The following is a 72,089-nucleotide window of genomic DNA, read 5'->3' on the forward strand; positions in this document are numbered from 1 at the left end:
ATATCACTTAAAGATAAAAGAAACTAAATAATGAGCTGATTAGACATCCTTTACAGTAATAATTTTTTAAAAGTATGACTTTTAAAAAGTATGAAACTGGAGGACGTGTGTAGACTTTGATCCCACAGATAGTTCAAGACAGTTCATAGCTTTCTCCTGTAGCAGACAATGTAAAACATTAGGAACAAAATACACAAAATACATTGTTCTGACTATAGAGTGAGGAAAAACTCACTGTGGAAAGCTTTTTGGATTCTCCAATGAGCAGTAAGTGATATAACCAAAGTTTTTTGGGAACAAAAGATGTTCTCAAGTACTTAAATTATTTCAACTCTTTATATGGAAGAAGATAGCTATTTGGTAGGAACTGGAAAAATTCTAAAGGTATCCGAATGACTGTTTTCAATGTAGAGTTCACACTTTAGCACACAGGAAGAGAAAGCAAGTTTAAAAATGTCATCTGTGCGCCTGCACCTCCAGTCACAGAACTGACCATCAGAAAAGGCTAGGAAATTTCTTCAACACTGGAGGAAATTCATCATTTTGAGAACAGAGAAGACTTGCGTGTAGTTTGGATGATTATTATACTACCAGCCATTATACTAGCAGCTACTTGAGTGACTTTTGACAGAGGAACAGCAAAAAGGATTTAAATTGGTGAAGAAAGGATTTTTATGAACTAGATTGTATTTAAATTTCCAAACTGATCCTTGTCACTTGTGGCTTCTGTGTGGGAAATTACTTTTATGCAATGCTGAAAGTTGCTGTGGGATTTGCACTTGAATAAATTGAGCTTGATTGGTGTGGAGTTTGAAGGCTGCAAATTAAATACTTGAAGTCTTGATGAAGACTATAAATGCTAGAACATAGAAATAATATTTTTTTACTTTCCTAGTGTTCTATTATCCTTTGCTTTCACAGAGCTTATTTTTGTACTTTTCCTTTCTAAAAAAAAGGATAATTATCAGAATCCTCTCTAGATAGCTTTCGTTGCAGAATTGTTACATATCTGTCTTCAGCACAGTATTTCTCAGTTCTGAGCTGCAAGTAAAGACAGTAGAAACCCAAAAGAAATGAAAATAATTATGTACCCAATCAGGGAGCAGAAAATGCTTGGCTCTTGATTAGAAAAAGTAACCAGAAAAAGAATTCCAAACTTAGACCCTTTTGGAGAGAGCCTAGCCCAGTAATTAAGAAACTAAACACTTTATCCTTGTTGATTCCAGAAGAAAAAGCTCATTTCTTTGTTGTGGACCTCGTGCAGAAATTAAAGAAACATCTCAAAGGGATGAAGAGGAATTTGGTACTCTCCCAGCAAGTTTTTTGCTTAATAGAGGATGGCTTGTGGAAGAGAAATTGCTCAGAGCTTGAGAGATTTCCTTGCAGCTGATAGATCTGGCTAAAAGTTGCTGATAATTTCAATCAAAGAACAAACAATGCTCTCTGGCAGCAATTTAGCAGAAAACTAACAAAACTTAGTCAGGAGACACGCTGTTTGGATTTCAGGAGTTTAGAAAAAGATAAAACTTCTGTAGATAATTTTCTTTGAATTAAAGGGAAGGGTGGTAGAAAACAGGCTGTAATCAGAAGCCTGAATATCAAAATCTCCAAGTTTTTACACCATTGTCTTTTATATTTTGTATTTTTTTCTGTTCAAATTGGGTAGAAGGAGATTAAAATCTGCTTGTGCTACTGGGATGTTTTACTTGCAGTGTCCTAATAAATAATTGTATTTCAATAAGCAAGAACTATAATATAAGCTGTAACAATACAGCAGGTGGAGATTTCAGGTGTGATTTTGTAAATGTGTTGATCGTCAGGACTCATAAATGTAGTAGGAGATAACTTCTGAGGTTATATACTGCTAGAGCAGTATAATGTGCACTGATTTGCACTCGACAGCTTTTTAAAGTGAACACCAATACTCTTTTGAGCACTGGATTAACAGAGGTCTATGTATATGTTTTTCAGACACTTTAATTTTAAAAGCATGACTGTTGTTTTATAGTCACCCCTCCAAAATGCATCTAAGAAGGACTGAAAGCATGGTGATCAATACCAGTGATCATTGGAAGGGTGTATAAACACACAAGAACTTTTACACTAAGTAGATGGTGGAATCATACACATTAGGGCCCACAGTGTTGCATTTTTAGAAGTCACTTTCAACTTCTGGTCAAAATTTCTTCCAGAACCTTTTAGATACTTAATTAGGTATACAAGTACTTGCACTTACATAGCTTGCAATGACAAACTTAGAATAAAAGTGGAAATATTATTTGAGGTTTTCGAAGACTCCTTTCTTTCGGCAGTTAATCCACTTGACTAGCACAATACAGGACTGGTTTATTACTTGTTTTGAACAAATAACCTTTAACCTATACCCCTAAACTGGCCTTCCCTTTTTTCTTTTATCAGGTGGCTTTTAATTTTTAAATCTGCTTGTTCCGGTTTTACGCAGGCTGTGTGTATGAAATGGAAGTCTAATATCTCTCTCCCCTTCTTGTCATCTTTCTCCTGAAATCCCCCTAAAGCCAGAACACCACCACAAAGGTCCTGCCTTCTCAGAGTGCATTCAGACACAGGTGCCTGGCTAATGCTGTTGTACCCTTAAGCCTATACAGAGCTTGTTGACTCCCTCCCTGCTCCAAGTAAGCTGCCTTGCCTTGGCCCTGATCCCATGTGCTGCACCTGAAGAGTCCAGTGCTGGTTGTATTCTTGTAGCAAAAGCTGCAAATCACACACACTGCCAAGAGGTGACCTCTGAAGCACACAGCAGTGACAGAGCAGCTGGAACTGCTGGTGTAGAAGTGCTTCAACTCAGACAATCCATCATCGTTTGGGAAAGTCCTCAAGCTCAGCAAACCAGTCTGGAAGCATGTGCTCCAAAATCTTTGCTTGTGGTAAGATTTTAATAGTTAACAGCCCATATAGAAGAATATCTTTCAGTTCTACTGAGGTTGGATGGTTCAGCATATTAAAAACTAGAAGGAGTTGTATAATTAACAGAGCCATTCATATCAGTTATTTATTTAGTTTTATTAAGACAGTTCCAAAAACACTGTGATGTGGAACTAATAGTACAAGCTTGTACGTGATTATTTTAGGTAAAGGAGTAGTTAAAGCATATATCCTAATAGCTACTACAGTTATTGCTTCATAACTTTTAAAATTTGGAGTGTATTGCTAATACTTATGCTAACACCGAAGTTTTGTTGTTATGAGTACAGTTCTCCTTTTCCTAAGTATCAATTCTACCTACTGTTATGTGTTAAAATACATACACATTTTATATTATTTTCTTTCTTTCAGGCCTGAAATTCAATTGTGCAAATACTTCAGAAAATCAAATAAAATAATCACGATCAAATGTTGCTCAACTGTGTTTGGATCCTACAAGCTAAACTCTGATCAGACATTACAAGCAAAATGCTGCAAAAGCTGGGGTGGATTTATTGGTTTTCTCTCTTCTGGACCAAAGTTGCAGAGATTTGTATTCCAGTTAGAAGCATTCCAAGAACTTTGTGAACAAATTTGATCAAGTCTGCTCTTGATACTACTTAAAAAGAATTATTTAAAATAAAGCTTTCATATCTTAGCTTTGGAAAGGTTGAACAGCTTTCTTAGTATTCATGTCTATGAGTGCTCAGCTTTGTGTTGCTACTTTATATTGGCAGCCCTCTTCATGTAGTTTTGTTTTTCATGATGTGCTCCTTCGTATTGCTAAGAATCTCTGTCTTTTAAGAAATATACAGTGGAAAGAGAAGATCAGTATGTGTCCTGAAAAATTATATGTATCAGAATATTTTGGTATTATTGTTTCTGATGAAAACTCTATATTGTCAGAAAGAGACTTACTTTTGATTCACCTTTTTTGGGGAAATCTATGTGTTTGATACTTCTGTATTCCCTTTCTGACGTGTGTGTGTTGTCTTCAAAGATCATCTTTTATCTTTAGTTTGTCATTGGACTATGATGGCTTTGTGTGTGGAGGACATATGATACAGGAAGAGACTTTTTTTTCATGTCAGTGTTCTTTTTCTTCTTGCTGTTCTTTCTTGCTTAGGCCATCATGGAGCGTCTGAAGTTTCACCTAAAGAGAATGAGGTATGCCATTTTTGTCAGCATCCTTGACTAGACAAAGGGATAATACAATCCTATATCTCTTTTTTGTTGCATTAGATGCTTTTGTTAAAGAGGGGCTTTCAAGTATGAACGTGCAGTCAGAGACCTGCAGCCAAGGAGCAAGTGCTGAAAGGGTAGTCTTGACCCTTCAACTAATGCTTCAACGTCTGTAGGACTGAGAGATAAATTTTAATGTCTGCTCATGAGGATACCCACTTGCAACTGTACTCCCCGGACTGCCTCAGTGCTTCCATCTCTTTGAAGAGCAGGTCAGGTTATATAAGTGAATAAAATAGCAGGTTATTTTGATAGGTCTTCTTTAGTCTTCCTAAGTGGCAACATTAAGAGTGTTATTTTCTTTTAGAGGCATTTTGGTATTTATTGCTTTACGTCTTGCGTAATTAAAATGATAAATTTTAATAAGGATTTAATTTCAATAATTACTTTGACCATTTGATAAAGGATAAGGTAAAGAGGATAATTTCTTTTAAGTGATCTTGCTAGACTCAGAATTTATACTAATTTTTAATCTTACAAGTGGTTCAATGTGGAACTACCTGAAAAAGCCATAGAGTTATGCATGTTTTTATCTAGTGTTATGTACAGGAAGGAAAAACCTGAAAAATGATAAAGTTTGAAAAAAATTTCTACAAACAACTACTAGTTTGAATTTTGTATAATACGGAAAGCCCACAAAGTTGCAGGAAAGGAATATAAAGTATCCTTAGTTAATAAATTTTTTTTCTTTTTTCAAATTCCATAGTTTAAGATCAAAGTGGGGGTTCACATCTGAATCTTAAAATGGCTTCCTGTCCACTGGGTGACACTAGTCATGTATGGAGACTGTGAAGTTTAGACACAGTTAAACCCGCTGGAGCATGGATCCTCTCCTGACTGTAACAGTACCTGTCAGCCAGCAACGTGACATTTGTATTTCAGTCTGGTTTTTTTCAATCTGTTTACATCTACTACAGTTCAGAGCTACAGGAAACTGGAAGGATTTTATGACAATGTAGTGACATTGCCCGCGCTTCCACATGGGACGACTGTTGGTCCCATCCATTCAATTTTCACCATTCTTGGCCCATGCTACTGAAAATCAGTCAACTCAAGAAGGAGGCAGGTTAAGATGATATTCTAAATGATTGCTGTTAGAAGGATATATTTCATGTCTGTCCTAAGAAAAATGAGCATGGCATAAACAGATAGGAGATGTTTTTCTTTACTTTAAGCCCTGCATAAACAAAATTACTCCTCTCTTGGATAACTGGCTCCCGTAGGGCTACTCATTTGATTTAGGAAAGTAGAGTTTTGCCGATATGGAATTTGAGTCTTAGTGATCTCCTTCTGATTGTCTGATTCAGAATTATTACAGTCCATCTGAGTGTATTTACAGTTCCAACTAATTCTTTGCAGGTTCATGAAACTACATTATGTAATGTGTGTTTTTACTTTTATTGCTCTTCCTGAAACTCTAATGTTCCTGTTATTGCTGTTCTGAAAATAAAACATCGATGTAACAAAATGATAATATTTTACAATTTTGGGGCAGTCTCAAATGTAAAAAGCATGTCAATGTGAGTTGCATAATAGAATGAGGAATGCAGACCTTCCTCATTGTCCTCCTGGGAAGAAAATAATCATGATGCAAAATCTGAAGCCAACTGAAGTGATCTTGGAAAAGGAAGGAGAAGCGTGTCCACTGGCTACAGACCTATAGTGTTCTATATTTGAACAGTTTGAAATCTGATTGCTCCCATTAGCATGACTTCAAATTGCTTATTGAAATCTCAGGTCACATGTGGGAATGTAAAGTTTCTTTTAGTATGCCACTAAAGTAATTTCTGAGAAAACACATTCTGATTTTAGAACAGTGTGTCCTAGAGAAAGAGAACTGAAATTCTTGGAGTTGCTTAGAGGTTTGATTGAATGAATTTGTGTTAGTACTCCAGGAACTTCATCAATAATGACATAGAGTCAAACTCCAGGAACCAACTGAATTTTTCATAAGATTGTTGTGAATTGCCAAAATGAATCAGTGCAATGGCCATCCAGTCTTCTGTATTTGTCTTTGTTATTGGCCATTTTATAGAAAAGAAAAATAAATTGGGTTTTTATTCCTGTTTTTTAGCAGTCAGTGCTGAAGCTACAATGGAAAAAGAAAATGAAAAAGAACAGAATAAGCCAACAACATCTTGCAGGCATACACACAGTCTTTACCCATGGTCAAGAGGACTTAATGATTTCCTAGGTAATATTTTGGCCACTGCCAGGAGATGGAATATGTTTTGATATTGTAAGAAATACATTAAAATATTTAAATATTTAAAATAATTAAAACCATTGCAATAGTCAGAGAACACAAAACTGTCTGTCTTTTGTTGACAAAATGATCATTAGATCATATTACGGATTTTTTTTATTTCTTTCCTGTTATTGATGATAAATCTGTCCAGTTATGACTAAGATAGAGCTACCTCAACACAGACCTTATCCAAAACCTCATGGTGAGTATTTTATGTGGGTTGTTCCTTTATTTTTCTGCAGCATGAGTGTTACAGACTCTGACCACAAAACTGTGGGTCTTTGCATCCAGTTGCTGCAGTCTGTAGTTTGGGGTTTCAAGGTCATCTCTGTTTTTTGTTGTTGTTGTTATTATTGTTATTTTCCTTACTTCTTTTAATTTAGATAATATAGCTGAACACAATAGAGATGATTGAATACTCTATCTTAATTATGTGCAAATTATATCCAAAACCTACTTTATGGATAAGGAAATGGATGGATGGTTGTACTCAAAGAATTGTGGTCAGCAACTCAATGTCCAGGTGGAGACTGGTGATGAGTGGTGTTCCTCAGGGGTCAGTACTGATGCTGTTTAACATCTTTGTCAGGGATATGGGCAGTGGGATCGAGTGCACCCCCAGCATATTTGCTGAGGACCCCAAGCTGTGTGATGTGGTCAATACCGTGGAGGGAAGGGATGCTGTCCAGAGGTATCTTGACAGGCTGGAGTGCTGGGCCCATGCAATCCTCGTGGAGCTCAACAAAGCCAAGTGTAAGGTCCTACATCTGGATCAGGGTAATCCCAAGCACAGGTATGGGTTGGGTGGAGAATGGATTGAGAGCAGCCCTGGTGAGAAGGACTTGCAGATACTGGTGGATGAGAAGCTCAACATGAGCCAGCAGTGTGCACCCATAGCCCAGAAAGCCAAACGCATGATGGGATGCATTCAAAGCAGCATGACCAGCAGGTCAAGAGAATTCTGCCCTTATACTCTGCTCTTGTAAGACCCAACTTGGAGTAATGTGTTGATCTCTGGGACTCTCAGCTTCAGAATGACATGAGCCTGCTGGAGTGACTCCAGAGGAGGACCATGATGATAATCAGAGGACTGGAGCACCTCTCTTATGAAGACAGTCTGAGAGAGTTGGGATTGTTCAGGCTCTGGGGAGATCTTAGAGCGCTGTAGTGGTTTGGTTTTTTAGGCCTTCCTGTAACCAGGTCAGAACTAGGGAACTGGCCATTCCCAGTATTCCATCCTGTTTTTTGACATAAGCAAGAGCATAAATAAGAAAGAGAGAGGAGGATCTTTATTCTTCTCTTCCATTGTTCTTGGAGAAAAGCAGCTCCCTGTGGCTCCTCCAGCCATGGGGGTGTGAGGCCTGTGGTTTGTTGAAAGGCCACTGCCTTCTTTCCGAGTTCGGAGGGAGATGCGGTGATTGTGGAGTGGACTGAGGCGTTTCTGTTCTCTCAAGGAAAGTATTGAGATTTCGTTTGTTAGTTCTTTATTAGTTGGGTATATCTGGGGTTTTTTTCCCTGTTTTTGGGTGTTGGGGGTTTCTTTCTTATGTGTATATAGTTTTTGTAATTGTATATAAATGTAATATAAGTGTAAATATATTTATATATTGCTTTGGTTCTCTTATTTCCGTTCTCTTGTGTGGGTTTTTTTCTCTTTTCTCTTAGTTTTTGGGGGGGGGGGAAGATTTTGCTGTGGTGTTGGGGACTTGGCAGGGAGCCAGCTCCAAACTGCAACAAGCACCTTCCAGTATTTAAAGGGGGCTACAAGAAAGCTGGAAAGGGATTGTTTACAAGGGCGTGCAGTGTTAGGACAATGAGGAATGGCTTCTGAAAGAGAGTTGGTTTAGATTGGATATTAGGAAGAAATTCTTCACTGTGTGGGTGGTGATGTGCTGGAATAGGTTGCCCACAGAAGCTGTGGATGCCCTATCTCTGAAACTGTTTGAAGGCCAGGTTATATGGGACTTTGAGCAAACTGGTCTGGTGGAAGGTGTCCCTGCCCATGGCAGGTTGTTTGGAACAAGATGGTCCAACCCAAACCATTCTATGATTCTATGGTTTTGTGACTGAGTCTTTGAAAGTGTGATGATGTCTCCTGTCAAAGTGTGGTATCTCAGGCTTCACTGGGTTGCCTCTCACGGTGTCAATTAATTCCAGAGTGCTCTCTAACCATTATACAGTGCCTCTGAGCTCAGCCTACAAGAATTGTCTGTCTCTGCTAGGGCTTTTCAAAGTCCTCTTCCACCCTCTTCCCTATCACTTACTATTTTGGAGTGATAGGCCCAAAGAAATATCCATAGGAATCTAGAGTCGAAAGAATTAAATTCAAGATCTCTTCAAATTCTATCTTACTTCCAGGCCCACCAGAAAAACGGATCTGTTTTTCAAAAATCTCAGTTTTTAAAATTTTGTCGTACAGTTCATCCTTTCTTTCTTTAGGCTTTCCTTCCCCCCCCAGACACACTGTATTCTGGTTGTGTATAGGGATGAAAAAGTAAAGATATGACAATAGGATACGCTTGACTGTTTGGTTTAACTATAATAATTTGAATTTTACTAATTCTAGTTGGACCCAATGAGAATGAATCCATGTGCATGGAGAAACAGTTGAAGTATAGACTGTCAAGGGAAACTGATTACATGCTTTGGTTAGCTTATGCTGAACTTTACACCATTGTTTCTGCTGTCTGAATATACATACAAGTTAAATCCCAAAGTCTATTAAAACTCTGGAGTCCATTTCACTTTATCAGTATGAACTTTTGGATAGCCCTTTTTATTGCTTAAAGGAAAAAAATTAATTGACTTAAAGCTGATTAAAATGTAGAGCAGTTCTTTTTTTATAAGCAAAAGATACTGTAACACCACAGTGGATGACTCCTACCTTCCTGCTTCAGTTAAAAGACTTCAACTTCAGCAGTGCTTTATCTTAATAAAGGTTAATCAATTTTTGCTGGACATACTGCCAAGTAGATTATGTGCAATTTTTGTTTTTTCCTACATAGTATAATTTGAGTATAGCTTTCTCCTCCATGCCTTAATAAAATAAATATGCCTAAGAAGAAAGACATAGATATCAACTTCTATTAAAAATAAAGAACTATGATTAAATCAATTCTCAGGAACATCCTGTGCTGAAAAAATTCAAGTAACATTAAAACCTTCAAATATAAATCAGTCTTTATATAGTGAAGAAGTCACTGTAGTGATACTATAGCAGAGAGTTCCTATTTATTCTCTGAATGCAGAGGTATGTGTCTGGATACACCTGCTTGAGAAACCTGCACTAAAATGACCACAAATAAGTGAATAAATTTGAGGTGCCTCATGCAATACATGCTAGTACTTTTTGTTGTAAAAGTAAAGGAAATCTGAGTCATTGCAATCTTAGAATGTAATGCCAGACAAATGAGAACCAGACCACAAACAATGAAGCCAAGTACATCATTATAGGTTGAGTAATGTGAATGGCTTACATAAACTATGGCTGAAACTCAAGATTTAGCAAAAGACCATCACTCTTAATTGCATAGCAATTAAAAATTCGTTAGTCTGCAAGTCGTCCATCAGGAATAAGAATCTCATCAATTGAAGTCATAAATATTTAAGGAGGGCAATTTTTCATTTTGATTTAACTCTTTTTTCTTTATTTTACCTTTCTTATGTTATGAATTGCCTTCCATTTATCCACTTGCTTCTCTAAAATGGAGAAATAATTTCCCTTTCTCTTCACTAGTCTCCATTTCCAGCAAGCTTTTTCAGCCTAGGATTTTTATTAAATCCTCTGTCTCTCTGAAGACCTTTCTTGTTTTACTAACAATGCTTTCTCAAGATTTTAGTGTTAGTCCTCCTTTTCTAATCCATTGGTTACATACAACAATGGTCCAGGTGATCCTAACTCTCTCTTGAAAAAAAAAGGTGGTGTTGCTAGCTGTAAGGTCCACAGGACTTGTGATAACTTTGTTTCTGCTCTTCATTTAAAAAGAGATAAAACTCTCTTATCAACCAGCTTCTGTTAACGCTAGCTAACATCACTATTAGGCATTTGCTGTCTGCACTGAATGAAGTCATTCCCTAAGAAGCACCATTTATGAGATGCACGCCCACATGATGAAATAAACCACAGATTATCAAAGGCTTTAGGGGTTTTAGAAGACTCTCGATGAGACTGTGAAGAGAGAAGGCATCAAACTGAGAACAAAACTTAAATCCTGCAAGGCAGTGTTGTAACGTCTCCAGTGTGCTGTCACACAGCCACATTAAGAAACTCTCACTTCTCCTTAACTTGCCTCAAAGACCATGGAAATTCTCTGATGGCAGGAGGTACCAGACACTGAAGTCTTACTAAGAACAAATGCATCAGGGATTTTTCTAACGTACAGTTGAAGTGGTTGGCCATGAGATCTAAAAATGTGGAGGCAGACTATACCATAACACATTTAAGTGTCGTAAACACCCTTGTGGGAGTCAGTTTAAGGGTTATTAAGATTTTCTAGAGATAATCCTAAAAATGTGAAAAGTCCACTGATTTATAAGCTCATGATGTTCCTAACAACAACAAAAAATGGCAGAATATGATTTACAGGGGTGTAAGTACCTTTGAAATGTACTATTTTCAACAATGAATGTCCAGAGAATTGAAGAAAAGAGAACCTTTTTTAAGAGTGAGACACACTAAATTAAGCTTGACAGTTGTGTAGGGAAAACATTCCTTGGATTTCATAATCATAGGAGAACTCATCATCAGAATTAATGTAGAGAGAAATTTGTTTGCTGCTGTCATGGATGATAAGCAGAACAGAACCGTTCTGAGCAGTAGCTAGTTCAACTTCTATAGTTCAAGTTTTCCAGTTCCCTTTTTGAATACCTTCAGAAGCAGTAAAAAAATCTAATCTCACTTCTGAATTGTCTTCCTAACAAAATTTCTTATAATAGGCACCACAAAAATTCAAGCAGGACACAAGAGATAGGGATTTGTTGGCATCTACTGAAGAGATATTTGATGGAAATGACATAATATTACAGACTTGTTATAGCAGCTATTTTTCTTTACTGTCCTTACACCTGCTTTATCGAAGACTACTTGATTTTGGAAGAGAGTTTAGGTCTTGGCTTATTCTTTGACGTAAAGCAGAAGCTTTTACATAGTTCAGGAAGTCTGAAGTACAATTTGAAGAAAAAGCTCAAGGCTTAAAACCATTTTACTCTATATGACAGAGATAATGAGGATGACCTTAGAGACTAAAAGCGTTTATATGTGTATGATTGCCACTGAGATATTTGTGAAGCCATTTGATCTGATGGTGAGAGGACTTCTCCACATTAAATCATCAGATGGATGTCAATACTAACTTGTGTGAAGAATACTAGAATGAACAACTTGTGTACTCATAAGCAGCTCTTGCTGGAGCATACCTTGATCATTCCTGCTAGATTAAATAAGTTACAGATATATTCTGCTCCAGTGACAAACTGGGCATTTGCTCTTCTTCTGCAACTGGTTCTTAATAACAGCTGGTGCAGTGTATTCTCTCTGGTTTCCAGAGAGAGAAAATTTGATACTATTGATTAATCTCCCTGGGTTCCAGACACAGCACAAACTGAAATATTAGAAAGTAGAAAACTAAACATACGATTTTTATAAGTTTTTATTTTCTACTATGACTGTTTTTGAACTACTTGAAGAGGCAGATGTTCTTTTAAATCGGACACAAAAACCCCAAGCGCCACAACCTCTGAGTTTAAAGTAAAATACCAACAGGGATTTCATTATGTCAATTCTGATTTCAATCATTTTCCAAAAATTACAGACCTACAAAATTTTTTGTTTTAATTGCCAGTCACCATTCCAGAGATGGACAACACAGAACTGCTTTTCCAATTAAGCTGCAAATGCAGTTAAATTCCAATTAAACTGGAAACTAATAACTACACCAGTGTTGTTATCCAATGTCATGAATTTGTCTGGATATTCTGTAAGGTATGCTTCTGATCCCTTCTTGTGTTTCTTGGCAGTAGAGAGATGCAAAGAGCTAATGAGAATCAAAACACCTGCTGGGGTACCTCTGAATTCTCAATAAACAGCAAAGGTTTGTGAATTAGATAAAATGAAAAAGTGAGACTTGACTGTACGATCTCATGGCTGAGCTTCGCGAACGAAGATTTGGGAAGGCTTTATCCACATTTGTTACAGGCACGTTGGTGACTTATGAGGCCAATACGTGACAGACATATCCGGTTGCAAAAGGCACAACAGAAAGACTCCTTAGATGGTGTATTCCGCAAGACACGGTTCTTCCTGCGTTGCCTTTTCTCCTCGAGAGTGATCCTGCGTGTGTTCTCAAAGGCTTCCGCAGCGTTATAGATGCTGTGTCTCCAGGCCTCCCGATTTGAGGCCAGAGTGGACCAATTATGGTGATCAATAAGGCCAAGGCTGAGATGTTGTTTCAGGGAGTCCTTGAATCTTTTCTTCGGGGCTCCTCTCTTGCGGCAGCCAGTGGCAAGTTCACCATAGAGCAAGATCTTAGGGAGGCGGTGGTCCTTCATCCTGGAGACGTGCCCTGCCCATCGCAGCTGTGTTCTCATCAGCATGGCCTCTACACTTGTGACTGCTGCTTGCTCAAGAACAGATGTATTGGTCACATAATCTGACCAGTGGATGTTTAAGATTGTACGGAGGCAGCGCTGATGGAAGTGTTCTAGGAGACGCAGGTGGTGGCGGTAGATGACCCATGATTCGGAACCATACAAGAGAGTAGACAACACTATGGCTTTGTAAACACTGATCTTTGTGCTTTTCTTCAAGTGTTTATTACGCCATACTCTTTTGTGGAGTTTTCCGAAAGCACTGTATGCCTTTGCCAACCTGTTGTCTATCTCCCCGTCAATCTTACCATCCGAGGAGATGAGGCTACCTAAGTAATTAAACTGCTGGACTGATTTGAGCTCTGATTGGCCAATGGTGATATGGGGATGATGGAAGACTTCCTGAGGTGCAGGTTGATGGAGAACTTCTGTCTTCTTTAGGCTGACTTCCAGCCCAAAGAGCTCAGCAGCATCTGCAAAGCAGGATGTTAAACGTTGCAGAGCTGCTTCTGTGTGGGCAACAAGGGCGGCGTCATCAGCATATAGCAGCTCCCGGACAAGATGGTTTAGGGTCTTGGTGTGGGCCTTCAGACGCCTTAGATTGAACAGGCTTCCATCAGTACGATATCGAATGTAGATACCGTCCTGATCATCGAGGTCTGCTGTGGCCCTTTGGAGCATCATGCTAAAAAAGATTGTGAATAAGGTAGGAGCGAGAACGCAGCCTTGTTTCACACCATTCTTAATTAAAAAGGGCTCAGAAAGTGTGTTGCTACCTATCCGGCACGCCACTGTACGATCTTAAGAGTTGATAATTATATATGTAAAGATTTTTCCCAGAGTTTTGTTGGTTTGGTTTTGGGTTATTTTGTTTGTTGTTTTGTTTTGGTTTATAATTTATAGTATTATTATGATTATTTATACTGGCTTACATTATATCTTCTTCTGATCATGGTGTATGTGTCTTTCTGCCATACTATAGGCCTTTACAGTCCCATTCCTAGAAATATAGATAGGTTATAAATCAGGCACAGACAGCCAAAGCACAGAGCCAGAATGTATGCTGGTTGTGGAAAGTCAGAGTTATTTGGCATAAATCCAAACAAGTTGGCAAGTTAATTAAGCAATATTTTTGGAATGCACCTGAAGTACTGGGTGATTTTAAAATGCAAGCACACTTAGTGACTTATGGCTGTGTGATCTTTGATCCAAAACTAGAAGCCTTCAAATTGAATTTCATTCTGTCATTCAACAGCAATCAAAACTGTGCCTTCAAATTCCCATTGCCATTTAAAGATTAAATATTTGTAGATTTACAAGTAAATTTTGTAAGTACATCTAACCTAAAGTATTCACAAAAATTTAAATATTTGTCCCAACTTTGTAAGTACAAATAGAAATCAAAATATGAACACAACTACATAGACATTGTCAAGTGACACTGGAAAGCATTCAGAACTAGGTTTTCTTAACACTTAGCAGCTCTTATTGTTAAAAATATTTGTCACTCAATGAATTCCACTAAGTGTCCCCAAAATGGGAACTAAATTCATTCCAAAGCCACTTGGTGACTGTGAAGAAGGAAATAAGGGACTGGGACCACTCTTTATTACAAAACCGAAATACATCATAATTCAGTGAATTTCTTAGTTTGCCAATCTGAAATTGAGAGCCTGCATTGCAGATCAGCTTTTGTTTGTCCCTCCACCTAAAGTAAAGTAGCTCTTCTCCCACATAACAAGTGACAGGATGAGAGGAAATGGCCTTGAGTTGTGACAGGAGAAGTTTAGATTGGATATTAGGAAAAATTTCTTCAGTGAAAAGTGTGGTTAGGCATTGGAGCAGGCTGCCCAGGAAATGGTGGAACCACAATCCCTAGATGTGTTCTAGAGGCATGTGGATATGGCACTTGGGAATATGGTCTAGTGGTGAACATAATGGTTCTGGGTTAACAGTTGGACACTGATTTTAGAAGACTTCTGCAACCTTGATAGTTCCATGATTCTATGATCGCATATTCTTTTTTTTTTACCACCGAGTGTTTTAGACTGCTTTAACTACTTTCTTAAACAATGTCGAAGACACCCTCACCTCTTATGGGTTCAGCTGATTGTCAGCTGAGAGCAGCCCAGCCCTGTTATTTGTAGGTTGGACATCCAGTGTTATAGTCTGTGCATTTGCAGTTGGTTTTGTCTCAAATAAAAGTACCAAGATCTTTGTTTATAACCAAATCTAATTTAAAGATTTCACAGAGATTTCCAACATTAATCCAAGAAACTTGCACCATTATTCTTTATCAGAGGCTGATTTTTTGACTCAATTCAATTTACTTTTATTTATATTAGTTCTTATTTACAGTGTCTGTCATCACTAGTGTTCAATTTGGCACCTTCATCCTTATGTTTCTCTGTTCCTCTATATCCTGTGCTTCAGTTACAGTAGCTGTTTGTAACTTCTACCATTTTCTATGGTTTCATATCCTGGACTAGCATCTATTTATCCATATTTTCCCCCTAAGGTTCCTTGTGTTCACACAATTAAAGTTGCAGGTCTGTTTTATTAATCATGCCTAAAATTTCTGGAGAGCAATTTTCCCACACACATTTGTTGTACACAGATTTGGCTTCTAGTTTAATTTTAATAAAAATGGGTCTTTGTTACTTTCTCCAAATACCAGCAGACCATAAGGTCGTATTTTTTTGCTCAGCAAGCATAGCACAAAATCAAATAACATTCTGGGAGTTTAGTCAGGCCTATGACAATGATTGCAGGAGGAATAAAATTGAAGTGTTACTCAACTTTTTTTATTGAAATAAGCCAGCATTATTCATTTTTTGGCTAATTAAAATTAAATCTGGATTGAAGAACAGTCAAATTTTTATCCCAAGTCATAAAAAAACCCTCAAAAATTCTTATCTCTTAAATGGAATTTTTTTTTTCCAAAAGTAAAAATAAGTACTGTTCTTTAGTTGCTGCCTTATTGCCTTACAGAAGAATCTGGAAGCTGGGAAACATCCACTCACCAGTAGCAGGCAAGGCCAGGAAGCTCGGCCCTACAGGGACTGAACATGGGACCTTGGGTAAGGGCCCAAGGAAGGAAAGAAAGAATCATAATTCTGTTGCTTGTGTGAAAGTCTGGCTCTAAACCTTGGTACGCTACTGCTCAAAAGCAATAGTGCTATGGCCTGAATTGGCATTATCTGGCTGTGCAAGATATAATTAGCTACTTAACAAAGTGATTGTGAAACTCAGACTGCTGGTGATATGTCTTGATATGTCTCGTACAGGTTTAAAGGCCACAGAAATTACTTAAAACCTACATTTCCTTAATTAAATTAATATCAATAATTAAAATATTCATTAGAATAATACAATTACAATTGTTCACAATGTTACCATGATATTTACCAAGAGACTTATTTGCCGTCGCTAGTTTGACAACTAAGAAGTTGTCAAACAAGTTTGGTGAAAAACAATCCACCAAATATTTTCAAAATTTTTAAAAAAAGTTGGACAGGTTTTTGATCAGAAAAGTTGGAAAACCACTTCTGCCCTTCATTACAGTGAAAATAATCAATAAATGTTTTGATATATTTGTATTTTATCAGATGTGATTTTAGTATATAAATAACATATTTCAACATCTATGTATTTTGTGGCACTGTGTAAGTGTAGCAAAGATTAAAAAATTAGGTTCTATCTAGTTCATCCTTTTCCATCAAGGTTCATATTATAAGTAATTCTCTAATTATAAGTAATTCTCAATGGAGTTGGAAAAACATCCTATGAATACCTACCTGTAAAATAGCACCTTCTAAATAAATAATTACCAAGTGAAAGGTTTGATAATATATATAATTGTCATAATGTTACTTTTAGAATTTATGATATGGTTTTGTAAAATGCATAAACCAATATATTTTGTATCAGAAATCAGTAAGATATTTAAGAACATGATTGTATTTTTTTAAAATTACATTTTAAAAAATAACATTATAGAACTGTGAGATTAAAATATATTAATTTCCTATAATCCTGTTAATATGCAGTTCTTGTAGACACATGCAGAAAACATACAAAACGTACCAGACAACAGACCAAATGCAAAGGATTTGCCAACATCATTACATACTGATTTTCAGTTTTTCAAAACCTTCTCATGGATGACGTAGTGTCAGTAGAGCCACTCTTTTCAGTCAGTTAAGAAAAACACTGCACTCCCACTTGCATCTGCTCAAGTTTGAGTAGATGGTTTCTGAGGTCCTTGGGACTGGGCAGATAACTTCAGCCACTGCTCCAACCACACCAAACTGGTGGATTACAGATTTGGCAAGGCAGAATAGAGGGGAAGGGCTGAAATTGCTCACCTGATGGTTGCTCGTGGAAGAAAGACTCGTCAGCAGGGTGACCAATGAAGTTGATGACTGACAATTATCTGTAGCTCAAAGAAAGCTGAGGAGGTATCACTGGTGTCCTTTTCCTCACTTCCCTGAGGGTGTGCTGAATTCTTCTTTGAGGAACAGCTAATGCTGCAAATACAGCTCATCCACCATGGACTGGGTTCAGCTGCTGTGAGGTTGTAGCTCGTAAATGACAGGAAAGAGCTTTTCCAGAAATGAATGTGTATTCCTGCAGCCACATTTAAATTAATTTGTTAAAGTCAACTCTGAAAAAAACCTAAGAGATATCCTTCCTGTTTGTTGTTGGTCCTGCTTTTGCTCTTTAGGGACTCCTGATTTAACTGCGTATTGCTCATCTCCCAAGGCCAGCCAATAGAGCAATGTGTGTCTTTGTAATTTAAACATGTCAGAATATGGACTCAAAGCTCCAACTTTGTTAAAAGTTTAAAGAAATGAGTGATTATTTTGCTGACAGCCACTCTGGGTCACCAGACAGGAATGATGAACCCAGTGGTGAATCTGATATTGATTTGGGCTGTTGTATTTGCCTTCATAGTCAAAACATGTTAGGACAATGTATTAAGCAGAAACTAAAAAGTATTAATCTGTTCCTTGACAGGCATTCCTGTGTAGGATGGATGGTAGGTCTATGTAGGTAGATTCAGATTCAGGGCTTTGGCACAGATGAATGAAAAAGTAAGTGCAGGGAAGTTCAGTTTAATGACCGAGTTCTCTTGGATAGTCATCCAGCAGTTACACGATATGCCAGGTTTGGCAATAGGACATAATTCTGAAAACAAGATACTTTAATATAAACTTTATTATATCAGTTTTTCCTGTTTACTAAGATTCTGACCTTAAGATAATTCAAATAATTGTACTTGAGACAATTGCTTGTGATGAGCCAACTCTGTTGAAATAAAGAGCTTTTGAAATTTCCTCTTGCTTTCCCTAGGGATTTCTGTTGTAAAAATGGATTATGATATGACTCTAAGGGAACTTGATATAGCAGGAGCTTTAAAGACAAAACCTTTCTTTCTTTTTTTTTTTTTTTTTCAGGTCCAAGTAACAATTTGAGAAGGAATTATGACAGAGGCAGTTATGTTACAAATATTCACAGTATGTCCAGGAAACCCCATTGCATTATTTTACAATATACATCTTGGTCAGTGACAAAAGCTGTATTTTTATTGGGATCCAAACTGAGAACTGCCCTAATTCTTTGCTTTCACATGTTTATTCCTTAAAATGCATTGAAATGTCCCATGTTAACATCTCAACCAAAGGAGTTTTATCACTTTCTTTTTCAAATAAAAGGGAGTGGACAAATCCTCCAATTAATAAATTGTACTTTTAGTGGAGTTACCAACCCTTTGCTATATAAACTCAAATACTAAATGCCTAAGATTATAAACCTGTTTGAGTATCTGATCCCAGCTTCTTTGTGATTACAGGAGTGGAAATTTTCCATATTGGCACACCCTGCCTGACACTGCTTCATGTCTGAATTTTCTGGGCTATTGTAGCAGAGTGACTGAAATAAAGTTGAGAAATCCTCCTTGAATATCATGGACATCCAAGAAAGGTAAAAAGCTTGATAATGAAAGACACTTTCCCTCCTAGTCACATTAATGGGCTGTTACTAACCCATCTTTTTATAATTGTGAAGCATACCTGTGACAATTCCAGTGAGGATTTGTTGGACTGACCCTAGAAAAAGTACTTGGTGTTGCTCTAGACGCTGCACTCTTGTTGACTCCTGAAATTCAAAGCCTTAGTCTGACACTGTGGCTGGAACAATTTAACACTTCTTCCACCCTTAGTGCTAAACCTTACATATATGGACCAACTCCAAGCCAATCAATAAGTCTCTCTTTGCAGCACAGATCAATTTACTTCAGGAAACATAATTTTAATTTCATGATTTAACATTATCCTGTATTTCTTGTTTGGTATTGTAGTTATGTTATGTATGTTATTTCCTATCTGGAGCTCACTAAAAATTGGTCATTACAATTGACAGTTTCTCTGCAAAACCCTGTTCTTGTAATGTTTCCATGGTTATGTTTGTTCCTGGGGTAGATGAAAAAATCCACTGATAGAATACTGTGAAACTGGAGCCTTAAGAATCCCCTGTGTCTGTGAGGAAAAAAAAGAGACACTTCTTTATTAATAACTGTTTGAACTTTTTATTATATAAAATCGTCTAACAAAGGCATACTTTTCAAAAACAAAAGATTGTAGTTTTGGACTATTACCAATTTTTATTGGAGAGAGAGACTAATGCAGAATATGCTTTCAAAACACTGGCACTAGGAAACCCTGAAACAATTTTCTATTTAAAATACTCCCTTTCCTTCTGCCTTCCACTTGCTGTTTTGCTGAACAAGCCAGTTTTAACTTTTCAAGACTTCTCAGAAACAATTACAAGGAATGCAACCTCATTAGTTGCAACCTCATCAGAAAGCCATAAGTATGTGATTATGGTTCCAAATCAGTTTTCAAAGGGTAATAAAGATTCTTTGATTATGTCTTTGATATTCTTTGATTTTGATTTGACACACCGGAGAAGCAAGATGTATCAGGCCAAGCTGAGAAGCTAGACAACTACTCATACTAGTTAAAAGAATGGAGTTGGGCATCTCTATTTGACGCTGATCTCTGCTCTGGTAACACTGCAGAGCACATTGCAAGTACATATTAAAAATAATAGGAAAAGGCAACATAAAAATAGAATTTTTAATACTATTGATAACCGGACAAACAAGACCAGATAGGAATAGGTCTGCTAGAGGCTCTTTGTAGGGGGTGTCCTCCTGCCAGAGAGAACAGTGCTGGCAGAAGCTGAGAGACCTTGGCTCACTACCCCAGCTAGGATGTGTGTCCTTCCTAAAGGGGTATGTCGCATCTGCTCTTGCAATCTGGTGCTGGAGTCTCCAGGAAAGACCTTCTTTTAGTATCTGTACTCTGAGAATGAGTTTACCAACATACAATCTAAAATTCTGTAATATGGTTTTACTCCATTGCTTGTTTTGGCTACCAGAAGCTGTGTTTTCTTTCTCCGTCACAGTTTACGTAACTCCTGTGTTACTAGCTTACTCATTGCTTTTTCATTACAGCTAAAACTGTTATTTAGTGGCAGCAAGTGAAAGCTCAGAAGTTACTTGAGTATTGCCCTGTTACCTAAATGATTGGTTTGAAATCATCATAGTGAAGGTGGCAGTTATTTTTTGGTTTGGTTTGGTTTTGGGTTGGTGGGTGGGGTTTTTTCTGTTTGTTTGGTTTTGTTTGTTTTGTTGTTGTTGTTGTTGTTTTTTGTGGGTTTGTGGGTTTTTTTGTCTTTTTTTTTTTTTTTTTAATGGAGGCGGGAAGCTGCAGAGAAATTTAAGTACTTCAGGCAGATGCCCCATGTGCAACTGTGGAGAGACCTCTGGGCTTCCTTGTGCAGTCTCAGTCTCAGAATCCTCAGCCACTTCCTCCCAGACCCATCTTCTGCACACCAGCCATCAAGGCATATGCCCAAGAGATGAGCCTTCACAGGCTTGAGAACAAATAATTCTCTACCGTGAAGGGCATCTGAATTCCAGGTGGGGAGGGATTAGGAAGCTGAAAGATAATTTTTTTTCTAAACCACGTCAGTCCATCTTTCTGAGGAAAGTATGGTGTGCCAGTGTGGGTGTGATAACATGTCTGAGGCCATCACCATAACCAGGCCTACTCTGAATAGCCTCATAGTTCAAAACCAAGCCTGACTCTTTTTCGGGGGTTCTGCAGCTGTTGAAGATCATTATTTGCATGAAATGCTTGACAGTGTACTTACATTACACCAGATGCATCTTTTCTTGTGTTCTCATGGATCTCAAATATACTCTCCAATTACTCCACTGTACATATGCGTGTGTGTACCTATATTGCCCTCTCTTTAATTTGACTTGTAGGCATTTTCATTTAAGAGTTCTAAACCGAATGAGAAGTTCACATTCCAGAGATTCCAGCTGAGCCCTAAAAAAGATAATGGTATTTTATACAAATAAAGGGAGAACTGGAGTTCTCTGTGGGAATTTTCTGCTATGAGTACCACAAAGGCGGAAGAGACATTTTTGTCAAAAAGAGTAGACTCTTGGAAAGTATGTTCTTGTATTTTAAATGTAACCAAAGGTGTTGTTTAATCACACTTGTGATTGTGTAAATATGAAATAGTTCACTTACAACTAATGTAGCAGTTCTGGTGTAATTTCATTCAAGACAGATCATTATCAAGTGCAATTAACTGCACACTCTTGTTTAAATGTGGTTATCTCAAGAAGCATATTTTTTTCTCAGGATGTAGTCTTTTTTCTTAACCTTCTCACCTGTTTTCCAATGTGTTACAATGTTTAAAAATTAATGACTTTGCTTGTAAAACTTACGTTTCTTTTCAATCTAAATGCACTAAATTTCCCCAAATTTGAAAAGAAATCAAACCAACCCAAACCAGTGCAGTGGAGTTATACTAGTATAAGAATGCATCTTATGCCACAGTTTCATGTCTGAGAAGAACTCAAGTCACATCATTTGATCCAGATGTGGGTCTAAAACATCCTCAATACAGACTCAGGAAACACTAAAATTTAAGACTGTTTTCACAGTGTTTACTTGGCTAAGTTGTACACATGTTATTTTCTATTCCTAGTTTCCTTATTAAATGGAAACCTTAATGTATCATTTTGTTATTTATGGTCTACCATAAAAACTACAGGTTATGCAACATGGAGTTAAAACTGAGGAAACTGAAGCTTAGCATTTGGCTTTCCTGACTTTGCGTGAATGTTACTTTATTCATGTTAGCTCACATGTATTTTCTTACGTAAATTTACTCGCTTCATGGAAATTCTAAGAGCTGCGAGGCCACTTTTGGCTCTCTCAAAGTTGTAAGTCTGTTACCTCCTTGCTCTTTTGAAATGATTTCATGTCTGTTTACAGCACAACCCCGATGTGAATTCTGACCAAATGGTTAAATAAACAGCGATTATTCTAATTGACTAGTATGAAGCCTGCTATGAGGACAACGGGAAAGCAATTATTCAGTTTAAGCCATTGCTTGTTTTAAATCGCTGTTTTGGTGTTGCAATAGATGAGAAGGGACTTTTCCAGGCAAACCTGTTCCTGCCGCATGTATTGCTCCGGCGCTAAAATTGTGTGCTTCCTCTGCCGGCATCCAGCACCGGCTTCTCCTGCTCCACCGGAGGGAACAGCGGGTCAGGACACCCGTTCTGCCTCCTGCCTGCCGACATCTCTCCTCTGGAACTGGCCCTGGCCCCCACCTCAGCTCTGCCGGGATCGTTTGAGAAGGAGAGAGAAAAAGAGAGCGAAAGAGGAAGGAAAGAAGGAGCAAAGGAAGGAAAGGAGAAAAAGGGAAAAGAAGAGGAAAGGATAGAGGAGGAGAGAAAGGGAGAGACAGAGGAAGAGAGAGAGAAAAAGGGGGGAAGGAAGGGAGGAAAGAAAGAAAGAAAGAAAGAAAGAAGGAAGGAAGGAAAGAAGGAAGGGAAAGAAAATCTTTCTAGTAAAATGGGGGTGAAGGGGTCGAAATAAATAGCTGGCAGGAGAAAAGAGGAAGCAAGCTTGTTTATTCTGACAGCAGACTATGGTTAGATCAGTTTAGTTGTAATATCAAGCTGCATCCTTAGATAAGAATAAAACAGTTTAAGTTTAGCTGCACATTAAATTTATAAAAAGGGTGAAAAGTTACTTGTCAGAAGGGAACTAAAAATGTGTAGGGAAATGCTAATTTTCAGTTATTAAAAGAATCACTAGCAGTAATTCAAATATAGATATGAGGTATATATTGCAGAGTGCTAGAAAAGAACCATATCTTCAGTGTCCTTGACTGGAAGTGACTTTTGTGTGACCAAACTGCAAATTAAATGTCTGCTTTAGATATTAAGTAATTTAATTCATTCATTGCTGCTATAACTCCAAAACATATAATTTATCAGAGAACATCTATTTTGCTATTCTTCTGCATTCCTCTCTCCAAGCACTAATAAAGGTAGATGGAAACAGAAAACCCTAGAGCAAGGGGAATAGAAACTGCAAGAAAAAAAGGGCCTGAACAAAATATCCATGCTTTTAAATTAGATTGGCTTTTGGTAGGATTGCTGTTTATGCTTCACTCTCTTGACAGACTGAGATTGACATTCCTGAACTATGGATGCAGTTCTCAAATACAGAGTTAACTAAATTAGTATGTTCTGCCCTCTTCTGCCCTCTCCATTACTATATTACTTGCTTTCTCTCCTTTTCTTGGGGAAAACCAAAAGACATTGAGCTGTCCTATCTGTATCTATTGTCATTTATCTTTTCTGGCTGACCTTGTTGCTGTCCCTTAGCACCTCTCTTTTGCCTCTAGCTGCTGTTTCTCTCTCTGGGATAGTTGCTAAACTGATATTAAAATTAGCAAGGTCTTTCCAAAGCAGACTGTGGACCATAGCAAGGAAAAAATGAAGGTTGGCAGGAATGAAATCAAGCACTGTGAAAAGCAAACGTAAATTACAGCACCATTACAATACTACTTATGTTATATAGAGATTTATGTTTCTTTTCTGTCCAATGTAATGCAAAACATATTGCTGAAAATTGCTTATTTTGCTGTTATTTCAAGTGAGTGTAAGATTTGTATTCTCTTACTATTCACACAGCTACATTTTATACCAGTGCTGAAGAAATGGAAAAAAGATCTTTTGGAGGACAGCTCTATGGTGAGCTTTGCTAGATTTTTTTTTTTCTGGGACTCTTTTGACTTACATACGTTACAGGTATGTCTGGAAATCAACATGGTGATCAGATGCCTGAATCATGTACCTGATTAAAGGGCCAAAAATTAAGCTCAGTCTAATGTAAACAGGAAAAACAGGGAAGTGAGGAGGAATCAACCAGAGCTGATGCACAAAAATGAATGGATTTGCCCTCTGGTTATGACCTCTTGCAAAAATAAAGATACTTTTATTTATTTTGAGTAGGATTAGCTTAAACTGAAATGAAACCACTGTGCCCATGAATGTGACAGTCTAAAAGAAACAAAATATTAATGCACCTTTGCATTAAATTAATAACTTTAATTAATTTACCCTATATTTCTTAAGAATCCTCTTTTAGGCAAGACTTTTGTAATGTTCAGTGTATATATTACTAATACAGACCATATTCAAATTTGCATGACTTTTGAATTATTAACTAAACCATAACGTGTTGCTCTGGAATCACTGGAATATGATGTCTTGATTCTTTGTACCAACTTGTGAAACTATGTGAGAAAATGAGGAAAGCAGTCAAAATTTTACATCCTAAAATTCTTCTGCCACTGTCTTTTGCCCAGGCTGACTCATAGCAAGTTGACAATGTTTTTTATTGGTATCCAACATTTATCGCTCAGCTAACAGTGTTCATCTAACATCGTTCTCTTATGTTCCTCTTTTGGAGGTGCTGTCCTTACTTAGGTTTATGCAGTAGTCATGACAAGCAAAGAAATGTCTCTTAAACTTAGAATGGACTTTAACATCTCAAATCTAATGTATTTAGGGGGCTAAGTCCATGTCTGATCTAAAATATTTCTGTGAATATGTACCAGGATTGGATTAGACCCAGAAACTCATTTCCCTTAAATCTGTACAAATGTCTGTGCAGATGCATGTGTACACAAGCATATACACATAAAATATAAATCAAAAGTTATATGAAATCTGTTTGTTGATTGCTTTGCTGAAGCTGTATGAATAAGAATTGCATTTGACTTTGTATTAAAAATACTTCTGACACTGTTTCACTTATGGTGAAGTTAAAAGTAACAGGGAACCAGCAGAGAAACTCTATTCTCTGCTTCTTAGCTTTTATTCAACCAGGTCTCAATGCTTGCCTAGTCTTAATTGTTTCCTACACTCAAAGTTTACAATGCATTAAGAAGTTATGTTCTCCCTATAATATAAACAATGAGCAATTGTGTACGTTATGCTCTAAGCCAAATAAATCAAAGTTTCTTAGAGATTGCATTCTAAGAAAACTTGTACTTGTTGCCTCAGCATTTCACCTCTACTCTCAAACCTATATAAATCCAAGCCCTGTGAATGGCTTGGCTTAAGAATGTCTTATTGCAGTGGGGTTGGTTTGTTTGTTTGTGCTTTTTGGTTTTTTTTGATTTGTTTTCTTTTGTTCCACATCAGTTTGGATTAAACTAAAATAAAAAATGATCCACGTGGCTTTTTTTTCCAGCAACATAATAACACTACATCTTCAACAACACAGAAAGTTTAATGAAGAGCTAAATTCCTTGACAGTGGATTATTTTTTTTGGCTAGTGCAACATACAGAAATTATACGACCAAAGACCTTCTGTATAGATTTGATAATGAATTTACAGTTTTAAAACAATAATTTAGGAATTGTCTCTGAAGTGTTCTGTGCTTCACTGAAGAATCTGCCTGTAGTAATTGGAGACTTCGCTATGCAAAAACTGCCTTTCTGTAAGAAGGTGCACTCTACAATCCTGTTTGCAGGAAGTTATAGCTACATCTGTTTATACCAGATATATGCATTACTCTGGAAACATACAGAACCTTATAGAAAGATGAGCGGAAAACAAGGTTCTAGGAGACTCGATTTCACAAACAAAGTGATGAAAAATAACGTAAATCTAAAGAGAAGGGTATTGAAATATTTTTAAAAGTACATTCAATTACTCTCTTTAATGCTTGGGTTGGATGACAAGGAATTGGGTTTTCCCAAGAAAAAGTTTGACTGCTGACCTACTCCACTTAATTCCATTTCACATTCCAGAAGGTAATGATAAATGTAATTCGAAAATAATTAGAAATTCTAGATTGGTCATGTGGGATATATGATCTGCTACTTAATTTAACCTAAGTTATATTCAAATGTTTAAAATCTGAGTATCTTTTGCTCTTTCACATGTTAAAGAGCAGCATCTGTAAAAATTATCCACTTCCTAGACATGGAGAAGGTAATTTCATGTACATTTGTGGTGCTTCTGATGGAATAGAAATTTCCACTTTCTGTTGGAAGATTTAAGAAACAGAGGCATAGGCAGAAACGCACTAACTACTTTGTTTCATGCTGGATTTACTGCAAACAACAGTCACTTTCTCTCCTGTTTCAAGTCTTAGCCTTCATGGGGATGTGCAATTTTTCTAACTTATAAAAATTGCCTCTTTAATGTGTTTGGCTTAGGCATACACAAGGAGAAGAAGGGGCCAGAATGACATTATTATAGGTTAGTGCTAATGCATGAGGAATTAAGCTATACCAACTTCTCTACCACAACCAGCTGATGACCCATCGTGCCAATATTCTAACCTTAACTAGACCACAGCTATGATTCATAAACATGAAGTAAGCCTTGGCAGAGCCAGGATACATTTTGCCATGAACTCTATGAAATACAGATATCTTTATGCCCCAAAGCTATGCAGGTCTAAGTGATGAATCCTCTCCTCAGCTTGCCTTCTTAGTACTCTGCCTAATATTGTCCAGACACTACTTTTTTGTGCCAAACCAGCAAAATATGGATTTAGCCTCCACTCTATAGCAATGTCATTACAGCAGATTTAATAAAATTTAAGCAATGAAAGTGCTGCTAAATACCACTGATAAGCCTCCTCATATACATAAAATATTTTCTTCCATGGTTTAATACCTCAGATATGGCTCAGATATTCTTACTACCAAGTAGACAGCACAGATTTATGCCAGCTTGCACAGAAGAAGCTATCTTATAAACAGCTGGACAAGTCTTACCAAAGCTAGTTGTATGACCACAAGACAAAACATCTTTTTTAGGTTGAGTGATGAAAAAAGATTTTATTTTTGTAGGACTGTATTTTTGCCTGCAGAAAGGCTTAAGTAGGAATTGTACTTCTGGAAACCATTTTAACCAACAGTTCAACTGAATGTTATTGTGGCAATCAACAAACCATGTAATTTCCCACAATAATAGTTGGCTATTTTCTGAACTGTAGATATTCTTGATGTGTTCATGAATCTTTGAAAAATGGATCTCTGCAGTGGCCAATGAAATTATGTCAAAATAACCATAGCATATGGTAAAGTTTCAGTATTTCTAGATTAATTTCCTTTTTAAATTTGATTTATGAGAAGAAACTGTAGTTTGAACAGCTGTGCTAAAATCCTGAGAAGTAATTTTGAAGGAAAATTGACAGCAACCTTGCACTGGATATCATTTGGGTCTAACATACAAATTAAACAAAAATAATAACTGGACTGAAAATTGCATTGGATCCTCGTTCAGTTTGTCTTTGAAGCAATCCTGTGTATTGCTTCTTTGATTTCTACAAAATCTTTAAGTTGGTATAGTTATGGAATATGAATTTATTCATGCCTCCAACAACATATAAACAAATAATTATCATTTTTGTCAGCATTCACGAGGAAATTGTTCTTCAGACACTGTGTCATGAAATTTCTCATGTCTTATCTTTGAAGTTACAAGCTTTCTACATGAAATGCTTCTATTTTCTTCATGTCCTTTCAGCAGAGTTAGCTGCTGGACATTGCCTGCAGTCAGTTGGGGTTTTTTTCAGTTCTGCAGTGTTTATTCTTTGATCTATTGCCCTAAAGCTTCTTAACTTTCCTTCTTAAAACACGATGGAAGTAGCCTTCCCATTCCTAGTGTATTGGCATGCAGTCATCACTGACCTGATCAAGTGTAGTAACACCAGATGCTGAGGAAGTCAACTGGTTTCCAACATGACATTGACAGGAGTTTCAGCAGTACCGTAAACTTTTACAGTCAGATTTCTTGTGTTATGTTCTTAAAATCTTTTTGTTTACAGTGTCAGTGGAGGCTTTTCTGTTTGATGAATAGGGTGTAAAAATGCTTTCCACATGAGGGTATGCACTGTTACAGTAGGCAGTCAAAAGATGCCTTTCTTACACCATAATTTCAACACTGAAATACTTAGCTAGACTCCACCCATGGTACATGGTGTGTGTCTTCATAGTCTCAAGTTTGACAGTAACTCATTTTGTGCAGACAATGCACCCTTCTGGCCACGGAGAGGATTTTTAAGCCCAGAACATTTCCTATTAACAATATTTGGATAAGCCCATGAACTAAACCTGAGTATCTTCTTGAGAAAGCAAATGTAACTTTGATTCAACTGTACAAGTGTTTGCTATAATAATGACTGATTACCTAAATAAGCTGAACCACGTGGGGCTGTCTCCTGACTGTGTCTCACAGGTCAGTGTTTGGAGGCCTGTATCTGAGGAGGTTCTTCTTCTAAAGGAGTCAAGGAAGCAAGATAGGAAGCAGTACTGCTAAATGGACTCATTGCTAAAAAGTGAAGACAAGCAAGTTCTTGGGCTTTGTTCGTTCATAGGTACATAATTTAGTGGTAGGTTAACTCTCTCATGGGAGTGAAGGTAACAATTTGCATCTTGTGTTGCAAGCCTCAGTTTCTGAATGAGTACTATGAGATAGATTACACAGAGGAAAAACAAGAAATGTAGTTTTCCTTTCAGCGTACTGTAAGGAAAAAATGGATATGTGATATTTTTTGATTGTTTTACTATAGTACATAATTTCTTCAGTGGCATAGCCCTGCTTCTGTGAAATATGTTATAATACAGAGTACTGGCTATGTACCCTGTGTGTCTTCATCCCTGCATCACTCCTATACTTTGAAATAAATAGGTATAAATCAAAGGTATAAAAATCTATCTGAATTCAAATTCTAAGCAAGAAAGTCTCACATAATAGTTACATGAAAAGTACTACTGATAGCGAATTTTAGGTAAACAAACTTATAGCACAGACATTTTTGCCTTGCTTTCCTCACAAACTACTAAAAAGACCCAAACTCCCAACTTCATTCTTCAAGAAAATGCTGACACCTTTTGGTCTGTTTTTTTATTAGCTTTACATCTCTTAATGATTATTTTCCCCTCCAAAGAAGAACCTGCAGAATGCAAACTTTATATCTATTTCAAAAACCTTCTCTCCAAGTATTATAATAGCTCTTATAGCAAGCAACATCTTATTACACTAGCCCATGACCACTATGAACCAAAGAAAGCACAGAAATGTTCCTGCTGAGGCGCCCGAGTCTCTGAGACTACACTTAAAAGATATGTAATGCATGGGGCAAGAACTAGGAACATCAGAGTTGTTAAATGAAAATCTAGACAAGAAGTCTTCAGAAATAGCACTTCTGAAAGCTATGGAATATTTTATTTATTGAAGATTATTATCCTGTTACTTTATGGAGATAACATTGAATAACTAAACATATAAATTGAAGTTATTAACAGCATTGTAAGTGTTACTAGTTGTGTGAATAGGCTTAGAGGATAATTAGCTAAATGTTCAGAAGTTCTGGAAATTAGAAGTAAATTAGAAGTCCTGGAAAACTGACTGTGAGTTCAAGAGCTGGATGTCATGTCCATGTAGATAAAAACTAAATGATATGAGTATGTGAAAATGTAAAGGATAAAGAAGCATGAATCAAACAATGGACTTGTGAATGAATGATATTTGGTGTGCCTGTTTCCTCCATACTGCAGTAGCTCTTACATCCTGCTTTGTTTCCTATTGCAAGACAAGAAACAGACATTCCTATTCCTGACAAGAAACAGACATTTTCTTTTTTCAAATGGCAGATGGACTGAGGCACTATCTGCTGCCTTGACTTCCCTCTTACTGTTCAAAATAAGCCTTTTTATTTTCACTGCATACTTCATACTGTCCTGCAGAATCTGAGGTTTTCTATTGACAGACTAAATGTCTATAGAAAATTATTAGAGTGAAGAGGTTCCAAACTAAGAATATTGACTGTTAACTAGAAGTCCAGTTCTATACAGCTAAGAGTAAAAAAAAATCAAACCAAACAAAAAAAAAAACAACCCAACCCCAAAAAAGTACAATTAAAACCCACAAACAAACACATAAACAAAGCCAAAAACTCCCTAACCAAATCAACCAAAAAAACCCCCACAAACCAAAAACATACCAAAAAAACTTAAGAACAACCTAAAACCACACGCTGGAAGTAAACACTCAGGACCAAATCCAACAAATATAAAACAGCATTATACCTTTGCAACAGAAACCATCTTTTCTTTGTGTACAAGTGTATCCAGAGGACTGTATTGGTCTGTGTTCAAACTTGGGATTCAAAATCACACACAGACCAGAGCACTTTGAATATCCACACAGTAGACTGTGGATATTGTGTTTTGTGTTTTGCCTCTTTTGGTGATCAAACCCAACCAATTTTCCAGTCAAGGAAATTCTGTTATGGAGAGAAGAAGAAAAGCAGATTGATTCATATTCAGATTTTATTCCAGAAAACAGGCTTGATGGCTTGGAAAATGAGAGTATAGCACCATAGTCTGTGTCAGCAGAGTACTAGAGGGGCAGAAACACTGAGTCTAAACACTAGTTTAGGGCAGAAACACTGAGTCTAAATGAACAGCAAAGGTTACAGCTGTCTGTAGCATTGTACTTGCCTGTAGCTTGCACAGGGCTTGCACAGGGGTTCAGTTTTTCATTGATACAGGCCATTGTGACATGGGATCTGGCCCTGACCAGGGGGATATTTGAGAGCCTGGGTGGGGATGCCCACTCCCAGGAGAGCACCTTCCTCAGGAGGCAGCATCTCCCCTTGGTGCCTCAGTGGCAGAGGATGCTGGAGATGCCCATAAGAAAGTTCACCAACTTCCAGCCCAGCAAGTGGCTGCTGAGCCTGCAGAGGAAGTGCAAGGCAAAGGACGGGGCTGCGTGGAACTGCCTAGGGACCAGGGCTGGGTTTGCCAACATGGAGAGGGTTGCTGTGCCACAGCAGCTGTCTCCATCCCATGCTGTCTCCGTCTTCCTCCTCCTGCCCGTGGGTGGACCACCAGAAGCTGCGGGCAGTTCCACAGGAATAGGATCACCTTGTGAGTCTCACTATAGGGGCAGAAGAGGCAGCAAAAGCAGCAGCTTCTCCTGCCTTGAGTGAGTAGGCAGCAGCAGCAGGGGCAGAGAGCCAAGCAGCTGCCCCACACAGCCCCTGATGCCCCCAGCCCCTTGCCAAGCCATCTAGAAACCCATGCACACAGTGGGCAGGGGTGGGAGCTCCAGAGATCGAGGTGGGGACCTTGGTCAAGAGGGAGAAAGAGTGGGAAGATGACAGAGGCCAAGGACTCTCCCAAGGGGACGATGACAGAGACCAACTGCTGTTCCCTGGAGAAGACAAAAACATTCACACCATCTCGGTCATGCCCTTTTACCTGGAGGGAGGTGATTGTCCCACTCCATTCTGTGTTGGTATTGTGCCCAAAGCTGCACCCAGGACTCGAAGTCAAGCTGTCCCTGGAAGTAGCTGTAGATGTGGCACTTAGGGTGATGGTTTGTGGTGGCCCTAACAGTGTTAGATTAATCACTGGACTTGATGATCTTAGTGGTCTTTTGCAACCTTACTGGTTCTATGATTCTGTAGTGGTTGATTAGAGGGAGAACAGGCATGTGGCATATGATTTCAGCTGGCAGAAAAGGGACACAATTACTGGAAGTCAGAAGGCACATGGCACATTAGAGGCAACAGAAGCCACTGAAGAACAAAGTAATCAGTTCCACACTTTCATGTTTTGTTCTTATTCCCCATTCATAGAGATGTTAGTTATTTCTTCAAAAAAAATTATTTCCATTTAATAATCACATACATTTGTTATGAATACAGAGCCAGAGAAACTGCTGCATTTAAAACCAGTCTCAAACTGCAGTTACCCCAAATTGTACTCATGATTCACTTGTGGATTCTTTCACATGAATTTGTAACTGTTTGGTGTCTCATAAATCCCATGTATTACTCTGCATAGTATAGCTACCAATGGGAAGATGGATATTGCGTTAAGTGGAATCTGATGAAAAGTGGATCGACTTCTTACGTCCATATCACTGCTGTTTAGTGTGAAAGTTATAGATGACTGTGAACTCAAGAGGATGATACGGGAAGCATAGGTCACAATCAAAACAATAGTACATTTCTGCATCTGCACAATAGAAGCCAACATTCATCTGTTAGGCTGTATATAGAAAAACAACTGTTTCCATTGAAACATGAACCATATGATTTTAGCCCACTAATATTCACCCTAAAGTTATGAAGTAGCCAGAAAGAGCCACTGCACTAGAGACTAAATTGTCTAAGGCAGTGAGAAGAACTAAGAAGAAGTAGTTTATTCAGAAAAACAATGAAACAAAGCTTTAAAATTATATATTGTTTTGTACAATTTATACAGTGTGCTATCTTTGTTCCCCACCACAACAGTGGCTATCTTGTTTGTGATGATTCTTGTACAGCTGGCTCTGTAATGCAGAATAAGCCTGGGTATTATCTTGTTTCCTTGCTGTTAATTTGATCTATTGGAAGTACCTTAACCTCAAAATGAACTTGTTTGAGTACATACCAGGCGTATGAATAAAAATCTATAGGAACTGTAATGAAAGAGATGTCGCATTGCTGCCAGCTTTTCTTCAAGTTGTTCAGGAGTAGAATCACTGAGATTCATTATTTTTGAATATATGATGTAATGATTACATTAGGGATCTCCTGGGATCCCTAGTTTGGGATGTTTCCCATGGAGACATCCCAAACAACTTTAAGGTTAACTTCTGCCATGGAAGCATTCTGCAATTTATTTTCAACAAGCAAATGAAGAACAAGATCCTGAAGGAGTAGAGAGTCATCTACTGCTTTCGTACAGTTTACAATTTTGCATGTCTCTAGTCCTTTTGGAGGCCTCTGCTTACTGCTATGTTAGTTTCAAAAACAATGGGAATAATTTCACATTTTGCTTATCACCTTGTCTTCGTATATGTCAGGACTTTCCTAGCTGAATGTTTCAAATAGGCTTTCTTATCTTAGTTTTTCACTTTTATCTACTGTTATATTACAAAACAAAAAAATTATGAATTATGTGCAAGGATTAATTTTAAAAAGCACATATATATTCAGCATTATCATTAGTTTGCCTTAGATCAGAAACTAAGTGAAATTGAGGGAATGCCAACATAAGTCAGGCAGCTTCATGTTGAAATATGTTGAGTTAGGGTGTCCTTGGGGTCTCAAGCAGAAATATTAGCTTCTATCCAGCAGTGGTATAGCTATGTTATATAGTGTTCCAACTGTGCTAATCATCCCAGGAGGAATGCCATAATGATGTGACAAAAATATTTATGATTCTGGAGTTAGCTCAGGCATCTCTTCATCATGCTGCTTTGTAATATGTAGACATAACCTTCGAAGCTCATGATATGCAGGAAGTTAGAATAGATAGGTGACCTGGAGGCCAGCTTGGTCCCTCAGTTCTATTAATCTATCTACATATCGGAGCAAACCATAAACATATTAGAGGAAGCAGTAAAACAGCTCCATTAAACACCACATTAAGGGAACAAATTTCCACATGAGCCCTCGGGAAAAAAAAGAAATTAAAAAAAAAGGCAAGGCATCCAAAGTTTTGTGTTTAGATAAGGTCAGAAAAAGGGGAAAAAGTCTTCATGAGAACACGTTATTTCTTCTAAGGTTTATAGGGAGAATGAGTCAATTAAACTGGGGAAAACTTTGCTGTGAGAAAAGGGAAAGAAAACCCAGAAAGCTGACAGCACAATTGCACTTTCCTAGGTTTTGTTTCTGCATGTGTTCTGTACTACTGTATTTCATATGATGTTTTATCACCTCAATATTTGAACACCTTCCAATAATACATTAAACAACATAAGCAACATCTGCCACATGTTCATTCTCACATCTCCTCCCCAGTGGCAGATATGCAAGAAGTGTTGTGTCCTGGGTTCATTTCAGTAATGGAATCATGTTGCTTTTATGGTAGAAGCAAAAAAAAAAAAAAAAAAATGCTGAAGAAATTACTTCATTCTTGGAAACTGCATTGTATGCTGTAGGATCAGCCCTGAAAATGCCTGCCCCTTCATAGATAGTCATTAGGTTTTTCCTAGCAAGTGCCATTGCCTCAAGAGCAGGAATTTATTAAAGGAAGGATAGAGTTTTAGTTGATAATGCTAATATATTGGTTTGGAGTTATTGAACTCTTCCAAACTTGATGGGTTGTTATCTTTATTGTAGAGAATAGGATGCAGGTTTGAATCATTACAGTAGACAGTATTAATTAAAGGACATTCTGGTAATGTTTTATACCAGTTAGTGTTTCCTAGGCACTTAATGTTTCATATTCAACTGAAAGGTGATGAGAGTTTGAAAAATTTAGGCTAAATCATTTGCCAGTATGACATAATTTGGACAATGACACTCCAGAAAGCACATACTGGGAATAACACATTGTGTAAGAGTTTTGCGGCAGTAAGGAATATAGGAATAGTCTGAAACCTGAATCGATCAGTTTTGGGTAAAAATACCTTCAGCCAAATAAGACTTTAAATTTTATAGAGGCTCTCATTTGTCAGAGCATTGCTCAAGACCAACAGTCCTTCATCTTGTAGCTGATCTAAGCCACTATGCTACTAAGTATTCCTCTTCCTGTTTTATGTACTTTTCGGACATTGAATATCACTATTTTCACTTTCCTTTTAGAAATCTTTTGTGCAAGCAGGCAAGCATATGTATGCAGCCATAATATGTTTGTTTTCAGAGCTCAATGTATTTTTTTTCAGAACAAAATTTAGAAGTTTTTGTGCAGATAGAAGTACCTGTGCTGGTTTTTGTGCAGACGGAAGTACCTGTGCTAATAATAACATCTGCAAGCTGATGTGCTTGCCTAGGGTAAGCAGCTCTTTGAAGTCACCTAATATGCAGGCAGGCAGTCTTGGAAAAGCTGGTTGTGTGCTTCTCTAAAAATAATAATTAAACAATTCCCAGCAATGCTTTTCTCTTGCCCTTCAAAAATAAATGGTTCTTTATTTAGCCGTGCCTGTCTCTCTCTTCCCCCCTCCCCCCCCCATTTCTGAGTCCTGTTTTTCTTTCTGATTTATGACAATCCTACCTTTATGGTCTCCCTTTTCCTTCTGTGAAGCTGATCTGTGGAGGAATGTGGTGAGGGCCTATGAAAGAAAAAGAAGTGCCTCTAGACTTTCCATGACTAGACCACAGGAAAATAACACCAGTGAAGAACTTAAACTGTACCATTAATGGGAAAAAAAAAACCCCAAATAAAAAATCCCCAGAACAAAACAAAACCAGAAAAACCAACCAACAGACCCAAACAAACTCACATGTCACTATCTCAAAGGGGATTGCATTAAGTAGCACGGATTTGCATACTTAGAGCAGGATAAGAGATGGGTGAAGCACTCTTCTGCACAGCATGAGAGACATCTGATCCTTATCAACAGAAAGTCTCCTGCAAGGAAATTAGTCTAGTGAATCTTTCTGGAATGTCAGTGTCAATCTGATCTCTGCCTTTCTTCCACTGATTGGAGAATGGTGCTTCTTCTTGCTTGTTGTGAATATTTAGAGCCATGCTGTAACAATCAGAAGATAACCATAAAGGGTTGTGAATCAGACAATACATAACATATTGCATAACACTTAAACAAAAATTTGGGCCTCAGGCAAAATAAGTATATTACATATATTTTAATGTTTTCTTAATTGTATGTTATGTTAGTACATAAAAATTCTATGATACTTTCATGGAATACAAATGCATGTAGAAACAATTTATTTTGATAGAAGGGTTCCCCAAAGAATGGAAGGAAAACTATATTCATATCAAGAGTGCGACAGTAAGCTAACTTTGACTGAAGTTAAATTGAGCCCATTTTATCACTTTGCATTTAAACTCAGGAAACAAGTTGAGTAGGGACTACTTTTGCTGGCTTTGAACAGTATACTCTTGGCATCCAAGATGAAGATCACTTGCCAAAACAGAAGAGATTCCCAGATGTTTACTGCTAACTGGCTGTTCAAAAGACCCAGTCTATCTCTAGCAAAAGGAAAGAGAGTAGAGAAAACTGGATGGTCAAGTTTATTGATGTTTCCACAGTCAAATGAGGAACCTTTAAATATGTTTCACATTTAGGTCTGATCCTACCTCCTGGTATTCTGGAATAAAACAACCATATGAAAAATAACAGCATTGCTTTTCTTGATAACCAGAAGTACTGAGATAAAGGCTGACGTCTCTATTTATTTGATATTGGGGTTTTTTTTTAATATTATATTTATCTTTTCTCTTTGTATTTCCTTCATAATGTTCTACTATTTGTAGAGCACTTATGTTTCCTTTCCAAGAGCTAATGAACATGGAAATTTAGCATTATGAGCTGAAACCCAGGTGAAAACACTTAACTAGGTCATCACACTTTCAAAAATGTCAGGTTTGATAGAAGATGCTGAGATCTCAGCCCTTTGGAAAAGTAAATCTAATATACAGCTGCTTTGCTGTAGACTCAGAAGCCCAAATTTAGATATTCAGCTCTCAATAGCTTAACTAATTTTCCTTTCATGTTTTTGTTTTTATAAGTTTATTGTAGTACGTCTCTCGGCTTTCCAGTTCTTTTGAAAGTATTGGAAAAAATATGATATGATTCCAATACAAATTGTTTTCATCTTGGAATATTACTCATCTTTTCAAAGAAAAGCATCATTTCTAGGCAACATTGTGTTCCTTATTTGCACAGTTGTTTGTTGGCTGCATCTCACTCCCATATATACATGCCAAAGATGAGTAGCTGTATGCATGCAAATGTATTATTTGTTTATAATGTGTGTGCAACTTGTACAAAACTAATGTAGGGAATCAGTGTATTTAAGTTCTTTTCTCCTCATCTTGTATTTTCCTTACAATATGCATATTCCTTCCTAAGGTTTCCTCTAGCCAAGATTTTGAGAGTTCACAGCTAAGTAAATGAATGGAAAAATATTCTTATGTACTTTATTTGCTGTCTATGAATTTTTGTAAGTGAAAACTATTTTTATCTTCGTTCCTATCTTTCTCTTGGTTAGGAGAGAGAATTTCAGATATTTTAAATAAAGTAAGATCCAAGTTTTATATGCATCATATGAAAGCATACTTGCTTGATCTGGTATTTTGTCCTAGGTTTCTATGTGATTTTGTCAAACAGAGAAAATTCACATTTCTGTCTTCCACAAGAAGTTGAATTATTTGCTAGTCATTTATTTAGATCAGCCTTTTTAAAAGAGAAAGATATCCAAGATCAGAATGTATTATGTCTGTATACTCAATAAAGCTGTTGATCTCCTTACTCCACTTTTCTGAGAAGAATCCATAGCTGGAAATGAAAGAGCAGAAGGAAGACAAAGGCCAAGAATAGCAGACCTCCCACTGAGATCATAGTCTTTGTCTTGTTCTTTCCATTACAATGACTTGGAATGGTAACAGACCCCATGAAGTATCATTACATGTGACTGGAGAGTCCTTAGAGAGACAGTCAAAGACATTTTTACTATTAGAAATAATCATTCATTTTGTAGATGAATAACATAGTGATACCAAAATGTTCTTAAGCTTTTAATGAATGTTTCCAACTGAAAGATTTCTTCTTCATTACATAAACACTAGGGATAAAAACAGAATTTCAATTTCAAAGCTGTGTTTTCTAAATTCGTTGTCTAGTGTACTATTTTTAAGGTAGCTTTAGGACCATATAATACCATATAGTGACTAATAAGTATAACCTGCCACGCAGAAATTGGTGACAAGGGTAGTTTTTCTTACAGGAATTGTGATCCACTATCTAGTGGTAGCCACTGGAAGCGATGTTTCTGCAAATGGCTTTGGCCCAGCCCCAGAGATTTGACATCATTGGCATAATTGAAGCCTAGTGGGATGACTCCTGTGACTGGAGTGCCCTGTTGGATGGTTACAGGCTCTTCAGGAGGGATAGACAGGGCAGAAGAGGGAGCAACAAAGATGGTGAAGGGGGAAGCCGTATGAGGGAAAGCTGTATGAGGAGCAGCTGAGGTCACTTGGTGTGTTCAGCCTGGAGAAGAGGAGACTGAGGGGAGACCTCATTGCAGTCACAGCTTCCTCGTCACAGGAAAAAGAGAGGAAGACACTGATCTCTTCTCTGTGGTGACCAGTGACAGAACCCAAAGGAATTGCCTGAAATTGTGTCAGGAGAGGTTTAGGTTGGATATTAGAAAAAGGTCCTTCACCCGGAGGGTGATTGGGTACTGGAACAGGCTGCCCAGAGAAGTTGTCACAGCACCAAGCCTCAGAGAGTTCAAGAAGCGTTTGGATGATACTGTCAGCCACATGGTATGACTCTTGAGGATGATCATGTGCAGGACTAAGAGTTGGAGCTAATGATTCTTGTGAGTGCCTTCCAAATCAGCATATTCTGTGATTCTGTGAAGTATGGTGTATTCCAAAGGATATTTGTGTATGAAACCAGTTCAAGTAACCTTCTGTCTTTAATGAAAACCAATCACTTATTAATTAAGATTTCTCATATATAGCTTTTAAAACTACTATTTTCAGACCCTGAAAAACAAAGTACTTTTTAATTTCTAATAATATTGTCCTAGTTAGGACAGCTGAGACCAGTTTATCACTGGATGGGTGTAACCCAAAACTGTGTATTCTATAGCCTTCCATGCCATTTCCCAGAAACTGTTATCAATGAGCCATTTACACTATCTGCACATAGAGCCTGACTCCTCAGGCTACAAACTAGGTGCTAAGAGGCCTGCGAGATAGGAGTTGCTCTTGTCCTCACACCCATTAAGGAACCTCCCGCCCTGAGCGAGGTACTGAGCATTCCTGCCTGAACTGGAGGATATATAATCTTGGAGTCTTGGGACCTTTTTTAACCACTCCTGGCATCCAGAGGAAGACTGCAGATCACCACTCTCAACCAGACTGCAGACCACCACTCTCGACTGGACTGCAACCACCACTCTTGACTAGGCTGCAACAGCACTCTCACCAACAGGTTTTCCCCTCTCCTTTTCCTTTGGACTCAAGGGGCCCAAAGAACACCACTCTGTTCACGCCCCAGGGTGCTGGGTTATATATTTAGGTTTTGTGGGTTAAAACCTATTGTTTGTCTGTATAATCGTACTTATTATATTATTTTATTAAATTGTTATTCTGACTTATAATCTCTCTTTTGAGTTGAGTTCATTTCCCCTGCTGGTTTACCTTTAAACCAGCACAAATATACTGAAAAAGCCAATACATAAGAATGAAAAACAGTTTATTAATTCTTTTCCAGCATTACCATCTGAAAAAGTAATACCTGGCAGGGAATAGGGCCTGTCATGTTAGCAGATGCCCCAGACTCTACAAAGACATGCACTGCCTCCTCCCATTAGTGATACCATCTTCCAAAAGAAATTATAGATGAGTTGAGTGGAGAAGAGATTTTCTTTCCCTATTCCTCAACCAGACAATTAAGCATTTTTGGAATCCTCAGACTAGGGTGACCTGAAGTTATAATGCTGTTGATCAGCTGGTTTCCTCTGGGGTAGGAAGACTTTGCTTTACCTTATAGGTGACAGTCTGCTTGTCTCTTGTCCCTCCAATGTAACTTCCTCCTAAGGCATGCTGTTCAAAACATGTTCTCAAGCAATGCAGTCTGTAGTGCAATCCAAACTGGCATTTCTTTCCAAACAATCCTTAGAAAACAAGGATTTTTACTGTTAAACCCTGAAGTCTAGTCATACTACACACCAAATCTCGCTTCATAGGTGATTTTTATGTTTTATGAGCTGGGAAGTGATTTTTCAAAGGTTAGTTTTAATCATATTCCTTGTCTGTGTAATACCCCTAGTGTGCTTTGTACTAAACAAGAGATTACTCAGTCATTGTAAAGTCTGATATTTCAACTTTCTCTCTGTCCCCTAATTTTCTCCTTTAAGTATGAAAATGCATTATTATGTGCCTTTCTCTTCTGTGTCCTTCACTCTTTTGGATTTAAATACATGGAGTCTGAACTTAACCCTGAATTATAAAAACATTTCTACAGAGTAGATCCATGACATGGGAAAATGCTCTAATTAAGGGCAAGGTGTCACTTTTTCTTAGTTCATAAATGTGAGGTCTGTAGGTGAGCAAGTTAATATTTCTACTGGAAAAAGTGACTGCCTGATGATAGTCTAGAGGGCAACACAGAATCTGGACCCAGTTTCCACGTAGACTTAACAAGAGAATTAGTAAGACATTCCATATGAATGTTTCCAACTACTTTTAGCCAAGTCCCACTGATGTTGCCTTTTCTTCATCTATGCCACTGGGTAATTACCTCCTAATTTCTGCTACTGACTCTTTTCTCCAGCTGCAGCACAGCTCATTAGCTTGGGCTCTGTTTTACACTACCTCTCTGTCTGACTGTCAGTGCCATAGATTATAAATTATTCAAGGTCATGACTGGTACTTTTGTATGTTTTCTATAAGGCAAACCAAACGTGACCACCAAACATTGGTATTAGATCACATTAATTAGTTTCATAAGCCTTTAAATGAATTATTCATTGTAGTGTGAGTATTTAATCTGGGTATATATTAAAATGAAAGTTTGAGTAATTACATCCTTTATTTGACAGGCACACTACATAAAAAAAGTATATTTTAAGTCTTGTACATACAGCAGACAGAAAAGCGTAAGTGTTACTGACGACTCACTACACAGCTTTTATGAAAGATGGAGTCCAGAAACAGAAGCTGCTTTTGGAAATTGACGAAGTGACCCACCAAAAGGGGTCAAACCAGTTCAATCCCAGAGCAAGGAGCAGATTCTAGTGATTTTGCCCAATAATCAGACTTTCCACAGCAAATTGGACAAGCAAAATGCACTCAGTGTTAAATGCCAGCATGGAAACTCCAATTAGATGGAGCTAGTGGGAAACTATTTTTGCAAGCCTTTCAGCAAGAGTTGAGTAAAAGGTTGGATGTTTCTTTGCTGAAGTAGGTTGGTCAAATGAACCACTTTTTGTTTGACTTATATATGCTTCCAAAACTGTCACCAAAATGCAAAGAAATCCTGCAGCAGAGAAACAAGAAGTTTTAAAGAAGTCAAGTGAATCCAGCTAAAGTCTTAACTTCCTTTCAACTGTTTTGACCACTAAAATGCTCTCTGTCTGTCTGCAAAATATAAAGCTGCTTCAAGTGCAAAATACAGCTTCAGCAACAAAATAAGACAGGTGAGATGTGTTCTTCCCAACTGGCATTTTAAAGATTATTAATATGAATGCCATGGTGAAATACAAAAAATTGCCTTTGACAGAGGATACTGGAATATTTCAAAAGCAAAGATTAAAGAATACAATGCCATGCTTTGCCTTCCTTAAACTACACTTAATCAATGGTTTGATGTGTTCAACCATTTGGGAAGACAGACTAGTCCACGTGACAGAAACAGAACCTCTGATTGAATCTGGTTTGACTTTAACAGAGAAAGAAAGCCTTTATTTCCCTTGTCAGTAGGCTGACAGAATTAGATAACTATTGGCATATGGATTATCTTAAATGAACTTCATTAACACTAAAATCTACTGGGAAAATTGCAAAGCAGATATGATTGCAGAATGGAATTAAAGAGGGTGGCCTTTGTATCAGTTCAATCTTCCTCTCCCCCATCTCCTCAAGCAACTGTCACTTATACGATGATGTTTTTTTTTCTTAAAGCTTGGTGGTTAAAACAAAGCTAGTCACTTTTTCCTTCGGCCTTTTTCAGACTGCACTGTCATTGCTGTTGTGTGCATTGTAATGTTGATCAGCTTAAAAGTCACAAGGCTCAGAAAGATTTGTCCAGAATTTTCCTGTGTCTGAAAAATTATATAGCTAAATATCAGCACTCTTAGCCTACAGCCCTACTGATACACACAGGGGTGGTGCATGGAGGGAGGATTTAATTTTAATAATTGAGCTATCCATTTCAGCCAAGGCCTTCATTAATAACTGAAATGACAAATGAATGCCACTGATAGATTACTTCTTGGTCACTTCTTTCTTGTTTGGCAAATAATAAGCTTACATCACAAATAATAACCATAAAATACTATTTCCAAATCTGTTGCAACTAATATACAGATATCTCTGTGTTTCCTACTAATAAAAATTTGTTGCTTTGTTGATTTTTTTTCAAAATAATTTATTGTAAAGACTATATTTTAGAAAAACAGTATTTCATAGAATCATAGAATCAATCTGGTTGGAAAAGACCTCTGAGATCATCAAGTCCAACCCTTGATCCAACACCACTGTGTTTACTAGACCATGGCACTAAGTGCTACATCCAGTCTCATCTTAAAAACCTCCAGGGATGGTGAATCTGCCACCTCCCTGGGCAGCCCATTCCAATGTCTGATTACTCACTTTGTAAAAAATTTTTTCTTAATATCCAACCTAAACCTTGCCTGGCACAGTTTAAGACTGTGCCCTCTTGTCTTACTGCTGGTTGCCTGGGAGAAGAGACTGACACCCACCTGGCTACAACCTCCTTTCAGGGAGTTGTAGAGAGTGATGAGGTCTCCCCTGAGCCTCCTGTTCTCCAGGCTGAACAACCTCAGCTCCCTCAGCCTCTCCTCATCGGACTTGTGTTCCAGTCCCTTCACCAGCCTTGTTGCTCTTCTCTGGACCTGCTCCAGCACCTCAATATCCTTCCTGAGCTGAGGGGCCCAGAACCAGACACAGCACTTGAGGTGTGGCCTCACCAGTGCTGAGTACAGGGGAAGAATCACTTCCCTGCTCCTGCTGGCCACACTGTTCCTGATCCAGGCCAGGATGCCATTGGCCTTCTTGGCCATCTGGGCACACTGCTGGCTCATGTTCAGCTTCCTGTCAATCCAAACTCCCAGGTCCCTCTCTGCCTGGCTGCTCTCCAGCCACTCTGTGCCCAGCCTGTAGCGCTGCAGGGGGTTGTTGTGGCCAAAGTGCAGGACCCGGCACTTGGCCTTGTTGAAGCTCATCCCGTTGGAATCAGACCATCCCTCCAGCTTGTCCAGCTTCCTCTGCAGAGCCTTCCTGCCTTCCAGCAGATCAACACAGCCCCCCAGCTTGGTGTCATCTGCAAATTTGCTAACAATACAGTCAATCCCCTCATCCAGATCATCAGTAAAGACATTTCATAGAACTGTACCCAACGCTGATCCCTGGGGGACACCACCAATTGGATGCAGCACTGTTCACCACCACTCTCTGGGCCCAGCCCTCCAACCAGTTCCTAACCCAGCACAGAGTGCCCCTGTCCAAGCCATGGGCTACCAGCTTTTTAAGGAGAATACTATGAGAGATGGTATCAAAGGCTTTGCTGAAGTCCAGATAGACCACATCCACAACCTTCCCCTCATCCACCAGGTGGGTCACCTGATCATAAAAGGAGATCAGGTTGGTCAGACAGGACCTACCCTTCCTAAGTCCACGCTGGCTGGGTCTGATCCCTTCTCCATCCTATAGGTGTTGTGTGGTTGCGCTTAGGATGATCTGCTCTGAGGTCAGGCTGACAGGCCTGTAGTTTCCCGGGTCCTCCTTGCAGACCTTTTTGTGGATCAGCGTGACATTCACCAACTTCCAATCATCTGGGACCTCCCCAGTGAGCCAGGGCTGTCGGTAAATGATGGAGAGCAGCTTGTGTCTGTCTACCAACTCCAGAGTCCAGTTGTCCTGAGGACAACCTGTCTTACTGTTGAAAACTGAGGCAAAGAAGGTGTTAAATACCTCAGCCTTTTCCTCATCTTTGGTGACTAGGTTCCCTGCCATGTCCAACAAAGAGTGGCCCCTCCTTTTGCTACTGACGTGTCTGTAGAAGCACTTGTTATCCCTAACAGAAGTGGCTAGATTGAGCTCAAATTGTGCCTTTGTCTCTCTAATTTTCTTTCTGCATGACCTAACTATATTCCGGAAGGGGATTCCTTTACCTCTTTGATCAGGGACCTGTTTTCATTCCTCCCCATCTACTCTGTTTGCTCCATCTGCCTGATGGCAGGAGGGGCAGGGCTTCACCGTCTCCTGCTGGACTTCTTTTGAGGTCAAAAGGATATGACTCCACCAATCTATTTCCCTTTCACTATCCCTAATACTTCTTAGCCTCTCCACTTCTTCCTTGAGCTCTGCCACCAGGCACAGCAAATCATTCACCTGCTCACATCATTGAAGGCGTCTCTCACACTGTCCTCTGGTACTGATGCCAGGTTCAGACATTCTGTGCAGCCAGTGACCTGAACAGCTGCGTCCTTGTTGGGGTGTTCTGTCTGTGTTAGCACACTGCTTCTGATAGCAGCAACAGTTTTCGCTTGTTTGGAAACCATTGCTGGGTTGAGTTGAGTTGCAGGAAAGAGAAAACAAAACTAAAAAAACCCCAAAACAAACAAACAAAACCCACAAACAAGAAAACAAAAAACCCCGAGAGCCACACACCTACCTCACAGGCCACCAGGGAGAGTTGGGAGGGTGGCTGTGCCCTTTCTGCTCACCCTGCCTGCGTGAACTGCCACACAAACTGCTGTGCCACGCAGTTTACTCCAAAAAAACCCCTCTCGCTACACATTGTCTGTAAATGTGAACATGATTGTCAGCATTGTGTAACAGATGAATAATTGCCATAAAAATCTTAGTTATGGAACATCAAATTCAGGGCAGATGACATTCTTGCAGGAGAAGATCATTTAGAACCGATGACTTAAACTTGAAAACTCATCTACAATCTATTTACCGCTTGATCATTATGCAATACTTTTCATCCATCCATTCACTCGTTTTATCACAAATAGATCTGTCACATTCTGGGGAGTGAGACCAATCTAATTTGCTGGCTATCTCATGATTGTGACAAAACTCTGATTTGTTCTAAAGGTAACAATACACATAATGAAAAAATATGCTTATATAACAAACAATGTTGATGATGCCAAGATAGTGACTTGACTTTACAGTAATATGAAAGTAATAAAAAGATAAAAAATTTTATAAAACTAAGGAAGATATTCCACTTTCTTTTTTCCAAACATTAAGTTCCTGATAATACATACTACACTCACTGATGCAGAAATTTACATCCCTCCATCTATAAATAAGAAAGATGTATCTTCTTTTTCTAGCAGAAGCTAATGGAATAGTTGCCCATTTCTTTTTAGTTGACTAGTGGACAGTGACTTGTGCAGGTGACAATGTCATGAACATGTGTTGAAAAGCATCGATTTGTCATGAAATATACTTATTCAAAGATAATCTTACTTAAAAAGGAATCAAGAAAGTTAATTTTCTAGCTAAAAAGTTCAGTTAAGATCTAAATATAATCTGTGCATTTGAAAATCATGCTTAGCTGTAATGTTCTCTTTAGTCAACCATACGCAGCAAATCCTATTCTGAGAGGTAGAGATCTATTCATAGGACATCCAAAGCAGAAGAGTACCTAATATATGAGATGGCATTTGAGTAAGGATAGAGTCTCCCTTTGCCTCTGGGATAGGAGAGTGAATGTCTATGCAAAAATATTTATACGAAGTGCTGAATTCCCAATACATATTAAAAAGTTCATACACATACATTTTACTGGGTCCATTTTATTGAACTCCCAGCACAAATAGAAAAGTGGGCTCAGATTGTCTTTATATCGATAATGTCAAAGTTTGTTCCACTTGCTTTTCTCTGAATATAACCAAAGATAATAGTGGTGAGATCAGGCTGGGGTGGAGGAGAAATAGAAGTTGTCATGGCCATCTAAACAATTTACGTTGTTGTCCCCAGTCTAGCCCACTAAAAATGTGAAAGGGTCAGGAGGATGAAAGGGCAACATGAATATCATCTAATCTCCAAGTTTTAATTTTCTGATTCTGTTCTACATGCTTTCAAATTAACATACTTAATGTAGTGAGGTTTATTAGTAAATAAATCTTAGGATCCCAGTTTTTCTAGACATTTTAGAAAGTTATAGTTAAGAACGTCAGTATCATAGGGGATTCTAGAAAATTGGAAGAGGGAGAAAAGGGGCAGAGGAGAAGAAAAGACCTACACAAGAACAGGGAAAATATTTACCCGGGTTATACAGCTCTAAAGAAACCTCAAGTTTCTTTACTGGCAATCTACTGGCCTACTTGCTGATTGAAGCCAAATCTCACTTACAAAAAATTAATTTTATTTTTTTATCACACAAGATCTGCAACCAAAAATTTCTATGTACATGTTATTTATGGAAGTTGCCTTATGCAAGAAGTTTCATAAGAGAAGTGTGACTCTTCTTCCACTAAAACAAACAAACAAACAAACAAACAAACAAAAACTTAAAGAATGCCTGTGGGACAGAGAAACAGTGTTGATACTGTGAGCCAAATGCAGATTGCTATCTCCAGCACAACTGAGGAGCACTATGAAAACAACTCTGAAAGCTCTCCTCCATTAATAGGATGTAGAGAAAAAGACTGGCTAGAGCAGGAGGAAGAATCAGCTTAGAGGATTAATTAAATGGAAGCCTTCTGTGGCCTCTGAGCTAATTAACTGTAAAGTTTACTGTAGAACACTTTAGAAACTTACTCTCTGGTATCAGGGTTGTATTTAGAGAATATAATGTATGTAATATAATATATGTAATTAGGCAATAATATCACTAGCTGTAATTAGACTTACAGAACAATTCTGGTTCAAACACCAAATAAGTCAGGAGTAATTGGCAACAGAGTGAATGAAATAGTCAATAAATATTGCTTCATCTAACTACAATAACAAAAAGAGATTTTCCCTAGAGAAATGTCATTGTAGGGTTCATTCTCATATAAAATAAGCTTTTATTACTCATCTTATTTAAGCAATATAAAAAAAAACCTAAGCACAAATGTAATCATCCTCTTATATGCTATGGGTATCACATAATTATGCTTTGCTTCCATGATATTACATATGAAAACTATCAGTTCAATAGAAAATTCTTTCCCTGAAATATTTAAAATGTCCCAATGTTTTAATATTGTTTATACATTAATAATTCTAAACAAGATCTCTTATTTTCAAGATAAAACTCACCAGGTTATCTGAAGATATTTCACTCTGCCTTGTGAAGGAGTTTGTTTTGCATGTGTATCATACCATATCAAAGCTTGTGATATAACTTTTAATTTATTTTATTCTCTCCCTTGTTGAGAATTGTTGAGGAAGAAGAGAACCGCCCACCAAGCACACCCTGCACTGCCATCCTGTCACATAAGAAAAACAGCCTTTCACCTTACATGCAGCAAGCTCCAACAGAAACTCCGTGACATCCAGAACAAGTGGTGGATCAATCTAGCTGAAAAAACACAATTATGCGCAGACACGGGTGATCACAAAGGATTCTATGAGGCCCTGAAAACAGCATATGGGCCTACATACCAAGCTCAAAGTCCTCTACTCAGCACTGATGGTCAAACACTTCTGACAGATAAAACCTCCATTCTGAATCAATGGTTTGAACGCTTTCAGACTCTTTTCAGTACTAGTCATGTAGTTCAAGACTCAGCAATTCAGTCTGTCACAACAACCAGTGAAGTATGAACTGGATATTGCTCCCACTTTAGGAGAAACCCTCAAGGCCATACAGCAGGTGAAAATCGGCAAGGCAGCTGGGGTTGATGGAATTCCACCTGAAGTCTGGAAACATGGGGGCCAAGCACTCCATGCTAAATTTCACGAGTTTGTACTATGCTGTTGGGAACTAGGCGAACTACCATCAGACCTTCGTGATGCAGTCATCATCCCTTGGTATAAGAAGAAAGGAGTTAAATCAGACTGTTCAAATTACCATGGTATTACTCTGCTCTCCATTGCTGGCAAAATCCTGGCAAGAATACTCTTGAACAGACTAATACCCACTCTAACAGAAGGAATTCTACCTGAAAGCCAATGCGGTTTCAGAGCCAACAGGAGTACCACAGACATGGTGTTTGTTCTCAGACAACTGCAAGAGAAGTGTAGGGAACAGAAAAAAGGGCTCTATGTAACCTTTGTTGACCTCACCAAGGCTTTTGATACTGTGAGCAGAAAAGGTCTATGGCAGATTTTGGAACATTTAGGTTGTCCCCCCAAGTTCCTCAAAATGATCATCTCACTCCATGAGGATCAACATGGCCAAGTCAGATACGGCGATGCACTTTCTGAGCCCTTTCTAATAACCAATGGTGTGAAACAAGCCTGCGTTCTTGCACCAACCCTATTCCACAATCCTTTTCAGCATGATGCTCCCAAGGGCCATGGCAGAGCTCGATGATCAGGATGGTATCTACATTTGATATCGTACTGATGGAAGCCTCTTCAACCTAAGGCGACTGAAGGCCTGTACTGAGACCTTAAACCATCTTGTCCGGGAGCTGCTTTATGTTGATGATGCCACCCTTGTCGCCCACACAGAAGCAGCTCTGCAGCGTTTACCATCCTGCTTTGCTGAGGCTGCTGAGCTTTTTGGGCTGGAAGTCAGTTTAAAGAAGACTGAAGTTCTTTATCAACCGGCACCTCAGGAATTCTTCCATCATCCCCATATCACCTTTGGCCAATCAGAGCTCAAATCAGTCCAGCAGTCTAATTACCTAGGTAGCCTCATCTCCTTGGACGGTAAGATCAATGGAGAGATAGACAACAGGTTAGCAAAGGCATATAGTGCTTTCAGAAAACTCCATAAAAAAAGTTTGGCGAAATAAACACCTGAAGAAAAGTACAAAGATCAGTGTTTACAGAGCCATAGTGCTGTCTACTCTTTTATACGGATCTGAATCATGGATCATCTACCGCCTCCATCTGTGACTCCTAGAACGCTTCTATCAACGCTGTCTCCGCACAATCCTAAACATCCACTGGTCAGATTATGTGACCAGTACATCTGTTCTAGAACAAGCAGCAGTCACAAGTATTGAGGCCATGTTGCTGAGAACACAGATGCGTTGGGCAGGGCATGTCTCCAGGACGAAGGACCACTGCCTCCCTAAGATCTTGCTTTATGGTGAACTTGCCACCAGCTGCCGCAAGAGAGGAGCCCCAAAGAAAAGATACAAGGACTCCCTGAAACAATATCTCAGCCTTGGCCATACTGATCAACATAACTGGTCTACTCTGGCCTCCAATTGGGAGGCCTGGAGACACACCATCTATAACACTGTTGATGCCTTTGAGAACACACGCAGGATCACCCTTGAGGAGAAAAGAGAACGCAGAAAGAACCGTGTCTTGCAGAATATACCACCTAAGGTCCTTCTGCTGTGCCTTTTGCAACCGGACATGCCTGTCTCGTATTGGCCTTTTTAGCCACCAACGCGCTTGTAACAAACGTGGATAGAGCCTTTCCCAAATCTTCATTTGCGAAGCCCAGCCATGAAGAACTACTAATGGCCCGTGAGATTTATACAAAACAACTGAAATAATTGTTAAATACACTGTTGAATCCTATTGCATTTGTGGAGGCTCTACTGTAACTTAGAAGCCAGGAATAATGTGCATTAAAAATGAAAAAGTGCTGTGCTTGTTGTAAACCCATGTTTTCTCTGACATTTTCTGCAGCACCTCCTTACTTAGTAGAACAGATACTTGCTTCATGATCTTCATTTTTGAACAAGTCACTTCTTGTTCAAACATTCAAGGTGGGAGGCAGGTGTCCAGCTCTATTTACAGCATTTCTTCAGAAAGTGTGGGGACCCACCTCAGCCTGGAGGTGTTAAATAATTAAATCATCAGAAGAGTGCAAGAGTCATGGAGCCATTAAGTAGTTTAGGTGAGTAATGGCTACTAAAGCTACAGGAATCACAAAGGAAAGAGACCGTTTTCTCTGACACAGCTTTGGAGTAGGGGAACTACTGCTGAGTAGTTCAGGTATTTCACTCTAGACAGCCAAACCCATGTTTAAATTAAAAAAAAACCTCCAGAAGTAAGGAAAGATAAGAGTTTTGAACTGACCACTCCTCATGGCTCTCTTTTCTGCCAATGAAATGAACCTGGCATTTATGTATGTTTGTTGGTGCTAGCCTGCTTAAACAGCTGGAGACTGGGTTGTTCTTGTGATGCATTTGTAGCACTATGCTTAAGGCATTTTTCCAGGAAGTGGGTTTGAATGCACTCAAGCTACTGCCAGATAGTCCCAAGCCTCCTATCTTCCAGATCAGTGCGCTGAACATATTTTAGTTAATTATCTAAAGGTAATGGCCAACATAATTCCTTTTAAAATGAATTATTCCAGCTCATATAGGTACCTAGATTAGGTAGTAATTTGACAGTAATGGAGGCATCTAACATGCCACTACATTTTATAGATTTAGTGTTGACAGAGGCATGGGAGTTGCCCCCTACAGACTTACCCCTACACTTTTTCTTGATGCCTGACTTAAAATGACTTCATAATCTGTGTGAGGTTTTTGAGGAGCATTTTTCAGAGGTATCTATGTCTACATGCTGTCTATGTAGGGTGCCATCTATTTTCCTATCTTCTGTAAAGTGAGCTGGTGTCTTGTGAGAATGTATCTTCAGTTTTGGAAAAGCACAGAGCACTGTGGTGCTGGACCATGCGCTTGGAGATATGAAATCTGTAGGGTTCTGTAAGGTAGAGATGCATCATCTTATTCTTAAAGAAAAAATCACTGAATAATGCACAATTTCAGGAATACAGATTTGTTCTAAATGTTAAGGCTATTTGCACAATTCTGAAAGCAGGTGATATTTGTAGAGCTTTGCTTTTATTGTGTCTGTGCTATGAACAGCCTTATAAAACTGGGCCAGTCATTCTAGTGCATTTTAAAAACAATTTTTATATGGATCTTACTTATTAAGACTTTACTGCCAGATTTTGTACGTTTTTTAAAGGAATATATGACAAATGGGTTAGATTTTCAATTAGCTGGAGAGAACATAGGTATGGGAATCATTAAATAACTGTAAAGACTGGGGGGGAAAGGGATTGAGGTAGAACAAACATGCATTCTCCATAATTTTTCTATTGTTTTGATGAAACTGAAACTGATGCAAATGGGAAATGTCACCGCAGCCATCTTGGACTTTTTTGTGCCTTCTTTCTCTCTATAAAACTGGAGCCAGAGATCTTCGGGAAATGGAATTATCACACACTTGGTGGTTTTTTCTCAATCTCCAACTATTTTGGAAATGAACACATGTTTATATCTCAGAAATATGTGGGGAGACTCTAGTAATGCATCCTAGTATATATTAATTAGTTATTTTCTCTGAAGGTCATTTATCTTCTTATTAAAGTGAAATCAAATCAACTGTTGCTGTTGGCAATTCAGTATGGAATAATGCCATTCTAAGATAAATGAAAAGCCTTCAGTGGATGAAAAATGTGTTTTGAAAAAGCAAAACAGAAGCCTGGAGACCCTTTCCTTAGAAAAAGTGTCACAGTACTTTAAGGTCAGTTTGTGTAGCTGTACAACAATATCATTTATTACGTCCCTTCTAATCCTACCAAGTTTTTGTAATGAGGCAATCTGAGTAATTTTAATTGAGGATGCATTTCTACGAGTTGGGGGGTATGTTTATGCTTTATGAACCATCAAAAAAGGTTGTTTGAGATGGATATGTCTAATGATATTCTGCTTTGGGGACTCAGTCTCTGAGCTGGTCCAGTTTGGTTTTGTTTCTGTCACAGAATGATTGATAGTAGTGGATAGTTTGGGCCTACTGTGTAAGTGGAGTTGGCTGCCAGTACTTTTGTAATTGAAGCTTGCCCAAAATAGGTTTCAACTGATGAAGAACGAAAAGTAATTATGGAGAATTTTGTGTTAAGAAGACTATTTTACTGATTCTGGTTATGGAGGTTTTTATTTGATTGCTTGAACATAATAATAATAAAGGATCAGCCAGCTCTTAGCTATTGCCAGTTCTCAAGGATAATAAGAGAAGTGTAACCAACTACAGCTTCTGACTGCACACCTCAGTCACTCAAAAGAACAGATAAAAAACCACAAGGAATTCAGGAAAAAAATATAATACAGGAGATAAAGAACAATGGAGGGAATACTGAATTTTTTCAGAGACCAGATGGCAGGACCTGGAATGAAGAAGACTGTCTAGAGGCTGCCCTTTAAGAAATCACAAAAAGGAAAAATTTTGGTTATGTTAGCTTCTTTGAATTTATTTTGTGCACTATGACTCCAAAATGCATCTGGAATGATCCCTTCCATTGTATGGTTTAGCTGTCTTTGGAAAAAAATAGAATCAAGATATCATGATTTTTCTCCTAATAATGACCCTTATTCCTAAATGCTGGCCCATTATTACTGCAGTCTTCTGCCAGGCCAAATTCTTTCAGACTGTAAATGCTCAGCTTATATGAGTTATACAAGTTGAGCATATGCAAGCAGTGTTGATTAAAGTTTTTCCCTGGCCTAAAGAGTTGCTTAAAGGGTATGGTTAAATATTTGGTATTACAATATCAAGGCTCAAATCCTACCTATGAGTAATTTATGACAAAACACCTGCATGAATGAGGTGAAAGAAACTGAGCATGCTGAATTATTGCATGAGTTACTAAACTCAAATAGCTTCATATGGCCACACAATAAAGTTGAAAGGCTAAAAATATAATTACTTTCAGTCATTGTGATGCATGAAAAATGGGTCTTATTGAAAACCTGTTGTGAGGTTTTGGGTTTTATTTTTAATACAAAATCACAAATCTGTCCAATAAAGGATACTGTTTTGATATTCTATTCCAAATTTCTCCAAGTAAAATGATTGTATTTCAACATAAAATTTCAATTAAAGTAGTTCTATCAGATAAACATAATGGAGTACACATTCATATCCTTCTACAGAAATGGAGAACCATGCTATTGTTCCCCCTTCCTCACTGTCCCTTTCCACTGCCTTAAAATCAGGGACAAAACTCATTGAGCAAAACTGTAATGTACTGATTAACTGCTGCCAGGATCTTTGCTCTGGGCACGGGAAAGAAAGACAGCCATGTGATGTGGAAAGTAGAGAAAACTGCAACATTGTCAAAGAAATGCTAATTTTTGAACTCACAGTTTAAATGTTGAACATGTTCATAATTTTGAGTTCTTCAGCCAGTGGAACTGGTGCTTGGTTTTGTTTTCCTCTGTAAACAAATGCTTACAAGCTTTAATTTAACTCTTATTTTACAGGAGTTTAAGTAAAATGGGAGAGCCAGCTGTTTATGTCTTCCATAGAGTAATTATTGTCTAAGTGCCTGAGGTTTAGTAATGATGTCATGTGTTCTTTTCACCTTTTTTTGATCAAGTTCTGTGTTTGTACAGTATCAAACCAGAAGAAAGAGAAAGATTAGCATAAGACAGGGAAAGGCTGCAACCCCATGACATCTGAATCAGAAATATCTATTGATGGACCTCTGCACTACATCAGTCCATGGAGACCCAAAATGCAGTTTGAAACAGTCAAACCTAGTTGAGTCATCTGCGAGAGATTGCTGAGAAGCATAATTATGCAGTTGCCCATGCAATGTGAGGTAAATCTGAGTCAAAGAAAGGAGAGATGCTGAGTAATAATCAGTTAAGTAAATTACTATCTCATATTTTTACCACCATTTTGCTTCAGGCAGTCATTTGCACAGAGCATTCTCTGTTACTCATTTCTGTTTGCCATTATGATTTAGATCTGCCCATACAAGTAAAAAAAAGCAATTTTCCATATCTTCTTTGGAACAAGCATCTGCCACTCTACAGATGCTGTCACATGAAAGAGGGGTTTCCTTAAACCCTTTATGTTTGATCAGTCTATCAATGTGCCAAGAAGGACAAAACTCTTGTGCCCAACTCAAGCCTGTCTGCATCCTGTTATGGAGACCCCACTGCACAGCCCACTGTATAGGAGGGTGGTTTGACTAGCCTGTTCAGGGACATGCACTGACAGCATATCAGAGTCAAATCCTTTATTTACTTTAGAAAGATCCCCTTTCTGGATCTGCACACTCTTAGATGGTATACTATCAGTTTTGTCAAGTATGTTATCCACTGCCAGGGGCTGCTAGTGCCCTTGAAGGACTCACTAAACAGTTTACAGAATAACACACAAACACAGTGATAATAGTAAACTGTGACGGATTAAGCTCAAAGATTGGTATTGATAGTATACTGACGGGCAAAAAAGAATTTGAAGCAATATACAGACAAGTTCTAATCACCAATGAAAGCTAGCTCAAAATAATTATTTAGCATACACAGAATAAGGTTCTTACCCAATAGATGTCCCTGTGGAGAGAGAAGACAGGTTCAGCCTGTTGACCGATCCCAGAAGTTAGAGAGCAGTCTCCTCTGACCTCCCTTTCCACTTAGAAGTATATTTATATCATTTTTCTTTTAGCAAGAGGAAAAGTAAATTTCAAGTTGATGTCGTTTCATATTTAGGTGGATTCTGAGTGATTTTAGTCATTAACATATGTAGGGCATGCAGAGTAATATATATATTCAAGTTAAGCAAAGTTCAGCTTTCAGTCACCATCTGGCACATTCCTATGGCTTAGTTCCCATTAGGTGCATTGTTTTCCACAGAACGTGATCACAAGACCATTGTGTTGCTCCAGTCTCTGTTCTGTATATGCATTAATTTCAACAGAGCATGACCACAGCACCTCCGTCCTTTGATTCATGTCTCCCTTAGAGTAGTACACCAAGCTCCCTCAGTGTTCCTGCTTCTGAGGTGTGCAGACAGTTTGTCTCTGGTGAGCTACAGCCAACACATGCACTCCTTCTTGCTGAACTTTGTTCGTCAGTACTCTCCCCATAGCTGAACACTTTAATTTTCATCATCCCTTCTCATTGTTCCAGCAAAACTGAATTAGTAGACTGTGAGAGACTGGCAGTGCACATTGAGAGCAGTGTGGCAGTTGGGCACATATATAAAATTATGTACTGGAAATGGATGACTGAAGGTGAGAAATCACTGGTGCACCTAACACATAGGGAATTGCTGGGAGAATGGAGTGGCTCTCCTGAATATTTGTTTTGGATCTGTGAATAAAAGGTAGGAACAGATGCTCAGAATGCTCTAGCACTTTGAAATGTAGGAAGTGGGTTTTTCTATTAAAAAAAAAAGTTACTCTCTATTGGCACAAGAGATAGTATTTTTATATAGAAGGACCCCAAATATGAAGAGCAATGGTTGATGGATTGGCATCAAAATCCAAAGAGTGTAATTAAACCTGTATGTATACAAAGTGTACGCATGCAAATATAAGTACATTCATAGAAACACGTTTCCACCTGTACTCCAAACAAAGTCTGATTGATATGTTATTGAAGACAACTCATGCTTTGCTTATGTTGGTCTGTATTTGAAGAAATTCTACATATGCAAACAATGCACTGTGCATTTTGTATGGATGAATGGATGAATGCAGATTACAGGAACTAATGCTAAATTTCTGAATCTGAACACTGTAATTTGTCTTATTATCAGTGGAGCTAACCCAGCAATGCTATAGGAAACCCAGATCTCTATATGATGAAATGAACTTCTCATCATTATATGGAAACATTCCTTCCTTTGCTGTTAAACAGTGATTTCAGCCCTGGGAAGCAGAACAGCAGTAGGTAATTCCTTTCTCCAGAAGCCAATAGATCACTCTCTTTTGCCCACTCACTGATAGCCCTGGATCCTACTATCCTGTATTACAAGATGTGATAAAGTGTAAGAATTTCTTTCTTAAAGCTTAAGCAGTTGACATTGTTTTCTTATACTTGAGACAATACTGTTGCCAGAATCTGTCCCCAGAATTCCTTCTGTTGTTGTTGACTTTAGCTTTGACTCAAACCTATGAAGTCTCCAATTTTCCTTCCCTGTGGCTATTTTTCAGTCTTCTGCACTTCCTCACTAGAAGTCTAATTAATGAAGTCTCAATTATTTCCATTGTTTTCTTGATTTTAGACTTAATATTGTTAGCTAAATTTTAGACTAAATATTTGATTTCAGCCACTTACTTCACTACTGTGCCCAATAAGTTTCTCTACATTGAAATCCCTTACTATCCAGGACACTAAGTTGTTTCATGCCAGGGAGAGATAGCATCAGACATTGTCCAAATTCCACTAGTGCCCAATCTGATTAGGTGAGAAACAGACAAATCAACAAACAATCCATGCTTAGCAGTGCAGAGGAAGGCAAAAAGTCTTGCCAATCTGACTTGACAATGAATTCCTTCAGAGCTGCAAATCTAGCAATTTAAATTGAAATATGTGAGCAGAAGATGTTGATCAGGAGTCTCAGGGAAAGAATTATTTGCATTGCCTTAGACTAGTTACCAACTAATTACTGAAGAAGATTGAAAAAACTTACCATGTTGATCACTTTTAGAAAACACTTGGGAAAAGACATCTTCTCTAATCTTACCAGCCAATGAACTTGAAACCTTAAAGGCTGGGACTTCATTATCTTACAGTTTCTAGGAAAAATGGCTCTTCATGAAATAAGGGTTAAAGTGTGGGATTTAGTGAATCTAAGCTCAAATATCAGACAAACTGCCTATACTCATGGGTTACAAAACTTGTCACAAAAAATTAATATAAGTATGTTTAAAAAAGATTAATAATAAAGACTCCATGAACTGGTAACTTCATCTCTTTTTATTTCAATTCAAATTACACTCACTGTCTTAAAAAAGATTAATAATAAAGACTCCATGAACTGGTAACTTCATCTCTTTTTATTTCAATTCAAATTGCACTCACTGTCTTTTATATTCTGCTTAAATTAAAATCTTAGCATCCTACTGATCTAACTATGATTTTTTTTCCAACTAGAATGAACCTTCTGGAAACAGGTGTGCAAGGACCTACACACAGGATTCCTATTATCCCTTAATTTTATTGCTGATGATCTAGATACACTGAATATCATATCATAATGAGTATTTTCTAGTTTCTCCAACATTTTTATGTTGTTCTTTTTTTCCCACCTGTCTTTAAAATTTCCATATTTTACTTTATGTTTGAGTACCAGATCTAGAAATGGCACAATATCCTAATTTTGTTTGTATCAATATTGTGTCAAGAATTTCCTGTTTCTATTGCACATTTTTCTCTTTAAGTAAGCAAGAATCAATGATACTCTCATCTATGACAGTACAAGCCCTGTCCAAATCAATTGTTTTCAAATCAAATTCTCATTCTCTGTAGATATAAATTGTGGACTTCAAGTATGATGTCTTGCACTGGTACTGATCAACTATACGTTAATGAACTGTTTCTTTCTGGAGCTATTATATTTTTTGGAGGTGAGAAAGGCAATTATTTTTTAGTCTTGATACAGTTAGAAATAGTTCAAAAATTTTGTTTAATTTGGAATCAGTTTCCTAAATATTTATAAATCAGATTCACTCAGTTCTTCTGTCCAGAAATTATTCCAAATCATTATGCAATTTTGAAAATTTTGGCTAATGTTTATGGCTTTCATTTGAGGCTTTGCACCAAAATACTTGGATTAGATGAAAAAATCAATTATATAAAAAAACCTTTAAAATATCTGAGAGAAGGACAGAAACCTGATCAAAATTTCAGTGGGCCCATTAGACTCTCATGTCTTTGACCTAATTTTGACTGGGAATTCTGATGAATGGGAGTCCCCATCACATGCCAACAGCTCATCTCTGATGTCTTGCCTTTCCTAATACCTGCTCATAGAAAAATGTTCTCAAATGGGGAAGGAAGGAAAGAAACAAAAAAGCCTGACCTTAAATCTCAAATTCAAATCATGGTTGTATCTGCCCACTTCAAACTGCATTCTTCAGTCCTCGGAGAAGCAGTTGCTGCTTTTAAAGGCAGGGGAATTGGTTGTAATTGAACTTGATTTTTTGTTTTAAGTCCTTACTCTTTTGTTGCTAGTATCTCTTTGGACCACCTAACATAACTCAGCTATCTTTCTTTGGTGTTTTTGTACTCAGAATCTGTGCAAATATTGTCCCTATTAGTCATTGCTTGGCCCAGCTACAACTGGCAAATTGAGGGTTTTGGAGTATATTTTTAATTTGCAGTCAGTTCCTTTTGAGTCTTGGACCTGAGACCAAAGACAGGATATCATACACTAAATCAGGGTAATAATTAGCTTGATATATGTTTCTTAATTGTAATTGGCAAAAACCCATTAAATTCTCATGACACAGGAGTTAATGATGTATATAAATTATGGTGTTGCTGTCCCATTAGTTGGAGTCCCAAAGCTATCACTGTGGAGGGCATATATAGCAGAGCTATAATTCTTGCAGGGATTTAGCTCTATAGAGGAGTTCTAGCATCTCACTAACTTGCAAGAGCCTGGGTGGCCCAAAACCACCATTTGGGTGGCCCATGGAGCAGAATTTCTCTGTTCTGAGTAGCCATGATGTGTTTAGCCTAACAATGTAAATGAACACAAAAGTCCATCACCCTGTATATGGGAGCAAGGCACAGAAGATTGGGATAGCATGCAACCGACAGCACATTGCTACTCCAGGATTTTAAAATTTCCAATTTAGTACATTGTCTACTTCTAATCCTGAATGCAGATGGCGTCAGAAATAGTTGTGCTTAAATTAGAACTAAGACAAGATGTACAAGCTGAGTGAAGGCTCCTGCAGTCCTCCTCCATTCAGGGTGCATATAGACAGAACTAAATGCATGTGGTTCTATTTCTGCCTCTCCTCTTTGCTAGCTGAAACTCATATGTGAATCACAGCATGCTTCAGATGTTCTGCTAATATATATCATTGTTCCAAGTGCTATGTGTGCACTTTAAATCTCTGTGTTCCTTAAAGGATTGTGTCCTTAAGGGATTAGCTTAACAATATTTTCTTTTTGATAGTTCATTTAAAAGTTGAGAGAAATAAGAACTTCCTAAATGTGATCTGTTCACGTATTTCCAGATGGACTGGCAGATACGGTAAGCATTTTGATTAGAACTGAAGTCTAACACAAGGCTTCTGAAAGCCAAGTGGATGATTTGCAAGTTATCAGCACTATTTGGATCAGACTCCATAATGAAAGAGGAATGCACCACGTCAGTTCCTAATGGTACTAAAGAATATCGATACGCTTCTGGAAAGATCAAGCAACGAGACATCAGAACTGATTTTGCATAGAATGGAAATAAGACAACAGAAGATTGTACAGATAGCAAGAAGATAGGTTTTCCCAAATAAATGGTATAGTCTGAATATATGTGGAAATATCTGACTTAGTCTAATCTTTAAAAGCACAAAGTGCTCTGATATTACAGAATCACAGAATCACAGAATATGCTGAATTGGAAGGGACCCACAAGGATAATAAAGTCCAACTCTTAGCCTTTGCCAGGACCATCTCCAAGAGAGCATAGTATTGTCTAAATACCTCTTGAACCCTGTCAGACCTGGTGCTGTGACAACTTCTCTGGGCAGCCTGTTCCAGTATCCAACCATCCTCTGGGTGAAGAGCCTTTTTCTAATACTCAACATAGGCCTCCTCTGACACAATATCAGGTCATTCCTTTGGGTTCTGTCACTGGTCACCACAGAGAAGAGATCGGTGTCTTCCTCTCTTTTTCCTGCAATGAGGAAGTTGTGACTGCAATGAGGTCTCCCCTCAGTCTCCTCTTCTCCAGGCTGAACACACCAAGTGACCTCAGCTGCTCCTCATACAGCTTCCCTTCAAGGCCCTTCACCATTACTCTCTTCACACTACTCTCCTTTGGACACTCTCTAATAGCTTAATGTCTTTTTTGTATTGTGATGCCCAAAACTGCACACAATATTCCAGCTGAGGCCACCCCAGTTCAGAGCAGAACAGGACAGTCTCCTCCCTTGACTGGCTGGTGATGCTTTCCCTGATGCCCCCCCAGGACACGGTTGGCCCTCCTGGCTGCCAGGGCACTGCTGACCCATATTCAACTTGCCATCAACCAGGACCCCCAGGTCCCTTTCCATGGCACTGCTTTCCAGCATCTCATTCCCCAGTCTATACGAACATCCAGGGTTGCTCCATCCCAGGTGCAGAATCTGGCAGTTTTCCTTGTTTAACTTCATCTGGTTGGTGATTTCCCAGTTCTCTAATTTGTAAGGTCTCTACAAGGCCTCCCTGCCTTTAAGGGAGTCAACAGCTCCTCCCAGTTTTGTACAGTTTGCAAATTTGCCTTTGTAAAAGAGCAAAATATATCTGACCATTTTTACAGTTTTTAATTGCTGATGAAAGTAGGAGTACATTACTATAAGTATGCTCAATTCTTTCCTTCACGTCGTACATATTTTGCATTTTTCAGGAAATGTGGCTTCTCTTAAATTACGAAAGTCAAGGCTCCACAGACAACCTTTTTGCGTGGAGAGAACCATTTAGCTTCCTTGGTATAATACATATCTCCCTAGGACAAAAATCAGAGAAAGATTTAAACTGACAAGCATCATTTATCTGTCAGGAACAACTTTTTCTTTGAGGTTGCTACAAAGCAAACCAAGCTGTATGTTACATATTTTGTTGCTGTTGTTATTGCACTGTTTTTCAAAAGCTGTGACTTTTCAGAATAATTGTATATGGTGCAGTTTTCATTGCAGCAAACCAAAAGTTCTGTTAAAAAAAAGTAAAGAAAGCCAACGAGCCAACGTACTTAAAATTGGTTTACTATGACTGTATGGGGTCTTTGAAGTGCTTTTAAAATGGTAAAATGGCAGCATAACTGTGTTTCTATTACTCTATATGGGTATTGGCTCCAATTCACAAATCCTAAATTCCACACAACTCTCTGTGTCTGTTTTTTTATATGGGCAGGGTACTTCCTGCAGCCTAGAACCAATCAACAGAAAATACTGAGCAAAAGGGCTTAAATGGATTTAAGATGCCTGAATCTACTTTTGTTGAAATTCTTGGCCTAGATCACCTGCCTTTCAGACTAAGGTGTGAAACAGAAAGACATTAAATTCTATCCCTCCCACTCCTGTTTCCTATCCCTTCTTCTTCTTTTAGCATGTAATTTTCTTGCTTCATTGAAAGAGCACCAAGTTGGAGGGCAGTGATTGACATAACAGCACATATAAATAGTGGTCCAGAACATACCAGTACCTTTGCTGCTGCTGTTGAGAGACTGAGCCAGTTACATTCTCTATTTTAATATAAACCTTTGCTAGTATTCATGGCTAGGCTTCGCAAACAAAGATTTGGGAAGGGCTCTACCCACATTTGCTACAAGTGTGCTGGTGGCTAAAGAAGTCAATATGAGATAGACAAATCCAGTTGCAAAAGGTACAGCAGAAGGACTCCTTAGGTGGTATTAGCAAGACACGATTCTTTCTGCATTGTCTTTTCTCCTCAAGAGTGATCCTGCGTGTGTTCTCAAAAGCATCAGCAGCGTTATAGGTGGTGTGTCTCCAGATCTGCTGATTGGAGGCCAGAGTAGACCAGTTATGTTGATCAGTATGGCCAAGGCTGAGATGTTGTTTCAGGGAGTCCTTGTATCTCCTCTTCGTAGCTCCTCTCTTGCGGCAGCCGGTGGCAAGTTCACCATAAAGCAAGATCTTAGGGAGGCAGTGGTCCTTCATCCTTGAGATGTGCCCTGCCCAGCGCAGCTGTGTTCTCAGCAACATGGCCTCAATACTTGTGACTGCTGCTTGCTCTAGAACAGATGTACTGGTCACATAATCTGACCAGTGGATGTTTAGGATTGCACGGAGACAGAGTTGATGGAAGCATTCTAAGAGTCGCAGGTGGTGGCAGTAGATGACCCATGATTCGGATCCATATAAAAGAGTAGACAGCACTATGGCTCTGTAAACACTGATCTTTGTACTTTTCTTCAGGTGTTCATTTCACCCAACTCTTTTATGGAGTTTTCCAAAAGCACTATATGCCTTTGCTAACCTGTTGTCTATCTCTCTGTCAATCTTACCGTCCAAGGAGATGAGGCTACCTAGGTAATTAAACTGCTGGACTGATTTGAGCTCTGATTTGCCAGTGGTGATATGGGGATGATGGAAGACTTCCTGAGGTGCAGGTTGATGGAGAACTTCAGTCTTCTTTAAACTGACTTCCAGCCCAAAAAGCTCAGCAGCCTCAGCAAAGCAGGATGTTAAATGCTGCAGAGCTACTTCTGTGTGGGCAACGAGGGTGTTGTTGTCAGCATAAAGCAGCTCCTGGACAAGATGGTTTAAGGTCTTAGTGTGGGCCTTCAGTTGATTTAGGTTGAAGAGGCTTCCATCAGTACGATATCAAATGTAGATACCGTCCTGATCATCGAGTTCTGCCATGGCCCTTGGGAGCATCATGCTGAAAAAAATTGTGAATAGGGTTGGTGCAAGAACGCAGCCTTGTTTCACACCATTGGTTATTAGAAAGGGCTCAGAAAGTGCATTGCCATATCTGACTTGGCTGCGCTGATCCTCATGAAGTGAGATGATCATTTTAAGGAACCTGGGTGGACATCCTAAATGTTCCAAAATCTGCCATAGACCTTTTCTGCTCACAGTATCAAAAGCCTTGGTGAAATCAACAAAGAGCCCTTTTTTCTGTTCCCTACATTTCTCTTGCAGTTGTCTGAGAACAAACACCATGTCTGTGGTACTCCTGTTGTCTCTGAAACCGCATTGGCTTTCAGGTAGTATTCCTTCTGCTAGAGCGGGTATTAGTCTGTTCAAAAGTATTCTTGCCAGGATTTTGCCAGCAATGGAGAGCAGAGTAATACCATGGTAATTTGAATAGTCTGATTTAACTCCTTTCTTCTTATACCAAGTGATGATGACTGCATCACGAAGGTCTGATGGTAGTTCACTTAGCTCCCAACAGTGCACCAAAATCTCGTGAAATTTAGCATGGAGTGCTTGGCCCCCATGTTTCCAGACTTCAGGTGGAATTCCATCAACCCCAGCTGCCTTGCCAGTTTTCACCTGCTGAATGGCCTTAAGAGTTTCTCCCATAGTAGGGGCAATATCCAATTCATTCTTCACTGGTTGTTGTGTAATGTACTGAACTGCTGAGTCTTGAACTATGCGGTTGGTACTGAAAAGAGTCTGAAAGTGTTCAGACCATTGATTCAGAATGGAGGTTTTATCTGTCAGAAGCATTTGACCATCTGCGCTGAGTAGAGGGCTTTGGACCTGATATGTAGGCCCATATGCTGTTTTCAAGGCCTCATAGAATCCTCTGTGATCACCTGCATCTGCGCATAATTGTGTTTTTTTCAGCTAGATCGATCCATCACTTGTTCTGGATGTCACAAAGTTTCTGTTGGAGCATGCTGCATACATGACAAGATGGCAGTGCAAGGTGTGCTTGGTGAGCAGTTCTCTTCTTCCTCAACAATTCCTGGATCTCTTGATTGTTTTCATCAAACTAGTCCTTGTTCTTCTTGAAGGAGAATCCTAAGGATTCTTCAGAGGACTGCAGGATGCTATTTTTAATAAGTTGCCAAAGTGTTTCAGGAGAGGGATCTATGGAATGATCTTTGAGCCCAGTTTGAAGACTTGCCTGGAATCTGTCTCTCACTGTAGCTGTTTGAAGATTGTTAACTTGAAGTCTCCTCCTTGGGATACTGCCCCTTTTAGGTTTGAACTTAAGGTTGAAGTTAAGTCTACAGCACACAAGTCGATGGTCTGTTTGACATTCTGCACTGGGCACCATGCGGGTGTGATGGACATCGCAAACATCTCTCTGTCACACCAAGACATAATCAATGAGGTGCCAATGTTTGGATCTAGGATGCATCCAGGTTGTCTTCAGACTATTTTTCTGCTGAAAGATACTGTTGGTGATGGTGATGGTGAGCTGCTGCTCCGCACAGAATTCTAACAGAAGTTGACCATTGTCATTGCAGTTTCCAACACCATGCTTGCCTAATACTCCTTTCCAGGCTTCAAAGTTCTTTCCTACTCTGGTGTTGAAATCACCAAGGATAATGATATCATCTGCAGGCACCTTTTGGGTAAGGCGGTGCAGGTCAGTGTAAAACTTACCTTTTTCATCAGGGTCAGCTTGGAGAGTTGGGGCATATATACTAAAGAGGACAACATGTTGCTTGTTGCGTAGTGGAAAGCTTAGGGAGATAATGTGATCAGAATGACATGTTGGCAGATTTTCAAGTTCAAGGACAATAGAGTTTTTAATCATTAAGCCAACTCCTGAAAGATGCCTTTTGGTTCTGGGTTTACCTGACCAAAAGAGTGTGTAACCAGCACCATGTTCTCTAAGGCTGCCTTCCTCATGGAGACAAACTTCACTGAGAGCAGCAATGTCAATGTTGAGACGTGACAGTTCGTGGAAAATTAGGGTAGAACGATGCTCAAGATGTCCACTATCTGCAGTATCAAGCATGGTTCTGATGTTCCAGCATGCGAGTCTCAAGTTGGGTACACCTTTGAAGACAGGTGTATGCCTTTGTCTCTTAATCTTTGTGTGACCGCATCAGAAGATGCCCGTTGGCTGCAGTTAACCAACCGGGTGAAGTGTGGAGATGAGCTTTGGTTAGGCCACCTTTTCTAGGCCCCTCTCCATGTGGAGCAAGCAGTGCTCTCCTTGAAAAAGGCTTCTTGGTCATTCAGGATGCTGCCGAATGAGACTGTCATCTCCGGGGTCAGTCTCAGGTGACCAATGTCCTGAACTGCCCGCATGCAGGGTTGGGTCTGCGGCTTCCAGTGCATCTTATCACCTGCCGTTTCGACCCTCGCCTGTCACTACAGGGCTTTGCAAATGTGGGTAAAATCTTTGAGCCTGTGCAATGGATTTTTTTTAGGTGAGACGCAGCATGCGCAGAACTAGACCCACCCTTTAATCCTAAAGTTCATCTGCCAGGGCCTAGTGAGCTTGGACTTCTCTTAGCCTTACAGGGCTAAGTGAGCTCCATCTGCTCAGGTTTGGAATTAGAGTTGTCCTTCTCCTAGGATGACTGCTGGAAGGCTAGTGAGCCCATCATGCCCATGGACACGTTTTATCTTACCCTTCAGTTTTGACCTGTCTGGCATGGGAGACCCTGCCAAAGGCATGTACCATTGCCAGCATAGCTCACAACCTCATAGGGGCACACAAGCTACTTCCCCATTAAAATGGTTAGGGCAAGTCTTTCACTCCCTACTTTTCTCCCAGCCACCTATACTCAGACTCAGGGATGTTCCCAGGGACATTCCCTTGCCCTGAGCACCCTTTCAGGACACTATAGTTCCAAAGCAAACTGTTGCTGGGCAGCAGCCACAGGGGAGCCAAAAGCAAACTGTTCCAGTCCCCTCACCCACCTGGAGTTTGGGTACCTCCCATGGCCCCAGCCCAGCCTAAACCCCTCAACCCCCTAGAATAAGCCCCTATCCACCCTGAGCTTACCCTCCTCCCACTGTGTTACCACAGATCTTCCATCGCACTGCTTACCCGTGACACTCCACGCAGGACTGCCCCGCCCGCCCTCCTGCCAGTCTGGGGACCCCATGGCCCACACATCCCTCTCCCACTCCCCCAAATTGGACTGGCAAACCTCTGTGAGCTCCAAAGTTCCTGCTCTCCTCTCCCTCGAGGGCGCAACCCCGGGCACTGCCAGGCAGTGCAGCACGGTGTGACCAGTACTATATTTGCTTTATTATATGAAAGTTTCTAACAAGCCTTTAAAGCTGTTACAATGGGATATTACTTTTCTTCAGATAAAATATAAATGTTCTGCTAAGAAAGGAGTAAAACCCATGCTATAAGGTTATATGTTAAACAATTTCTGCATACTTCCAAGCACTGTAAGTTAATCTTAGCATAGTAGGGGCACAGGTTTGCTATGGTGCAAGATGTGAAATGTTTATACAAACCACAGTTAAAAGAATTTCTGTACTCAGTTCAAGAGTTTACACTTTCGAAGTCATTCCACCAGGGCATTCATCATGATCACACAGTTGCTTTGTCTGAGTTCCTTAATTCTTTCACCCCTCTGAAACTCAGTATTTAAAAACCTGTCACAAGGATTCCTAAACAGAGAAGGTCAACTAGGCGTTGTAATTGCATCTCTTCACCGAGAAAGCCAAATGTAATCAGCTGAGCTGTGGCTCCAAATTGTTTTAAACTACCAACTCATATGAGTATTACTGGAAAGAGACCTAGTGCAACTGTCTGTAATGTCTACTATCTCTGTAATAAACAGAGTTATATCTATCATTAGCACTTAAGCTAATAAATACTGATGCTTTTATGGTAGCTAAATATTTTTTTCTAATGGTCACCAGGACCGCTGCTCAAAGAGCTTGGGCACCCTGGCCTTGGTGCTTGGAAGTGGGGGGTGGGAGAGTAGGAGTGATACCGGCTCTCTGGCAGCACTTATGTTAATGTATTGGGTTTGAGAGACAAGGCTGTGGTAGCAAAGGTGCTGCAGGGGTGGTTTCTGTGAGAATGTGCCAGAAACTGCCTCCATGTCTGACAGACCCAGCACCAGCCAACTCCAAGACAGACACGCTGCTGACCAGACTGAGCCAACTGATGATGCTGGCATGCCTCTGAGATAACATATTTAAGAAAGGTTGAAATCTGCTGCACAAGAGCAACTAGGAGAAAGGAGTGAGGATATGTGAAAGAAAGAGCCCTGCATACACCAAGGTCAGTGAAGGAGAAATTGAGGAAGTGCTCCACGAGCCAGAGCAGAGATTCTTCTGATCCCATAGTGATGATGATGCTGAAGCAGGCTGTCCCTCCAGCTCAGAGGACCAGGCAACCCAAGGTCTGTCAGTGTTATTAAAATCTGAGGGGGAAAAAAATCATTGAATGGCTCCACTTTTTCTTCATCCTGATTTCCCAGGTGATCATCTTCAGCAAGTAATCTCTCAATCTTTTCCTTAGACTTCCTTTACTATTAATGTACTTCAAAAAGGCCTTCTTGTTGTGTGACACAACACTGGCCAGTCTCAACTCTTAGTTGAGCTTTGGTCTTTCATGTCTTCTCCCTGCTTATATGAACCATAGCTCTGTAACTTTCCTGCAAAGCCTGACCTTACTTCCACACATATAATTTCCTTTTCTGCTTGAGTTCCAAGACAAGTTCCCTGTTCAGACTGATGTTGAACATGGTGGAATTGCCTGGTCCTATGCTTTTAAAAGGTGCCTCTCAAGAACTGATCAGCAGTCTTGGACACAGAAGCCCTCAGAGGCAGATTTCATTGGGACACTGCTAAGTAGCTCCCTGAGTAGCTTGAACCTTGTCCTCTTGAAATCCAGGGTAACAACTCTGTTGACCTCTTTTTCTCATTATACTGAAAAGTTAAACACAACCATTTCGTGATCACTGTGGCCAAGACATACCATCACAGCCCCCACGAGTCCTTCTCTATTCACGAAGAGCAATAGTAATTTTTTTTATTACCTCTCTGTGTTGAAACACCATATAAACAGATTGTGCCATATTGAAAATCTTGGTTTAATGTAATTTTGAAATTATTGATAGAATAAAATCTTAAAATCAAGTTTTCTATATCCTAAGATTAAAAAAAATACGAGACTATAATTACAAAGATTACTTTTGTAAAAAGTCACATTTGGTTTGAACTGCCTGGTGTTACAAAATTTACTTATTTAGTAATCCTAAATAATTTAATTTTTTTCCATTGCAATACATATATACACAGATGATAGTAGAACTACTTAAAGAAATTTCAGTGTAAAGTAATGATAGGTACTAGAACAATGCAACCAGAAAAGGACTGAAACCAATAATTCTGTTGTCATATCTTGTCTGATTTCTTTTTAATTATATTAAATAATCAGTATATTAATTTAAAGGTATTTAATTTAGTTTTACCGCAAAATGTTGCTCTTCTGGGTGCTCTTTAAGGAATGAAAAGATTTTTAATGAATTTTTAATATTCATTAACCTTGGTTTTCTTCTTCTAATACATGAAAGAATACAATCTCTAATTGTAATGTAAATGTTGTTTTTCCTTTCAATATTTTCAAATTAAAGAGTTCAATGCTGATCTCATCTTTGGGTGCCCTGCCCTGACAAAGTTAAATCTGTGCAAATGAAAACATCTCTTTAGGCTACATTAATGTCTTGAATTAAATACAGTAAGTTCTGTGTTGGTTTGTAGCCTGCATAAAGAAATCACCTTCCATGGGGACTTCTCAGGTTGTAATTCAGCATAGAATCTAGCCTGACTAAGATGCATAGGATAAATATTGCCTTATTAAACCCACAATTCAAAATTCTTAGTTAACCTCTAGGTGAAAATTTCTTCATATAAGCCATTTATAGCAAATACCTAGTTTTAAAATATGTCTTCAGTGAATGTGATAAAATGTGTTTACTGTGTCGAATAATTTTAAAGTAGTTATTTTTTCTGATATAGAGCTTCTAATGGGCATTCTTGCTCACCTTGAGGAGATTATCTAATCACATAAATATATTTTATATATATATATATATTTCTAAATATTTCAATGCAGTTTGTAATATTTTAAAGGTTGTGGAGTGTTTGGGTTGTTTGTTGGATTTTGTTTTTTTTTTTTCTAATGCAGTGATAAATTGAAAAATCTTTTAAACTTCCTATTTGATTTTTCAGACTTGGTGGTTAAAAGCACCCACACCGTAACTGAATATACTGCATCTATAAGTCTGAAGATATCTAATTTTCCTATATTACCCAGTTTTTGGATAATTCATTTATTACCAGCTTCTACTTTTCTTCCAGATTTCCCCTGATTGAATGACATGAATCTTTTAGTTTGTAAATTTGCAGGATACAAGTATCATCATATTCCAAACAATTTACAGTTTACCTAGAGTGATGGCTAAAGATCAGCATGTATTACATCTATCACTTAGCCCATGCTAGAGTTCATTTTAATTTGTTCTTGATGTCTCCTCCCTCAGCCTACCCTTCTCCTTCTTCTGGCAGTTTAGGCACCTGCAGGGAAAGATGTACGTATGTCCAACCTCCGTTGACCGAAGCCTCCAGCTGGGGTACTATAATTGTCTGGTCAAACAGGGCATACTTGCTGCTCTTGGAGTGGAGCTGGATGTGATCTTTTCTGCTTGTTCTGAACTTCTGACATTTTTGAGGCTGTGGCTGCATGATGCATCTGTGTCAAAGAAAAAGGTTTTGTCACTATTTCCTTCGCAGTCACTTAATTGCTTGAACCATTCAATGGGCACAGGAATACGAGTAATTTCTTCTCTGTTTCTCAGGGTGGAAGATGTAGGTAGCTGAACCATCTGATTCAAAAGCAAACACGCAAGTAACTATGTTCACCATTTTATATCATGAAAACTCTGCAGTAAATGAACTGAAAAGAACAAGAAAGACATTTTAGAGGAGAAACTGTTTCTTGGCATAATCTAGGTAAAAGAGCTGCTTTACTGTCAGTGGCTTGTACATAAAGGTGAAGAGGTCCTCTGGTATGTTTGTAACATCAACCCTCTCTTTATCTATTTTTCTTTTCTCCACAGAGCTTTTCCTAGAAGCAGATAATATAAGCCTCAAGGCTACAGCATGTCACTTTACTGCGTTATGTGTTCATATGGACTGAGGCAAGAGATATTTGAATTCCTTGGTGTTCACAGATTTCTCCTCATCAGCAGAGCTGGGAGAATTACAGCACCTTAGCATTCAATGGTGCCTGTAACATAACAGATCATCTGCTTTGAACAAGTACTATCAACGCAAAGTAACACCTTCAAGTGTCAACAGTATTACTCATAAGAGAATACCTTACGTATGTCAGTCCACCACCTGTGCTTCAACATGGAAAAACCAGTATCAAAGTATTATATTTAAGAAGGACAGTGCCAGATGTTGGCTCATTGTTGGCTTATTGTATGTAAATAAGATAAATTCTTTGTGCTTAATTAAAACAAAAACAACAACAACAAAAAAACACACACAAAAATCCCAACACTGTTCTCAAAGGATTTGAAAACTGAAATCCATTTCTTTTACTAGCCAAGACAGAGAGGAGGGCAGTGGATAAAGATTACCAACTTTTGCATCCGCACTGATAAACTTGCAGGCCTCTGTATGCCTTCCCTCATTAAAAACTTATTCTGCTGAGACCATAAGCACCTCAAATTGACAATTATTTCTTAAAGGAGATGAGCCTAATGCTCTGGATCAGTTTATAGGTACACTACTAGAGAGACAATCAACTAGAGACAAGTTCTGTCATATCTTTTTTCCACTTTTCCTCTTTTCTTTTTTTTGCCAAAGTACCTTACACTATGATGAATAATAATGAACTACAAAACTAATTATTAACAAACCCAGTTAGCTGATGCTCCAAAGTGGACTGCAGCAGATTCAAGTGCACTGGCTGAGAAAAAGCCATGTATAGCACTTATGCCAAGGAATACTGACTATGAACTTGCTTATGATAATCCAAATTACTACAAAACTAACTAATCAAAACGTCTGCATACTTTTTATAACTTTCTGAAAGTCAGCCTCTTCTTTTTTTACCCAGTTTGATCAGATTAATAAAGACTGAAAAATGTTAGAAGGCAGTAAAATTTTAAACCAGAAATTTCATCATATTCTACACCATTTGTACCATTTTAACCAAGACCAAACAGATTTTCATTACATTACTTAATCTTGCTTTTCTTTAAAAATCTTTAACAGTATTTTCCAGTGTTTTTTCTAGAGATTGAGGTAGCTCTAACAAGCAAAGTCACTCAAAATATAACATGATTCAATCTGACAGAATGATCCTGCTGACTCAGTGGGATTTATCTCGGAAGTTCAGACAAAGTTAGTACACTCAAAAGAGAGTATAAGGACACAACTGATTTCCAGCAAAGTAGTTGAGTGACACTTACGTGTATATCTGACCGGTTCTTCTTTTCATTTCACATATTGCACCAGTGAACTGCCCTCTGGATATTTCTCTCATAGTCCATAGACTAGAAGGCTTAAACTTCATACAGTTTTTGGACAACCAAAATTATGTGGGAAGAATGTCTCCCTGAATGGGAAGGGCATAAAATACACAAATTAGGAGAAATAAATTGGTATAGAAGAAGGAATCAGAAATTTGTCCCGTGACCCAATAACCAGAGCAACTAAATCCACAGAAATTGTAGTGGTCCTTGTTTATCTGTCTGTTTATCTGATATATTCAGTGAATCTTCAATTTGCTTATAAGGCACGTATCACATGTTCGAAAACAAAGGCTCGTGAACTATTTCAGATGTGAGCAGATTTACATTTTATCAAGACTGACTTACAAAGTTAGTTCCCAAAAGGCAGGATTTTAGATTCCAGAAACATTAAGAATATTCAAAACTTTTTGAAAAACATGCAAAATATTATTGTGAGAGTCTTGATAATTGAGAAATGTCTGGCAGATGTCTTTACAAACTTTCCAGAACAATGTACTGCCAACTCAAGGTAAATGATTATAATATTTTATCCAATTTTTAGTAGTGGGAACACCAAAATATGTCCCATAATGAGAAACAAACTTATTTTTTTATGATATAATATTTTAGCTGTGGTTTGTCTTTTGGACAGCCAGTGTTTGCCCTATTTAGTATTTAAGATTTATAAGCAGTTACTGTAATACGTCTACAAAATTATTATTGGTGAAACATTTCTATTGTGCATTCATTTCAAAATAATACTTATTTAAAACATCTTGTTTTTTCTTATCCCACTGTGAAATAAAACCTAACATCAGAACCTTAAAATATTCCACTATATTAATTTTTCTTCTTTATATTGCTTCAAATTGCTCACTGAAAATTCATGGAATTATACCAAGAGGTTGCTTTAAAAGCTCAGACTCAGACAGTTCTGAAAGCTTTGTACTAGTATGATATGTAATAGTATGATTACATATCATATGTATATACAACATATATATATATAATACTTG

This window comes from Chiroxiphia lanceolata, chromosome Z (assembly GCF_009829145.1).
Source record: "Chiroxiphia lanceolata isolate bChiLan1 chromosome Z, bChiLan1.pri, whole genome shotgun sequence".
Classification (NCBI taxonomy): domain Eukaryota; kingdom Metazoa; phylum Chordata; class Aves; order Passeriformes; family Pipridae; genus Chiroxiphia; species Chiroxiphia lanceolata.